Source organism: Enoplosus armatus, chromosome 9 (assembly GCF_043641665.1).
Source record: "Enoplosus armatus isolate fEnoArm2 chromosome 9, fEnoArm2.hap1, whole genome shotgun sequence".
Classification (NCBI taxonomy): domain Eukaryota; kingdom Metazoa; phylum Chordata; class Actinopteri; order Centrarchiformes; family Enoplosidae; genus Enoplosus; species Enoplosus armatus.
The window spans coordinates 2,520,528-2,592,616 of NC_092188.1; the positions used below are offsets into that span (position 1 = coordinate 2,520,528).

Consider the following 72,089-nt stretch of genomic DNA (forward strand, 5'->3'; position numbering starts at 1 on the left):
GGACCGGCACCTATTTGATTGGATCCAGCACTTCCTTTGTCACTATCAAAATCTGTAAATACAATTTGTTTTTATAAGGGGTTGGTAAACCACAACCATGGGCCAGTCCTAAAACATTAGTAACTTAAAGCACTTGGTTGGAAGATGTTTTGTTTTTACGCGCTATACACAGCCTGGAAGGAAGCATTGCTTGAGACTCAACAGGAGAGACTGAGCAGGCCTGGTTGGTGATTTTACCATCACAACCTTGTCAGCTGAACTAGATTAGTTCCTAAAAGTGTGTCTGCCCAAACTAGCTGGTAGGTTTCACTATGAGTATTTTCCCTCAAACTTTATGTTGAACATGTATGCAAAAACAATTCTGCAAGTCTTTATATACTGTCACAGTTACAAAACTACATTTTGGTACCTTACGACTGCTTTCAATGTTGTCAATGATGTTATCGATGATCCACCTTCCTGGCATGAAGTCCCTCTCGTGAATACACAGACGATAGGGGTCCCTGTTGTTCTCCAAACAGGGCAAGAGCTGGTCCCTCACCCAGTCTGCATCAGAGTGGCTGTAGGATATGAAGGCATGATAAGTAAAAGTCTCTAATTCCCCTGCTGCTTTTTCCTTGTGAGCTCTGTATTTGGCCCTGATGATCTGATACGTGGCTTTTGTGTACCATGGGAGGTCAAAAATATAGCAAATAAGCATCAATATCAAGATCACAGCTGCAGTGGTCGCAACACAGATGATGATGACTAGTCTGATATCACAAGCCACTTGTCCTGGAAAGTATTTGGCTATGACTGTGTTGAGAAAGGCCTCTGGGTGGTAACACCTGTAGTTCCAAGGCCAGTCTGTGAGGTTAACCTTTCCTTTTGATATTGTGTCCTGGACGAAAGCATGCAGCTCACATGTGCAATGGTAAGGATTGTTCCCTGCCCTCAGTTGAGACAGTTGAGGCATGTCTTGGAAGGATTCCTTGCTAATGAGACCATACGAATTCCCATCCAAAGCTAGAGACTGCAGTGACGGACTTTCCCACTTAGATGGGATGAACTTGATTTTATTCCCACTTAGCAAGAGCTCCTTCAGGTTGGTGGCTTTCTCAAAGTACATCATGTCCAGCTGGTCCAGGTCGCAGTAGGACAGGTCCAAGTAGTGCACTGTGGTGGGCAGACAACTGAGGGCTTCACTTACGAATTGATTGTGGTGAGCGATAAGCCGAGTGATGTTTTTTTGCCAAACGCAGTCCCGACTGTTTTCAGCAGATCCCAGTTTGTTGTTGCTCACATCCAGTACCCGCAGCTGCTGGAACTCCCTTGTTAGTGATGACAGGTCTTTTAAGCTGGTCAGGTCATTGGTGTTCATCTTGAAGGTGTGAAGATTCGGCATGGTGCCCTTGTAATCACACCGCTGGTTGAAGACGAAGTGATTCAATAGTCGATTATTGGAGACATCCAGAAACTCCACGCCTCTCATCTCAACCCAGGCATCGCAGGGCACAGAGTTGAAGTACACGTACTGAATAGACAGTTCCTTAATTTTGTTGAACCAGGTGAAGCGCCAGTCAAATCGCAGCACATCAGGATTGCTGATATACCTAAAAGAAAGAGATTTTTAATTTTTAAACTTTTTGTTATCATTGAAAATCATAATATATATATATATGCCTTGTGTACCAAATGTGGTACAACCAAAATTTTATGTTTAATTGGTGTAATATTCCAAATCAGCTGTAAACTATGCTGTGCAGTGCTGCCAGCACGCTACATCAGCCAAATGGTTTGTTTTAGATATTAAAGTAGAAATGGTTCAGTTCTGGAAATGTTATAAAGTCAGTGGGAGGAGCTTAGTCAGAGTATTACATAGCCTGGGTGCAAAATCCTTTGCACTATACTTACAAGGAAGTTTGTTATGTGTGCAGTTTCCAGTTTCAACATTTTTTTGTGGAAAGACTTGAATACTTAGACTAAACTTAAACTTACATTATGTGAGGTTAAACTTCTCAACCAACACTAGAACTGATGGTTTAACTGCTTGTAGACATCATGGGGCAGAGTCGAGCAACATATAATATTACAACAAGCAAATTAATTTTATTTCGCCGTGGCACACAAAATGAGAAGATACTCACCAAAGATCCAACTTGTCCAGTGACAGGTCTGTGATGCTGGAACCTGCTCCGCTATCAACAAATGTGGGCGAACGGGCAAAGTCGATGTACTGAAGTCTCAACTTTTTGATAGGGGCAACTTGTAGGTTAATTAAAGCCATCCTCAGGAGATTCTCATTGAATTTACCTCTGTGAAAGATGAGCTGATGGGCTGTGATGTCCTTTAAACCCTGGAAAATGTCCTCCTCTCCCATGTAGTACATGAACTCAAAGAGGTTGCGGAACTGGATGGCGCTGAAGGTCTTGTTGGCGAGGTCACGTAACATGTGAAGGAGAGCATTTGGCCGTTGATCTATGGCCATATCAAAGCCCATCTGCTTTGTCTGGATGGCTTCTAAACTTCCAGGTTCGTAGTAACTTAGATTGGAGGAACATTTGATGGCAAAACCTTGTAACTTGATGTTCTTCAAGGACTGAAAATCTGCTTTTTTTAGGCCCATCACCAGAGGGCCACCCATAGACAGAATTTGGAGTTTAACAAATTTTGAGAAATTATCAGCCAAAGTGGCATGTTTGTAAAGATTGTTGGACATTGAGAGTTTTTTTAGATTCAAGAGAGGAGTCAAAGCTGTGGCAGGAATTTCCTGCAGGGAGTTATTGAAGATGTCAAGATGCTCCAGTAGTGTGTTTTCTTTAAAGGCATCATTGTCAATGTGTGAAATGTTATTGTACTGCAGCTGAAGGGTGCGAAGCCGAGGGAGGCGGAGGAAGTCATCAGCATGGACAGCTTGGAGTTTATTGTAGGAGAGATCTATATTTTCCAGTGTGGATGGAAATTGTCTCCATGGGACACTGTCGAGCTGTCTTCCCAGACAGTCTGCGGAGCGGCCAGAGTTGTAGATGCGACACGATCCCTCATCAGTGTTCATGGTGGGGGGTGAAGATGGCGTTGGGGATGAGAGTGCACCAAGAAGGACAGCACTAAAATGAACCAATTTCCAAATCATCATGACAGACCTGAAGAAAGAAGAAAAGGCATTTCATCCTTTATTCCAATGAAAAAGTGGCAGAACATTGACAAATTGTTTTTGGAAGCTCAATGAAACTGTTAACGCCTCTCTTCAGAGATGCAGAAAGTAAATGGAAAATGGACTTCACATATATATCGCTTTTCAACCTTAACGGCTCCCAAAGTGCTTTACAGATCGGTCTCATTCATCCATTCACAAACCGACGACGGAGCTTCCAAGCAAGAAAGTACATTTGCTTAAGCACAAGTTTGAAATACTGGTACGCTGTCTGCTCCTTTTCTTTTTGTGACAGTCTCTACTTTTCTTCCAGTACATTTCCCCCCCCCCCCCGCAGAACAGAGGAGGATGTATAGCTTGCATTCTCTGTGCTAAGCAAAAATAAATTGCTGCCACAACATTACACCAGTTCTCTGAAATAAACTGCCATCTAGTTCCTGTAAACCCCCAAAATGTAAATATAGCACTGAGAGAAAACAGAGAAATCAAGATGATAGAGGCATGATGAGACAGACTTTGGTCAATTTTCTGTCATTTCCCATTCAATCATAAATGTGCCTTTGCAGACGTTTAGTTTCTCCTGCAGGGGAAATGAGCCTTGCAAGAAGCACAAAAGACAACAGGCTACACACAACACTCTGCAGTCATTGTGCGCTCTCAGGCAGAAAATCTGCATTTAGAAAGACATCAGACTTATCAATATGAAATAGACATTTTCAGTCCCCAACTGTACAACAGCACTTGCATTATGCACTGCACAGTACTTACCCTCTTAAAACTAGTTTTCTGCTTAAGGCTGCGTGCTGACTCAAATCCTGTCTCCTAAACCTTCATTTTTATGTTGCTGGTCCAAGGCTATACAAGCTTTATAACCCCCGTTAAACAGTGTTAGTTTTATCTAGTCCAGAAGTGACGTGACTTGAACAAACATTTATGTCTGTGCGGATATGGGCAGTGTAGAAAAACATTGTTTCCTTATTTATTTTAGATAATCTGTGACAGCTTGGGCAACTACCAGAATAAACCATAGTGGGAGATCAATACATTTAGGTTTGATTCAGAATGAGAACTAAATTAAAATCACTTTGCAGCAGCTGCAAAACACTTGACATTGAGGGGAAGATGGTGAATATTGTTTGTAGCTTTTCCAGGGAGTTGAGGAATCGCAACTAAATTAAGATGAACTAAACCAGTATTTTGTTATTTAGATGTCTATTACTGAAATGTTCAGCCATGTGAGCAATAAGGAATTAGATGGATTGTGATCCAACAGGCATCCGTTTAATATTTGGTCCATTACTCCTCATTCCTTCCAGGTCAACAGTCATCCGAATGACTCATTGTTGACATGTTCTTCAAGATAAATCTTTGAATGAATAAATGCCACCTTGTGTTTACTGTGTGACCATCATCTTCCTTCCTTGACATATAAAAATTGTCTGGGCGAGAAAACAGCAGCAGTTGCTTCATTGAGGAAACAGAAACAATCCTCAACTATCTAATCTGGTCAACGGCGAACAGCTGTTCCTGGAAACTGACGGTAGATTAGATGAACATCAATAATATTGACTTTATGAAACTACTCGCATGATGTTGTAATATCACCTGGCAAATACAAAGCTTTGGGAATCTATACGATTTTGCCTCAGACTGTTTAAAATGCATTCGTGTTTAAAGCATTCAGCTGATGTTCCCAACTGAGAGTTCATGGTCTTTTGCACATGATGTAGCAATTGTGAAAGGTTGTTTTTAGGTTTTTAGGGCAGTAAGATCTGTCTTTGTGATCCACAATCACAGTTTTGAATGAAAACCCAAAGATTTCACCATGGGTTTTTTTTCTATCTTCTTATTTTCTACCTAGGACAGCCCAAAAATGTTGGGGTCTTTAGTCAAGTCTTACATCTTAAGCTCTGATTGATGGACATTCTGGCATTAGCAAAAATCAAACTGACTTTTTTTGTCACAAGCACGTCTATTTAACCAAAATCTTCCTCCGTAAGTGCATTAAGCGCTGAAGACATAAAAATCCGATAAGCACTATCCATTCTTTGTAGTCTTTTCTCTGTTTACATAGCATCTGGTGATGACTCAAGTGAAAAAAATGAAGGCTGCCTCAGGCGAACTCCGTTTCACGAGGTAAGGGAGGTCAATCAAACCTGCATAGGTCTAGAGTTCTGAGTTCATGACCTCCAGCTAGTTTGACATTAAACTGCCTTGCAGGAGTTTCTGTATCAGGATCTGATGTAAGAATTTAGTGGCTGACTCGTGTATGTGCAGTTTCCAAATGCAAAAGAACCTTCCTGTTCTGTGTTGTATGCAGCCTTACCTGTGAAAGGAATGTGCACAAATACGCTGCCAGTGCTGCAGGCTGTATTTCATCCTGATGGTGAGGTGGTGTTGCAACACACATTTTAGTTTTCAGGTTTTAAGATTTCTTGGTCGTGCAGGTCGGCCCACTGCCGGGTTCATATAGCGCTAGCTGGAATGACAACTGGGAAACCCCACAAGAGCATGAGGAGAGGGAAAATATTTGTTTTTCTCTGCACCCGAGAAATAGCTTTCACAAATCCTGTCATGTCTATAGACTGACACCCTTTGCACCCAGTTGAACAGGTGTGGCAGCAAAAGGATGCAACTGACACTTCATCTTCCTGAGTCAGTTGTGGTGGTAGGTTTCAGTGTGACAACAAGTTCGAAAGGTACACTCCCTGTCCCAAAAAAGTGACAAGTTGTTTACCAATCAAAGATATTGTGAAAGTCTGCCAACCAAAATCATTAGCTCGCCAGCCCCTGCAAACAGAAAGTAGTGTTTGGTGTTTGTAAACAGTTTGTGTCGGGGGTGACCAAATGCACTGCACCGGCAGGGAACTTTGCTTTACTTTTGCAGCCTTGTGTGCCTTTTTTAATTCTGCACATTCTGAATCCCTGTCAAAACCTGCCACCTACATTACTGCATTACTACATTATTAATGTGTAAAATCACTGAGGTTCTGAACTGCTCTGGACATAAGACTCAACCAGAAGGTGATCTGTCCGTATAATTTTAGCCTGATTTGCCCAGAACTTATTGCGATGTCTGGCTAAAATATAGACTAATAAAAGGAATGACATTCTTTGTCTAAATAAACTTCTGTTCGTACTGTATTCAAGCTCACAGGAGGATAAAGGTGTTTCAGCAGGTGAAGTTGTGCTCTACTGCTGGTATTATGTGGTCAGTGTACATGCACTGTAGGCTCCATAGTGAGAGGTGGTAGTCCTGCACTGAACCAGAAATAATAAATGGCTCTATCATTGATTAAGCTATGCTATCTCTCCGATATGCCACGAATGGCGTCATCCAGTGAGCTCACAGCTCTATTACTGTATCTGATATTTACCTAACAGTCAATAGTTGGGGGCAAACAGCTCTTTCATTGACATGTGTTGGCAGCACTGTGCCCACTGCCTCTAAAGGACGCATTAATCTGGCAGCAGACTTGTTTTCAGAGCGTCCTTTGCTCTGGTTTAATGATGCTCCGTGTTTACGTGCTACAAACAAACACAGCTGCACTTGAGCTGTGAACAGGTCATCGTGTTCATCCACCGCGGCAACAGATAGTCCAAATGTTTATGTGCTGGGGTTGTTCATGTCATCAAGTGATCTTTTCCTTTTTTTTTTACTGTGCTGATGCCTTATGAAGGCTCAGAGCTGTAGTGTAACTAAATGAAATAAATTAGCTGATCTTAGCTCTACGCAATGTTTTAATGGAAAATTACAAATGGTAGCGGTGGAAACGGGAGTGGGCAGGAAGTCGTCTTTCAGAAAGGAAGAGACAACTCAACACCCAAAGGTGAAATATTTAGCTTCCTGATCTTGTTGTCAAAGCATCCTCCAAAATAAGTAATTTAAGTCAGAAACAGTCTTTCAAACGTCACAGACCTTTGTTACAGCAGAGTGTATCTAATATTAACGTTTATTAGTCGACAATTAGTAAATAACATTGTTATCAGTCATGTTGTATTTCAAAATGTTGATGTGATTTATACATATTATGGTGTAGACCTGCTCTATGTGCCCTGAGATAACTTCTGTTATGATTTCTTCTGTTCCGCTATATAAATACAATTAAATGGAATTGAATTGAAATGAATTGTTTGAGTGCTCTTATGTTGCACATGTTGGCTCGCGGTTGCCACACTTCAATGGAACAGAGCCATTGTTTATGTTATTAGTTTCACTTGGGCGTTTCCTGCTATGACAAGACAACACGTCCACAGTGAGAAAGGTCTGTTACGTGGGTCTCATGGTGAATATTATATTTTGTTTTCAACTTAATGTTTCTGTTTCAACTGTACACATGAATTTGTAAAAATGTACTTACAAATAACAAGAGAGTAGGGTGCCTTGAGGCATCTTGTATTCACTCAACAGTTCCAAGACTTCAAAATAAAAAGATTAAGGTGTTCTGTCTCATTGCAAAAACTGAAAAGTCTTTATTTCAGAAAAATCGAAATATTGTCCAGTGTGGCCTCCAAAAAGGGAACAATGCTCTGCACAGAACAAGGTGTACTGTATGAGTGTGATTTGACTCCACCTACATGCCATTGTCCTGTGCTCTGTGCTGTCCTGTGTGACGTGGCCAGTGAATGAGTTACCAACGAATGAATAATCAATGAATAAGTAAAACCAGAGAGTGAAGTGAAGCCTGATTTAGATTTACAACTTGTCCAAAAGCACCAAAAACCTGATGATGCACTAGAAGGAATGAGAGGGCGAAGGGTCAAGATATTTGTTAACTTTCAAAATGAATCAGTTTCAAGTATTTTTGTAACAAGGTGTTTTTTTTTTAACCTGAATTTGATCATTTTACTGTTTAATAGATCATAAATGAGACAAGAATTAGGGTGGAATAGGACAGATGGAGTGTCTCTGGGGGCCGGGCCTCACTGGTTACTGTACAAAAACACAACTTTTTAACTTTATTCACTGATGTTGGTGAAACTGGATCATATTTTATGGAGAAAATCTTTTCTGGTTTTCCCTCTGATGTCCTCCGGCTGCCATCTGATGGACCGATAGCTTTACTTGTTGCTACAGTAACCACTATGTGTAGCTTCCGCTAGCTAGTTATCTCAGTTATCTCAGTTAGCTGTGCAACTAGCAATCCTGTCAGCTTTAAAGATTAAATAAAGCTTTTTTAGCTTTACTGATCCTCCTGTGCTAGCAGTATAAACACCAACACTCCCCCGGCACCAGCACCCTAACCCAATGACAATGCAAAGACACAATGAAAAATAAACCCAGGGCCTGTAAGAGAGAGGGTTCTGCCGTCCTGTCTCACTGTCAGCCACACACTTCTCTAGGAGCTGCCAGATAAAAAGGGTTTGCCTTTCAACAAGACCCTTTAAAATAACTTATGACATAAATAGAAGTAATAAAGGACCGAGATGATGTGCAAAGTAAAATTGTTTGAAAAAGATGTAAGAGGGCAAAACAGCAGCAGGGATCCTGTGACTTCAGTATACAAACAAATCCCCAAGAAACCACAAGAGTCTTGGTCACAACTTCTGCTCACTCTCAATAAAACCTGCAGCTTGTAACCCTCTCAAAATGGCTACCAAGAACACGTACCGTGTATCCGTGCCTCACGGTGCCGAAGACGAAACTCCACGGACGTTATCACCCAGGAAGTTTTAACACAACAGCTGCTCAAAAGTGCCTGAAATCAGCCCGTTTACCATTGGAGCTTCACGGGTGCCAACAATCAAGCAGGCTGATTACCGGAGGAGACAAGTGTCTTAAAGGAGAAGACTTGTGTTGGTTTATCTTCTTATTATTATCAACAAACCAACAATGAACCTACCAACAAGTACTCACGCCTCAGAGCTCCATTGTCGAGCGATCTGCCATGCAGATTATGTCTGTTTTGTGAAATCAATGGAGTTTTTGGACACAACGACATTATCTGTATCAGGCTTTGGCAACACAGACGATACTTTATAGTGGGATTTGTTGGTTTTGGTCTTTGCAGGGAAGTAATTAATAAAAACAAGACTCTACACGAGTCTACAGCTACACTAGCAGCTCAGAGAGGTTGATTTTGGCTGCTAACATCAGCAGGCTAACATGCTCACAACGCCAAAGTGAACTTGCTGACGTTCAGCTCATATAATATAATGCAACATCAGCTGAAGGTGAATCAGAATCAGAAATACTTTATTGATCAACGGGGGGGAAATTGTACAGTACTGGTGCTCCCATTCAAGATTAGAAAGCAGCATAAATTTAGAAATAAAAGTATGTACAAAATATAAAAATAAGAAATAGAAAATAAAAATATACAAGTAAAAAATATAATGCCATTAGTTTGACAAGTATTTGGTCATAAAACAAAATCGTGGGCTGATTTGGAGAAAATGTGACGTGGTGATGATGCTAGATTAAAAAGCAGAGCATCACCAAATACTGAAACTGTAAAATCTGTCAAGATATTTCACTCTGAGGCAAAGTCGTGAACTGACAACTGACCAGGCGACCAACCACCCACATTCCCTGGAGCGACTAAAAAGACAAAACTAAACCTGCCACAGTTCACCAAAACAGCATGTTTCACGGACGCGACATAAGTCGTTTGTTTGATCCCTGAACCATCATGATGAATCTGGGTGGAGGAAGTGAGAGAGCCATGCTGGCCTCCATCGAGTTGCCCTTGAGCAAAGTTTGTTGTTGATCCCAAAACATTTTGACGCGATACTTTAAAATGATGAGATGAAAACGATTACTTAGCGCTGTTGTTGTATCTTGGCCCTACAGTTCTTACTGTAAGACTGCACGTGACGGGTTTCTGTCCGGTGATGACTGATGAGTGATGAATCAGCCTTCATTCAGAGTCTGATATCTCTGTTGCTTTACAGGGCTCGGGCAGATTTAAACTGCAACAGACTTGACTAGACTCATTTGTATATTAGAGAGACAAAACAACAACAACAGCTAGTTTGAAACCGACATGAGAGAAAAAAATAAATAAATCTTTCAACTCACCTGGAAATGATTAGATTCTTCTTTTTACAACACATCTGAACCTGTGCTGTGTGTTAGACGCTCAGTGAGAAGTGACTCAACACTGGAAGAGGTAGCCTGTGGCATTTTCTCTCTCTCTCTCTCCCTCTCACTCGTTTCAGTTTGTGTATGTTGTATAGCTCAGGAATGTGGAGAATGTCAGGGGAAGATTTTTTTTCTGCCTCGGAAGCTTTACCTTTTTTTTTTTTTTTTTTTTAAATCAGACTTTGCTGCCTTGACTGAAAAACTACTTCAAACACAAGAATAAAGCTGTCACTACATTCAGAAATGTTGTACTGTATGAGGTCGGGGCGATGAAAACCCCACACGAGTACCTATCATGGTGGAAATGGGCCGTTACACGAGTACCAGCCCAGTTCAAGGCCTGCTCCGATTAATCCACAGAACATGCAGTCAGCAGTTTCCACACTGTCGATGACTGTTTCTTTGGGAGAGATTACATCCGATAAAAACTGTCCAGGAGACGGATATCTCAAAACCCGGGCAAGTAAAAGCCCAAGCTGTTTCCGCTGGTAGATACCACTAGAAAAGGTTAGTGAGAAAACTGACTCCTGAACACAATACAAACAGTTTTATTGTCACGCTCAGATTAGCATTTGACTGTCTTTCCCCCTCATTGTCACATCTGGAAACAATTACGGTGGAATGTGGTTTGATTTATTTTCTGGGCATGGGTTTAAAATCAATCTCTGCGTCTGTGTTTCTGCCAGTGTAACCAGTGAGAAGATTGACATGGGAACCTCCTCGCTGGATGTGTGTGTGTGTGTGTGTTCCTGATAACTGCAGAAGAATGGATGTGCCAAGCCAATTGAAAAGAAAAGAGGATTTATATTTAATGGCTCCTTGGGCTAATGCGTGCCTAATTTCAGCCAGAAAATATGAATAGGAAGAAAATTGTTTGGAAAGAGAGAGCTTGCAGAGTGAGATAGAGACTCCTACTCTGTCTTCGTGAAAAGCACCTCTTTGTGCTTAAGTAGAAAGTTCAGGACTTGATTGACTTGTGCAACAGGCTGCTTTTACCTCTGGAGGATCTCAAGTGTTGTTTAGGAGTGAATAAGATAAAGCTTAAATAAAAATATAAAAAAAAGGCCTTCGCTATTTGTAGAGGTTGGCAAGCAAAACAGCTAAAAATGTAAAGTTTGTCCTGAGGGTGGGTTCATCCTCAGGGGAGCAATAATGTGCTGATTTCACTGCAGTGGGCCCATTCAATTTTTATATTTCATACCATCAAGTGGAAAGTTTCACTACAGAAAAATGGGATTATGAGAAATATCTTCTTTCTGCCGTAGTTGTGTCTCGTGTCTCCTTCTGTTGCTTTCTGCAGGTATTTTCCGTCTGTGGATCTATGATTGCAAGCCACCTGCTGCCCCCATGTTCCTGCTCGACACCCACTGCTACAGTTATTATGTGGAGCAATTATTATTATGTCGAACTTGCATTGTGTAACTGTACGTTCTGTTTTCCTCCTGCTCTTAACCCGACCAGTCGAGGCACACGACCCAGGGCCTGGTTCTTCTTGAGGTTTCTGCCTGTTAAAAGGGACGTAATCCTTGTCACTGTCGCCAAGTGCTTCCTCATGGTGGGAACTGTTGGGTCTCTGTAAATGATATTATAAAGAGTCCTCCTCAGATTCTAGAGCTGCTGTATATGAAAAGTGCCCTGAGATAACTGCTGTTATGATTTGTCGCTGTATTAATACAGTTGAATTGAATTTGCATGTTTTCAGTATATTTTGCTGCTTAACAAGAAAATAACTGCTGGGCAAAAGAGGGAATGAGACTCAGCCAGCAGCTCTGTGAGGCGTAACATGACAATACTAACATGTTGTTTAGCAGGTATAATGCTAACATTTGCTAATCAGAACTAAACATGAATTAAAGCTAAAGCTCATGGGCATATTTTGTGCTTTGTTTCTTTTTGCATCCTTTTACTGATGTTTTTGGTAGAATGTGCTGCATTTATTTTGACATTACGGAGGTTTGGGGAGTTGCCTGTGACTCATCTCCGTTTTTCAGCTTTCGAGTGAAGGCAGCCAGCTGTGCTTGTGTCTTCCCGTTGTGCTCACTGAGTGTGTGATTAGTCACGGGTTTTCCTCAGCGTTTTGTCAGTCGTGATGGGTTTTCGTCATGATGTCTGTTCAGGGCCAAGTAAGTTGGGTTTGTTTTTTCTAGAAATCTTAGTCATTTTCTCCACTGGCCTAATGTTTGTTTTGGTCACATTTGTGCCAAATGAGCTGTGCTGTGTGCTGTCAGCTACTAACTGAAAATAAATCCTGAACCTTGTCATTGCTTTGACCTGGCATTTCAGGGCTTTGTAACGGCCGGAGTTAAGGTTGCTGTTATTTTAATGATTACAGAGTTTCAGATGACTGTGTAAAATATTAGTTTTAAGCCTTTTCTGTCCAAGAACACATCAAGGCCCTCAATGAGATATTTTCCCCTTTGGTAAATATTTTGTGTGGTTTTATCTTTCGGCAATGAATTTAACAACTAATTTATACAATCAGTGAGGTTGGACCCAAGTGCCGACTCAGACAAGATGGAGTTGAGTAAAAAGGTTTATTGCAAAGTTTGGGTGGAAGACCATCAATGTAGGTGAACAACCCTGTGACGATAAACTGTTGAGCTGATGAGCTGATGGCTGGCAGGTGTGCAGATGGGAACAACTGCGTTGAATGCAGCAATCAGGAGAGAGCCGGGTGGGGGGGGGCCACACCACACCACCCAGGGGAGAGGGAAGAACACACAAAAGGGAAAAACATCTAGTGACGCGGCCATGACATTTCATTTCTTTTTAATAAACTGAAAACTTTGTATGTAGCATCAACTAAAATCACCACAAACTGTTATTTTACATTTGTTTATGTACAAAAGATACAACATGTTAAGTAGTGATCCTAAGAAGTTCTAGTAGTTATACTTTTTAACTTTGGAGAGAGCCACAGTTAAGAGTCTCCATACTGTATATGAGAGTGGTATTGATCATCTCACTCTGAGAAATAAAGAAACTAAGCATATTTCCCCAAAGGGGAAACTACCTAGACAGCAAAAGTTGTTAATTCAACATCCATGTTCAGAAAGGTTGACGTGTGGTTGAGGTGGAACAGCAGTCACCAGACCTCCCCTGAAAAAACTGAAATTCAGCGGCTCTCACTGCTCTGCGTTCTCTCTCTCATTCATCTCACACCATCCTGTGGAGAAGATGGGAAGATAATCTTTAAATTAAGGAGAATGCTAGGTCAACTCACCACTGTGTTATCTGGCCTTGTTGCTAGCAAAATACTGTATAAGGTTAATTGTTTTTCTTTAAACAGCACCCACATTTAAAAGATTCAGACTGGTTTAAAGTGATTTTCACGCCACACATCCAGAAGTTGCTGTGTGTCTCTGTAGCCACACAGTCATCAAGGTCCTCTTATGGCAAGAACAACCAATGGTTAAACTTGAGTGTTGAAAATTGATCCTCCTTGACAAACCTAATTAGCTTGCATGCATGTGATCAGCTCCCTTAACAGACTTTAGTACTTCATTAGGTGCATATAGTTCAGTTCATCATAAAGGAGGAATAGCAGTAGTCTCACTAGATAATACATATTTCAGCTATTAAACATTCATCAATCTGAGAGTTCTGGTTTTCCTTTTCAAGTCTTATCATATAGCCCTCTGGCTAGCATTACATCATCTCAGATTATTGGAGCAGACAGGTCTGACAGCCATTTTACCTTTTGTGGTGGAGTTGATTGCTGGCTCTACACTCATAAAATGCAATTGATTGGGGAGGAGGAGGCTCCAGCAGAAATGCTGCAACCAAATGGAAGCAGCCAAAAAGCCGGAATAAGTCTTAGGAAATAAATAAAGTATTCTTAAATACTGAATAGGCTGTATATCCTTTCAAATATTCTTGTCAATACACCAAATGTTGGCCAGCAGATGGTGATGAAACCTGCTTTTTTGATAGGGACCTCCAACGTAGAGTCAACCATTTTGTGATCTGGTGTGTACATATTTCCACAATATTCAGTATATATAAGTCTCTATGCACCTTCTTATCCTTAAACAAGGTGGAAACTAAACCCCTTAGAAATACTGTCACGTCAAAGGCCCTTAATTAACAAATTAAATAGATTTTAAGGGGTGCTTTTCCCATAATTTACATTCATTTGACATATTTCACAAATCCTTTAATTATTGATTTGAGGTATTAATTAAGTTAAGGTTGATTTTGATTCAAATCCAAAATATTTTCAAGCACAAATTGATTTACAGGTATGGGATAAATGAATGAATAAAATTACGGATCGTATTTAAAATTGACAAAATAACATTACAGGTAACCCTTAATTTGTCAAATAAATAAATAAATGGAAGAAGCCCCTTGTAAGGCACATGTTCAGGCATGGCTTTAATGGGTTATTCACCCTTTAAAAAGCCCCTAACTTGTGTAAAAATACCTTAGTATACTACAATACATTAATTATCCCCAAAACACATCATTATTAATTGGTAAATTAATGGCATTTAAATGTAAATAAAGGGATTCAGTTTCATAGTGCTTTCAAATAAACACAGTCATCCTTTCTTTATATTTATATTTTATTAATTTTCACCGCAAAAACACATGTCAATATGGATTTGTTACATGAATATCTATTGCACTATAGATATCTGTTTTTTTAAAAATACATGTTATGAGATGGTATTAGACTGGCATGGCACCAATATAAATCTCTTTTTTTTAATAATAGAGTTTGGCATGTTACTTTTAAAATTAGATATATCAAGACACAGAATCGTGGGCACACATCATATACAGTACTTGACACTCAAAACCCCAGAGCAAACAAAACCGCGACCCGCTTTGCTCGACGTCGATTCGTTTACAGTAGATAGCGGGATCCAATAAAATGGTTTCCTGAAGGCAAATCAAGAGCTTGCTTTGAAGGGGATTAGTCTTTATCGGACTGGCTGACGATGACGGATGTAAGTGAGCGATAACTGAATTTCAATAAAGCAGCCGTGAATATCCATATCAAAGCAAGGACTTGAACGTACAGGAGATGTGGTTTGAAGACGGCAAATGCTATAAATCTTAATTCCATGCCGGAAAAGGGTGGATATTAAAGCAAAGCCTCGTCGAGTTGAGGATGATGATTGGTTAAAGAGCTGAATGAAGAAGGCCTGATTCCACCTGCCTGAGGGCCAGAGCTGCTCCTCGTGAAGAGGACACAAGGTCATCTCTCCTGGTGAGAAAACAAACGCTTTGTCCCAAATCCACACTAGCACACAGACCTGTTCCGTGTTTCAGCGTGTTTCTGGAAAAATGACAAAAAATACGCTATACCTCAAAATGCCAGCATGCATCATAAAATCACTTGTTTTTTTGAGTGTAGTGTTGATGGACACTGCAAGCCACTGAGATGGAGAAGCTATTCACAGCTGAAAAAAGTAAAACAAATGTAATTTGATAAAGTTTCATAAAGGATTTAAAGGTAAAATAGAATAATGGTTGTGGATGATGGTGAGATGGCTCCCATGACAGCAGTAAATCCTCAAAAAATATTCCTCCTTGGTAGTTTGGTACTTTTTGTCCCTGATGTACTGTGGCTTGGATTTTTACCTCATTTGTACAATATGCCACACAAAAAAAATTGTATTTGACATTAGCAGTACTTTTGTCATACATTGGTGCATTGTATTATTTGTACAAATGGTCAAGTACTTGTGTACTTAACTTCCCAAAAACTGCCAGACTGAGAAGTACTGTGAGGATATAATGCACTTATTCATAGGTTTCCTTTTTGAGAGACTCTCCACTACATTTTAGAGAAATATTATACTTTTCACTCCACCGCATGTATCTGATGGCTGTAGTTTCTACTAACAGATTATGATAAAAAGAATAATAATTTATTCCAAAATGACAACACACATACACACACTGGTCTTAGCTGATGAGCCACTTCTGACATTAGCGAGATTCTCGATCTGAGAAAAAGTCGTTATCATTATAGGTGGTTTATTAGTCACGTCAATCTTATTTATACAGCCCAATATTACAAATCACAAGTTTGCCTCAAGTGGCTTCACAATCTGTACAGCATATGACACCCTCTGTCCTTAGACCCTCTAAAAACTCACCAAATTCTAGTGTATATAGTATGGACTTGGGACACAGTGAAGAAGCCTATGATAACAGGTTCGTATGCCTAACGAGCATTAGATAGCATAGGCCTCTGCTCTTATGTGGCTTGTGATAACAGCTTTTGGAGTTATATCACAACGACACACACACGGCAGTTACAGTTATGATATAAAGGAGGTTATAGAGGGAAATGCCTCGAGCGCGTCTGTGTACGTTGAGTTAGTTTCCTGCCAAAAGTCTCTGGCAGCATAGACTTTGTTAACAGCCCCTGCTAAATGTTTAGCAGAACTTGGCTGGTGGCTGGTGTTAATTTCCCACCCTTGTGGCGACACAGAGACACAAAGACGATTAATATGCATGTCAGATCTGCAGCAGGTTTGTGTTTTGCGAGTTTGGTTGTGGGGGAAGACCCATGTTGTACACGAGCTCAGGATTTGTCTTGGGCAAAATGTTATGCGAGGTAAGGAGCGAGGGATTTTGCAAATGATCATAAGAAGCAATAAGCGTCGGGCGGATGAGGTGGCTCAACATAGCTTTGTTTTTTTTTCTTTTTGTTTGGCACAGTCGTAGCCCGCGTCAGTGCAATGCAGAAAGCAAGCAGATCCCCGAGCAGCAACACACAACCGAGCTGAGCGAGAAACACGACGCTACCTCTGAGAACATGCTCCCTGCTCGTATCCCTGCCAGTGTAAAATAAATTCTTTAATACGTTGAATGACGAGCCAGCTCCATTGTCTAATTAGCTATTAATGACATTGCCGCCGCTGTGGAAGGCTTCGCACAGCCGGATTTATGTAACATTACTGAATGATAATTCTCAAAGCTCTGGAGAACATGCTAATCCGCTGTATAATTCATCACTGCACAAGCCTTCTTCTTCAGTCAGCTGATCAGTATTCATACGGTTTGGCATTAGTTTTTGGCATTTCAGTGCTGTTGAACTGCAGCTACATTCATGTCTCATTTCTTTCTACATTCAGCTTCAATCTGCCCCGTTGTCTTAATAACTGCTGTGTTATCAGAAGAGAGGTTAGAGGACGATTGCTCGGCTGCTCGTTGGTTGTGGTTGCTGCTGTACATCAGTGAAGCGTCTTTTTGGAATCTGTCAAGCCTTTTGTTTCACAGCATAGAGATACAAGTATGAAAAAAATAACAATTGTCTTGTCTATTTGCACTGATGTCCCCGGGGAAAGAGGCAAAGCAGTCAACGGTTACATATCACGTTCTAACTATGGCATAAAAACCCAAACAATCAAGACGAAATGTCACATATGTAGGCAGCAATGGTAGAAATCAGCATCTGCAGAGCAATAAAATACAACATACTTCACGGATTTAAGTACAAGCCTTTTTTTCTCCTAGTAAACTATAAAATGCAAGCCTAATATGCACTTCCACTTAGCTTCATCTGCCCTTGTGATAATGTAAGTATTGTATGTTTCTTTACTGAAATTGCTATAGCGTAACACCTTGTTCACATCTTGTTCATCTAATGACATGCCGCCAACACAGAATTAGCAAAAAGGTCACTGCTGTTTCACATAACTTTCAACCACCATCTCTCCACGATCAATCAAAATATCCAGAATCATATTTGTTATTGATTGATAGAGATTAATTTAATCATTTCATGGTTTCAGGTTTCATGTTGAAAGTTTCTCGGGGCTGTAACTGCTAACATTAAGTAACTTTTTTCCAAAGGAGCTGTAGGCGATGTTGTGTTTTTCACATCCTGTGAGAGCGAGTGTTTTGTTTCTGATGCTCTGGGGAGGAGGAAAGACGATGGCATGTACAAAGAAAAACAACGGACAAAGCTGTGAACAAGGCGTAATAACGATGTCTGATACCATCTGATAAAAAGATGCAAGAAACTGCCTCGTCTGAGGAGGAGGTGCTGAGACACAGTGATGTTCGAGAATGAGCTCTTGCCCATCCGCCTACTTCCTGTCAAAAAAGCTGACACTTCCTCCCAGCGATGTTGTTACACTCAGCTGCACTAATTATAGCGCCAAGTCCAACTGAGTCTGCAGTATTCTGCCTCATCTGCAAAATTGTGCTTAGGAGTTTATGTCCCAGAAGTGTTAAGGCTTTTTAAATCTCAATACCAGACATTTTTCTAAGTACTAATGAGCTATACCGATGAAGTTCAACAAGATGAATGAGTAGATGTAAGAGCGGTATTAAAGGTTTATATATTCACAAATAAGCACAATCAAGTCAATTTTCAAAATAAGTAGAGAAATGGTAAAAAGAATTGGCCTGGTATTGGTGTTTTTTTTGCCCAACTCATACGATATGTTTATCTTTTTGAGTCAGAGAGGAAAGGTTTGCAAAGCAGCTAATTATGGTTGAATCTAGATCATACTCACACAACATGCCAATTCATGGACAATAACTCCTAATACTTTAGTCTGAATGTTAATGTATGTATTTTCCACTTCTGATCTTATTAAGACAGCTGCAGCTGTAGATATGTTACTTTAAGCTAAAAATACAGAATTGAATCCCTCATTTCTGGAATCTTTCTCTAAAAATATATTTAGAAAAAGGTGAATTTTCATCGTCCAACCCAACCACGTACGTCAGTGCTCTGCGAACCTAACCTCCTGACAGTGGCTCCTTGTCTTTCCTGTCATCGGGAGCCAGTAAGGATGAGGGGTTAGCATTAGTGTTAGCTGCAGTTAATGAAGCCACAGGGTAGCCACGGCGAGCAGGAGCGATGGCCCCAAGGTGGAGGCCAGGGAGGCGGCCAGGAACCTGCCGTTGTTCACCAGCCTGAAGGAGATAACCTCCACTTTGAATCCATCCTCGGTGGCCATGCAGCGGAAGACGCCTTCCTTCAGGGGTGTGTCAACAGCCGGCCCCAGGACACAGAAGTCCCCTGAGAAGAGGCAGGGGTAGTTCTTGATGAAGTTGTCCTTCTCCCAGCAGTAGGTGGCATGGAAGGAGCGCACGGGGCAAGGGAGAAAGACAGTGGTGTTGGACTGCACAAAAACTTCCCTGGGGGAGGTCCGACGCTGCTTCAGAGCTGCCGGGACAAAGAAATGCATTTTAAGTTTCTTGTTTAGCTGGACAACAAGAAGAACTAAGTAGTTACGCTACTGAGGATGAACAGAAATCACTGATCACGAGAATGTTATTTTGTGGTCTTTCTTTAGGATTAAAAACTTAACTGTTTAGTGATGTCGACATAAGCTGTGAAGACAGTGCTCCTCTGTACTCTGTACTTATCACCACAAATGGCACAGAAAAAGGAAACACCAGTCACAGCAGGCATAAATCTGACGTATTTGTCCATGTAACTTGTATTTTTACATTATATAAGAAAGAAACAGTCTAATTTTACATCTTTCCTTATAAGGCTGCACTATAATACTACAAAGGCCAACAAGCTGCACTGCAATAAAAAACAATGCTGCTCCTTTATTTTATGTCTTCTACATGGATCAGAAGGGATGAGGGTGATAGGAGCTGTAGCTTAAGCCTCACTCTTTCTTACATCATCACACAGTGCTGAGTTAGAAAAACACTGTATGTGTGATGTAGCCAACAAATGGATATACCTTTTGTAGGGTTCTGATTGTAATATGAGTCAGCCGGATTAAAGGTTTCATATTGTAGAGAGTGAGATTTCCATGTCTGCTCTGATTATAAAGCAGCTCTAGATGCTGTATAAATACTGTGAAAGTATCAAAAAGCTCAGTCCACGGAGAAACACACAGGGCCCATATTCAGACACTGTGCCTTTAAACGAGCCGTCAGGACTTCAGTAAGGTTGTGATGTCACAACTAGCCACGCCCCCCAGCAGGTCATCTCCTCCAATCACAGCACACCAGCTTAGTTATTCAGCCGCTCTTCAAGTCTTTGGAGGTTGTTCAGTTTGTCTAAGACGGCTTGTTTCAGACAGACGGTGAACTGAGCTGCACAAAGGGCCAGTAGAAGATAAAGAAGCACTTTTTCAAGCTGTGAATCATGCAAAGCTACTCTAGTGGAGTCCCAGAATAAAAATATAGAGCTGCAATGAGCATGATATAGGACCTTTAAAAAGTCAGCTGGAGATGGATTTGTTATTTAGCCAGCTAATAAAATCTGTGACGGTCGCCAACTAAAAATTATCTTAATCTTTGGAAAATTAAACATTAAGTGGGATTTTGTTTGAGAATCCATGTGTTGTTGTTTTTTTAACTCTAAAATAGAATAATATAGAAGAAAGATGATGAAGCATAGTGTATGAAACTTGGAAGTGTTTTGTATAATTCCTTCTAAGATATCAGTTAATGATTAAAAGTCATTGCTTTAAGTATTATGTCCAGGAAAACTGATCAAAGCGTGTGACTGTATCCACAGGCAGGACATGTGGCACCACTGACATAAGTGGAAATGAACGCTATGTTAAGACCAGATCAGTTAGGGAGATAGCCTTCCCTTCAGAGGGGAGTAATTGTCATGATTATTCGAGGTTATAACTGGGTTTTGAGCTTTGAAACAGGGCAAGCCATGATATAAAAAAAAATCTCTCCCTGTGGGTTTTTGGACTCTGTTCAATTATATGATAATCATCTTTTTACTGTAGCTGCTCAGAAAGGTTCCTATTTTGGTTTAATTAAGATACCGAGAGAGTGGGAGAGAGCAGATAAGGGCTCACCAGCGGCTTCCCCACAAACCGAGGAGTTCGAATGGTCCAGATTCTGAACAAGTGTCCTGTGGAAAATAATAGAGAGGACAAATTAGCAGCATTAAATAGTTTCACAAATGGCTCATAAGCCTCCACATCAACCTACTGTTACTCACAAATTAAAACAAGCAGAGACGGCGGGCTAATGGCTAATAAGCGCCCTCTCCTCTCTTGTCGGCTCATGTAAAAAAAGACAATGGCTCTGCAGCAGTGACATCATATTTAATCGTACCCGGTCGTGACGTTGTATCCAGGCGGGATGGGGACGCACTTCCTCCTGGCCCTGTCCCAGCCGCAGTACGGATCCCGGGAAAGGATGCACTCCCTGCATGTGTCGCCATAGCGACCGCAGTCAGCCAGCGGCAGTCGCTGGACCTCCATCACTGTACCAACATACAGATGTCCCTACGGAGGAAAAGATGCAATAGATTGTCTCTTATTGCTGGAATAAATCAGCCAGTGTTGTATCCCAAATGTGTGTTCTTTTTAGGGCAGCAGGGCCTCAGAAACAGCTTTCAAACCAGCCTTCAAGACAGTAAAACCTCGAATGAGGAATTTCTATATGGATGACACATTAGATGTCATGAAGATATTTAATATCCTATAAAAGCCGATATAATCGCAAGGGGAAGATTAAACAGCCTCATCCACCCTAATAAATGTGATCATTTATATATTCAGACATTGGCAACATTTTGAATTTTGTAGAAATTTCATAATAAAAAATTAACAATTAATTACCATGAGAACATTTTTACTCAGCGAGAAATGTGAAATGTAAAATTTTATATTTTTCAGATCTTCCAAATATCAGTTATGTCTTTTTTCTTTGTAAAAAAAAAGACCTTGAATGAAACCAAATTATTAATTATCAATCCACCAAAATGTAGTTTAATTTGAAATGATGCAGAGCAGATGATAGCGATGTAGTGACTATCTGACCACCTGGAGGATGAACTGTTTCAGATTTCACTCTAACAACGAATTCTGAACAAACGCTAAACATTATAAATCACATTTCTTCCCTTCCCCCTTTTCGCCTCTGATTGAGCCTACGATCTACAGCTACAGTATAATTAATCTTCCTTACATGTCTGCAGGGGGGCTTGCAGCCTCTCCCAGATATATTATTTACAGTGAAAGCAGGAATGCAGCTGAAATCACCCTGTACCAGTGTGTGTGTACCAGTGTACCATTATTCCTCATACCCTTTGGGAGTCGATGGCCATGTTTAGAACGGGGCCCTCATTGTGAAACAGAGAGTACTGAGATATGATGAAGACCCCCTCGCTGGTGTGAAGAACTTTGAGAACTTTGCCTTGTTCTGTAGAAATAAAGAGGGAGAAGAGGCTGTAAATCACAGGTCTGCCAGTGCAAACACACAGAAAAAGAGACAAACATCCTCATATGTCATATGTTAAAATGTGTGTATTCTGTTTTTCTCCTTTTTTTTTGCCTGAGTTGCGGCCCTTGTTGTGATGTCCAAAGTGTTTTATAAATATATGGATTTGACTTGGACAGCTTCCTCTCTTAAGGGAGGCTGGAGGGCCAAAGGGCATTTGTGAAGGCAGAGCTGCTCTGGAAAGAGAAATAGAGTAACTGTACTTGTTTAACCTCAATGGATGCAGCCAAATACTACAGTACCGGCTACAATAAAGGAAGACTTTTACTCAGGCTGCTAATGGTAGGGTGAAGTCAAGAGGCTGAGCTCTGTTGAACTCCTTGAATACATTCAGCAGAGGAAATCCAGTAACCTTTGGATTCTGGGTCAATTTTGAATCAATTACAGAACTTCAGTGCCAAGTTTTGTATTCAAAGGATCTTTTCCATAGCAACAATTCAATAATATTTTATTTATATAGCGCCAAATCATAACAAGTTACCTCGGGGCACTTTTCATATAGAGCAGGTCTAGTATTAGGTCTAATATTAACAGCAACAGCAGATGAGTCCCGTTTGAGATACCAAACTGACGGAAAAAGTGATTTCCCATAAACTCAAAAGTTTAATCATTTGTTGCCACTGGCTGTAACGTGACCCTATAGTATGAAGCCTGAATTAAAAAATAACAAATAACCAGGGGCCCCAGAACTTCAGGGGCCTATTGCATGCCAACTGGTTTGTGCTAGTTTAATAAAAAACATGTCTGCGAATATGCACCACTAGAGCACAATATCAACTGACATGAGCAAGGCCTCAAGGCGGGTCCCCCTTTATTGGGGTCAAAATGCAGTCTCAAGACCTTCATTATTACAGTTCTGTGCTCACATGTTGCTAATTTCAAAATTAATTTGTGTTTAATCAAATTACCACCCAGCAAACCTCAGGCCAGTTAGAAAAAACGCACGTACATGTACAAGCACAGACACGGAACAGGAGACGGTTAATGAGAAATTTCAGGAAGGGCAGTGAGGTCTTCACTGCTGATAGACAGAGGGTGGATACTCATCATTTATTGAAGCGTGATAAGGGTTATTTGCAGATGTTTACATCAAGATTACAGGAGATTAATAGGTTCCCTGTGCCCTATTTCAGATGATTTTGTTCATGCAAACATGACATTATCCACAAGACAAAAAAAGACCAGACCAAACTGCAGCGCCCTTTCAGCCTAGCTAATGGGAATGTTCCTGCAACGACTAAACTCCCTTTGTTCAGTTTTGCACTGTTGGTCACTAGTGCTGTCTTGCACGCAGCTTGAGTTTGAAAATGGAGGAGTCGTTGTAGCTGTGAGCCCCCACTCTGTTCTGTGCAGTAGATTATTACACTAGCAGACAGCCAAGTGCAGCATCACTCTCACCGACTGTTTACAGTCTCATGCCCGGCTCGATATTTCTTTATTGCCTTGTACCTTTTTGGTGCTGAGTGTGGGGACATTTGATTGGACTGAAAGCTGATGAAAATGTTCTTCTACCCTTACTATTTGCACTCCCTAACTCGCTGCCTCCAGACGACTGCTCCTTGCTTTCAAATAATTACTGGACAGATTTAAAGGCTCCCTGCAGAAAGACGTTCTCTTGTTTTGTCTAAGATTATTTTACCTTCCCCACTGTGAAAATGTGATTACAGTGATACCTTTTTATCTAACATCTTCATTTCCTGAACGCTCCCTCCATGAGGCACTTTCTCATTTGTAATTAGGCAGGCGGGTTCTTGCTGTCACTTAGACTTTCTTTTGTCTTGAAACTGTCTTTTTCATAAACTTCAAATGTTTTCTTTCCTCTGAAGTCAAAGATAACGTTCCCCAATTTTATTCAGTTTATTCTCATATGATTCTTTAATCCTGTCTACAGCTATTTTCAGCTCTTTTATCAAAACAGTGTATCAGCACAAAAATAGCAGCAAGACATTCTGAGGGGAAACAGGGTGACAATGCTGAACTCCTGCTGCATCTGCTGAGAGAATCTGTTTTTTAGTTTTATTTATCCAGGGAGAGTTTGCTGAGCGCAGATCTTCTTTTACAGTAAACACCTTGCTTACCTTTTTACATCTATACAATAACACACACTTACTTTCTAAAAGCTTTGCCAAGGGGGGGCTGCTAACAGGGTCTGTTTCCCTTCTCTCTAAGGTGCAACCTCTACACATTAACACTGAGTTACAGTAATTTACTTCCCCATCTCATATTTTTCCCAGCCGGGCGCCACCTTGGTCTGCCTCTCTAACCTTTAAGCTTCTGAATGTCACACAGTGTGAAAAGAAAATAGCTTCTGATCTCAAACATAAAGTCAACTTGAAACAAGTGTATGGCTCTGACATTTCTCCCATCCCCGGGGGGAGCTTTCTGCTGTATCGCCTCCATGACTGAAATGGTCCAAGCAGCTTTACTTCTTCTGGTGGTCAATCTGTCAGTGAGCTACAGAAGGAAAAGAAATCTTTTACTACCGCCCGGCCTTTTGTTTCCAACAGCTCCATTTCCAACAGTCGCCAGCCTCGGAGGCTAACTGCTCCAGTGTTGCCTTTGTCCTTTGCTGCTTTTTTTCTAAGTGACTCTTTAGGGGCCTGACACAACACGCTCACAGTCAGACGTCTCGGGGCTGTTGAACTTCAGTGGCCAGCTGTAGATTTTACAATGTGTCCAGATCTAGCTGGGACTTGTCAGCAGAGCTAACTGACTTGCGGTTCGGCTTAGGGAATCAGTGAGTTCACCCATTAAGGTCTCTCCTGAGTTGTCACCTTTTGACTTTTCTTTCTTCTTCCACAAGCCAAACACCACAGGCTGAGACATCAGACATATTGGACTTCCTCTCAATCTGTATTCTGAGCATATAACAAAAATGCTTCAGCAGATCAGTGGCAGGAAGGTAGCTACACTAGTCTTTCCATGATGTTTTTCTTTAGGAATACAGACTATTAAGTAATGATTCCCACTCAAGCAGGCACAGAAAACCAATGCATTTTGGCTGGCTATAATCTGTAATCTTAGCAGTGTGGTAATTTACAACAGAGAATGGTCCAATATCAGTGCTCTTTGTGGTGATAGGCTCACACAGAATCTCTTCCAGTGACCAAAAACTCCAAACTCTAAAACAAAATCACTTTGCCTCGGCCATGGCGTAGTCTAAACTGCCTTTGGACCAGGTCTTGAACTGCCCCAGACTCGACTCCGATTTTAAATACAGTGCTGTCTCTAGACTCTGAACTCCAGCTGTGTCCATGGCTGTAGAATCAGCTGGACGTAAGAAAAAAACATGGAGAAAAGACTTAAAATACCAACCATTAACTGGGACATCAAACCCCAGCATGTTTGGAGGAGGACATTTATCACCACAAACAAGATGCCACAGCTCCTCTTGAGTGTTGTCTACAGAAGTCAGGTCACAATCAGTTGAATAATCAAAGAACTACAACTTTCGATTTAAAATTAACTGAATGTTTTTTTGAGGAAACGCGAGGCATGGACAATACAATACCTTGAGTCTGTTAAATGAGTATGAAAGTGTTTTGCAGTGGATATTCTCGTCTGCCGTGTCTTCAAGATGACAGATATTGAAGTAGCTGGTTATTATATGCATAAATCCTGCTGAATTATTTGCTGGCTGGTGATCAAAAGACAGAGAAATTCACTTTGTCAAATCCTGCAGCGTTCTGTCAGCCAGCATCTTACAGGAGAAGTCCCACCGAGACTAGTTAGACAGATTTAAAACTCAGAGTGTACGGTAAGCTATTTAGCTAATTAGCACCATGTAAACTGCATGGCACCGCCCTGTCAGTTTCCTCTAGGTCAACATTTTAAAGTGAATTCCTTTGCAAATACGTCTCTTTACCAGACGACTGTGGCTAGAACAAACAAGATGTGTGCCTCTACGGGTGGAGAAATTAGATGAGAGAGAATTAGATGAGTAATGTTCTTTCATAACAGCCACCATCAAGGTGCCCTTGTGCATGGCCCCCACAGTCTAGTCCCTCTACTTGAGCTTAAGTGTTGAGCGGCCAAAGAGAGTTTGCTTTGATCATCCGAGGCCGAGACAAACAAGATAGGGGACCCACTCATAAATAATCTGCTGCGTAGGTAAGAAACTCCACAGGTCACCTTTAATAAACGATTTTCAAAACTGAATCAAGTACATTTCTAAGGGGCTCTTATATCTGATGTTTTGGTGTTTAATTTACAAACGGAATACGTTTATTTTCTTTGCATGTCATGACTGCTACTTGTCATTGTTTTCTTTAATACGGAACTAAGGTCTATTATGTAGTGTTGTTTTTGTGAGTGTCTATGCTGATACTGTGCATGTTCACGCTTGCACACAGGTCCCTCTTGAAAAAGAGATATTGACCTCAATGAGACCACCTGTTTAAATGAACGATCAGCTAACTCTGTGTCTGTCTATCTTCACCCCGCTCTATTTATTTATCTCTTCCGTTCGCAGTTCTCATTTCATCATCTCTTTAAATTAGCGGCGTGCCACCGAAAAATGAAATGAGGTCCAAGCCATGGAGCAGCAAATAGAATCAAAGGGGAGGAGACATGATGAGGAAAATGGCTGCCATAATCTGCACACTGACCGGGTAAATACATTTGGTTTAGCTTTTGGATTTATGCGTGTGTCACATATTGGCCTGCTTTGCATCTACAGCAAAGTTCAATATAGAGCAGCGTTAAATAGATTGGGTGTGAATTCAGGCTTTAACTGGTCTCTGACACAGGGAGGCTGATCTCATCCCCTTCATCTATTGTTTGAATATGAGTGATATTTGCTCAGCCGTTGCTTTTTCTTGGACAAAGATTAACTATGCGGTTTGTGTCTCTGAGCTCGTTTGTGTGAAGGATATTTATTGGAATTTCCATCACCAGGGAAGACTAATGTCCCAGAGCTACCCAAAATGCATCTGCTTCGATTTCACTGTCACTGGTCCGGAGGTGGACTCTGGCTCGCCACTTCAACTCTTCTATTGGTTTAAACTGCTCTAATGCAACTATCCATTATGAGGAGCTGTCTGTCTGTCTGCCTCACTCACTAAAGATTGGATTATTTCAAGATGAGAGCCTCTCTCCATCAGTTGTAGCGCTACAAGAGCATCTTTGTAATCACTGTAATTATGCAGATTGATGAGCTTGACTTGTCAGAAGCCTGTGAATATTTATAGCTGGTGCCCTGAAGTGAAGGTGATGCAATATTGAACAGGAGCAAAAAAAAAAAAGGGACGCGATCAAGCCGGAATTCAGAAAAGATCAGAGGAGTCAAAGCCGTGTGCGTTTCTTTTCACAAAACACAGGAGCAGAAATATTCAGGAGCGACGGCCAACGCCATGTTCTCGAAAATACAAAAAAACAGGAAACGTTCAGTCAGTGTGGAACAGCAGATCTCCAGTACAACCTGTTCCTCTGGCCTCAGATACCAGTGCGACTCAAACTGCTCCAGTTTCTTTTTAGGCCACCACAGAGACCCATGGCTGTTCATAGCTCTCCATCCTTTCCTTCCTATTACTGACACAGTTAGTAAAGCCCACAGCGAGAGGCCATCATCCTGTCTCTTTTAACACATAGTTGTTTTCCATGTGCTATTAATAGAACCAACCCAGAAAAGCCTGATGAATGACAAGCACCTATCCACTGCAGGAGCGAGAAATTGGGCTCAGAAAGATGAGAGTCGCTCATCCTTCTGTGAACTTCAGCGTGGTGAGACGCTCATACACACATGAGTATATGACTTGTGATGGTTGCCATAGTAATCTCCCCGAGGCACAAGGCAATTTTTGGAGTAACTGCTATGGGCAACAGCAGCGCCTCAGCATTGCTGCTTTGATCAAATAGAAACAGTCGTGTGAAGGCCGGAAGTCGTTTGAATAGATTTGAACGGAATAGATTTTGACCTTGTGTCAATTTTCAACTATCTTTAAGCTTGAATTAAGAATTTAAGCGTATCCTCCAGCTTTTAAGTTGTTTTTTTTTTTTGCACAGTATAAGAGCATTAATCAAATGCCTGTGATGTTTTTATGATTATTTTTCTTATCCTGCTGGGCCGTAAGTGTTGCCCTGCTGAACTGGTATAACCTTGGGTTCACATGCACTTATATATAAGTGTAGGGTGGCAGAGAAATTAGGATGTTCCCCCTCTCTATGCGTTCTTGTTGCCAAAATAACAAACCATTAGAAACAAAGCGGGTGCTGGGACATGAGTCCTTTAACTCTTAGATCTGGGATTAAGGCAACAGTGCTACAATGGAGTCCATCGGGGGCGGAAACACCATCAGACAGGTTGTAAACAAGTGCTCTCATGTAACTCACTATTTTTATATGAACAATGAATCAGATGACTGTGTTTTGTTAAAGTGGTCTCTTGAGCTCATAGTTTTGGTTTTCAGAACATTTGATGTCTGGTTCAGTCCCACTTCTCTCGTCAACACCATTTCCAGCAGCTATTCTAAGCAAAAAAAAAAACACACTACCTGCACAGCACCAAAAGGCAGACAGACCAAGTTAGCGACTTGATGACGATAATAAACATCTAGGAGCTAAAGAGCCAGATATTCTTTTCAACCCAGACCTTGTCGACCATTGTTCCAGGGTCTGATTTTTGGAGGAGACCAAACCAGAGCTAAAAAAACAAACACAAATCCATTGGGATGAAGATGTTGTTCTGTGTCTCCTGGACGTGTTTATAGGTTATTGTTTGTTTTAAGGCTTTTATACGGCATGGCTATATGTCTGCCAGCTTGTTTAGGAGTCCGTCTGCCCTGTAGTGTACCAAAATGATTAATGCGGCTTCCCCATGCACCCTTCCAACACCTGACCCTAAAGCAGTTGTTTGCAGTTGTGCGCTAACAACAAGAACAGTGATTGGTCAGCTTGGGCTGCTTTTATTTCTTTCCTACAAGTTTCTAAGTCCAGTAGAGATTGTTGAGTGTGAAGACAACATGAGGCGAGCTGAAAAAAGGCTCAGTTATCTGCTGCTTTTCTGTGGAGCAACGTTCACCACGATCACCGCTCTCCATCACAGTGAACAACTGCGTGGACTCGTCCAGTATTCGATAATGAAACAGAAAGAGGGCGCTGCTGCTACATAAGACACATGCACATAAACACACACACACCTGTTCCGAGGTACAGGACGCTGTAGTGCTCGTCATTGACCGCCAGAACAATGTCCGCCACAGTGTGTGCGATTTGGTCATCTGTGGGCAGGTCCAGTGGAGCCACACCGACAGGCCGGATCACATCCTCAATTTCCGGGTGGTATCTGATCACCCCGAGGTTCTTGATGTCGTTGTGACCTCCTGCTGTCGAGTTTTTGCGGACACACTAAGAGCAGAAGTGATGTAATCGATTCAGACAAGGCTGGGCTCTTGAATAAACAAAATGCCCTCGGACAAAGAGTTCGAAATGGCTTATCTTTTATTAATTCATGCCTTTCAAAAACAGCCCTTCAATCTTTTCACCTCTGAAATAAAGGCTGACTCATGCAATTGCACTTTTTTTTTTTTTCAGATTGGTGTGACAATAATAAAAAAAAAAATCTCTTTTTCTTACCATCCCAGGGCGATTGCCGATGAACGGACTGCTGTAGCCCTTCAGTTTAGATGTGGAGAAGGCCTGGTCAATATCTTCGATGGAGTAAGCACAGATCACTGTTCTGCCCCTGAGCGAAGGCAGAGAGAAACGTAATTACATCCACAATAAAAGCAGGGAAAGTGGTTATGAGGGACATGTAGGGACAGAGCTTGAAATCCTCAGCCAACCCAGAGGCCTAAAACAGTGAATATCTATAATCCCTGACTCGTTCTAGGGCAGTGGACCACTTAGAGCGAACTCATGTCTACTTGCTATCCCTTGTCAGCAGCTGAACAGGTCTAATATTTGTGATCAGTTAAATTAAAGAGATTTTTGGGCCAACTGTTGTGTTTTTTTTAATTCCTTTCACTTTAATACTTCTTGGGGTTTACGGCGGTGTACTTCTTATGGGCGCTGTTAATGTTTCACTGGTGATACATTGTTCAGTCCAATGTTTAGTATTGTAAACTGTCACCTACAAATAGATCAAATTTAGAAATGAGTTTTGTCAGGACAATTAATGTTAGTCCTTCCTGCACTCAGATGTTTAATTCTTTTTCAGTGAACAAAGCGACGCAACTTCACAACATGAGAAAAATACAGAAATGAGAATCTGTCAAAATGAGTTTCACCTGTATGATACTGTCGCTGAGCTGTAAACTTGCAATACAAATGTTTACCTCAGTGTGCGCTGCAGTTTGAAAACTTAATGGTAATTAGAAAAGTGAGTCAGTATTTCTTTTGGTAAACAATTACAACGTCTTGACAAATGACTCCACAATCTGTTCTGTACTCGTATCATCAGACGTGCGACAGCTGATATCGCAAACTTTGTGAACAAATATGTTTTTCCAAAAATCGGACAGAATGAGAAACTTGTGTGGGTGTGTATTGTGTGTCTGTGTGTGTGTGTGTGTGTGTGTCAGGAGGTAATGCTGGTATGTGGTGTGTACTGCTGTGTGGGTGGATGAGTGTCAGTTACTGTGTTCTACTTTTATTGTGTTATTGCATTATGTGCATGTTGTGTGAACCTGACAGACCCAACAGATTTTCTGAATTTCTGAGTCAATATTAAGTCTGACTTAAATCAATATTGAGCCCTGGATTATGTTTGGTTATATCGTGTATACTCCATGGTTATACTGTACAGTAGTTTACAACCTTACTTATTTTACTCCTTTGAATTCCTCAATACTACAATTATACATCCTCAACTGTGGTATTAGGTATAAAAGGTGTGTGTAGTGTAGGAGCCATAATATATATTGTCAACTGAATGATGTGTCAGGTCTCACTGTGTAAATCTCTGTTTTGGGCAGGTGTTCCACCCGGAAGAGAAACAGTTTTTGACCGCAGGTGCAGCAGTAGCTACTCGTGGTCTGAGTTTTACTGTTTACTTGTTTACTGCCAAAAACATGTTCCAGTTTAATGGGCAGTACGACGTGTACAAAGAAGAATAAATGAGCTGAGTGTTCGTAGGTTTGCCTCGGACTTTGATTGATCAGACACGGTAAAGAGCGTGTCTGTCACCTGTGGCGTGTTAGCTTAGCCCCTGCAATAAGTGTATACTGTCCAAAGGCAACACATACGCATGTGGTTTGTATGGGAGGGCGTTTCTGACAGTGACAGCATGCGGTACAGGTATTACACCATACTGTGTCGAAACGTGTGAAGACACCACAACTGAACAAGCGATAAATTGTTATGTTTCCAATCAGGTTTCATCTGCAGTCACAGATGTTAATATTAAAATATTAAAATTAAATTAAACTGTGATATCAAAGCAATATGTTCCAGCTCACCATGCGTTGGAAAACAGGCCGTACATGACCCCGGCCCTCTTGTCCTGCGCTGTCAGCACCACCGCCTGCTTCATGTTGTTGTACTGCTGCTGAGTGTTTCCTGCACCGCACATCACCCGGGCCTTCATGAAGGTGGTCCATGAGTCTGCCAGCAGGGCTTTGATGCCCCCTTCATCCACCTGGAAATAGCGTAAAATATGGCGGCCAGTTTTCCCAAATTGATTTTGAATTTTACTCTGTGTTCCCTGCCAAGATGTGACGCTGACCCCGACCCAGAACACCAGGGCTCCCTTTCCCTCCCTTATAACGATAATAAAGCCTTTGCTTGTTCTAACTCTGAGCATTCAGTAGACGGATTGGTCCAAGATGTGTGCAGCCTGGCTTTGCACAAAGACTGTAGGCGGGTGGAACAGCTATTCCTCCAGCAATTCAAAAGCTGGCCTATTTGCACATTGTGTATTTAGCAAAATAGGAAACAAGCCAGAGTAGTTTAACAAGGAGCTAGCATACAAATGAATGAACTGCTGGACTCTGCTGGAGAGATTGGTCAAAGATGTGTTTAATTTAACTTGATACAAAAACTGGTAGCATATAAAGCCTTTCTCAACTCTAGGTCCCTTCCAAGAACTCCAAAGCTGTCTTATTTACACAATGTCTTGTTTATTTTACATGTACGAAACACAGAAAATAAACATTGTGGATTAGCAAGAAGTTAGCATACACTTTGGAGAGATCGGTCCAGGACCGGTTAACCTCTAGTCTTCATTGTGATGAGCTGACTTTGCACTATTTCCTAACTCTTAAGAAATACCAGGTGATTCTTGGATTTCTCAGAGGCTAACAAATCCTGGACCTTTCTCTACTTACAGGAATAGTTTGAAATTCTGGGAAATAATTTGCTTTCTTGTCAAGACAAGTTAGACAAGACCAATATCACTTTCATGTCTGAAGGGTAAATATGAAGCTACAGCCAGCAGCTAATTAGCTTAGCTTAGCAGAAAGACTGGAAAGAGGGGGGAACAGTTACTGTAGACTCGCTCCGTCCAAAGGCAATAAAATGCACCTACCAGCAGCTCTAAAGCTAACGAATTAACACGTGAACAGCGATGAAAAAGAAAAAGATGTTCACATTTAACTCCTGGTGAGAGCACAAAGACGTTTGAGTTCGGAAGTGTAACACAATGTTGGAATATTCCTTTAATTAGCAAAAATAATTAGCATTATATGAACCATGAAAGTATAGTTTTCTGCTCTTATTTATCTTTTGATTTGGGTGACTTTATCTGAGATTAATTGTCAAGATGAATTCAGAAGGTAAGTCATGAATCACACAGGGCAGCAGGCGTTTTGCCTTTGACATCTGATTGGGAAACACCTGCTTTGGTATCACTGACTGGAAAGTGTTTACAAGTTTTTATTCAGAGAAGTGAAGCAGCAGTTAAACTGTACAAAATGTTTCTAAATCTACGTGCACCTAACGTGTTTAGAGTTTAGAGTATTTTCTACTGTCTACTTTACATGTTCTAACCGATAGTAGTACTTCATCATTTGGTTAGGTTGCATCTTCACTCAGCACATTTGGGATTTGTTCGAACTTTGAAGCATTCAATTCTTTAGTTCAAACCAGCGGTTTTTCTTGTCAAAGCACGTACAGAGTCTCCAGGCATCTAAAAATTATTCAAATGAAACAATCTGAGGAGGGCAAAGAACTCTTTGATTGCACAGCTCACAATGATGAGAGTTGCGAGAGTAGAAAAATGTTGGGAACCACCAGTTTAGAATCATGCAAAGACCTGGATTTATCCCACATATAAGTGAGATTTTTACCGTGCAGATTCGGCCAATGCGAGCCCTGTAAGGCTCCTCGTCCACTCTGGCTGTCTTGTTGATCTCACTGAAGAAGAAGTAGATCTCCTCCTTGAACTTTAGTGAAGACGGGATTATGGCTGCACCGGCAAACTGCGGATCTGGTGATGAGATTTAAGCATGTCCATTGAGATATATTCAAGTCTTGTGGGTCAAACAATATCATCTTCCAGTGTAGTCTTAATTTATGGTTACATTACTGTTATAAGGACATATTGCTAATATTAAACTCTGTGAGAATTGTGAGAATCAACAGGAGTGTAAATGGCTGCTCTCAGTGGATATGTTTCTGCTTTGCAATATTACTGCTGTAAATAACGTGACTTAAACCATAAACACAGTGACAGCCAATACACCTACATGTTATTTTTCCCATGGGAATGACAGTGGGTGATTTAGAGAGAGCACCACCCACCATCTCCATATTCATTAGTCTAAACCTGTTCGGTTTCTGCTTGACTCCCCTCCTCCTACTCACTCAGCAGCCAAATGTTCTCCGTCTTCAGGAGTTTCTGGGAGCCAAACGTTCGCCGGATCGAGCCGGCGTGACCCGCCACCGACGACATAGCAGAATACAGACTCCCATCTGAGACAGCGAGGAAAAAAAGACGGAGAGAGGAGAGGGTGAACGGTGGGTAAAAAAAGAAAAGGCACTAGGTTCAGAGGGAGAGGAAGAGAGGCTGGAGCGACACAGAAGTGGAGTGACTGAAGCTTGAGGAGAGGAAGATACAGGGAGAAAACATTAAACACAGAGAGGGAGAGCGAAGACAGAAAAAAGGAGGCCCAAGAGACCAAAGACGGAATAAAAACGGGAGGAGAGCAAGAGCAAAGAAGACATGAAGGCAGAATGGCCGACTGCATCACCATATTGTTATAACCCCACTTACAGCTCTGTCTCCATAGCAATGCAGAGGGGAAGCATTTGAAATCGTGGCTGTAGCATCTTAATTAGGACAAATCGTTATTAGAATGCTGCTCAACTCAAGCGAAGGGCCGGCTCGTTGCTTCAACAATTGATCGATTCATCTCGAAGAGCATCCTGCAGCGCAAACTAACCTCTCAGTAATTTCTGAGTGTCTCTACAAACAATCCGTCCGCACTAGAAGGTTTAACAGAGAGACAATTTGTCCGTCCCTCAGCATGCACTGTGACTACTGAAAGGTTGGTTTAATTTGAAACATCTCTATTTAGTCAATGGTAGCTTGCTGTTCTCGATAATCACACAATTAGGAGTTCCATTCCCTGTGGAGAGGTGCAACGCACTGAAGTCCTATGTGGTGACCTTGTGAAATTGATGAATTACACCCCTAACAATTGCCTTTTATTCAGTCCAACTGAGCTTTATTTGCAAAACACAACATTTTATTAGCAGATCTGTATTTACATAAAATTACAGGGGGTCATTTTTGCCAGTATAGATGCACTATCACACGTGATATAACCTTTCTCACCATCGCTGAGTGGCAAAACGAACCAACTGTGGCTGCTTTGAATAAGGAGACCTGTGATGCTGGAGGGAAAACAATAAAACTCTTGAAAAGATTGGCGCTGACCAATGATTGGTACGATGCACCAACTGAGGCTGCTGAAATACGTATGTATGTACCTCGACACTGGGGAGGTAATGGAAGTAAACAAAACCTGCAGGGCATCTACACACATACATATGTCTGATCCTACTTCAGAGAATTTGTTACCTGATCAAAACCACCAGGACTTCAAAGGATATTTTGGTTTTTATTATGTTTCATTCTAAAAAGAATTTGCCTGGTTAGTTTCCACCGCTCAGCCCTACCATCTTTTCTCTTTAGCGTCCAGGAGTCAGTTGAACAACAGCTCCATTTTTATAAATGTTTTCCATGATTTCTTCCATGTGAATGCACAGTGGCAGATGGCTGACTTTTGTGTGTTGGGCACTCAGGGTGGTGTGACCCCCCTGCTGATGCTACACTCAACAAATTGCATATATGATCTGCTCACGAACCCTGTGTTGTTGGCTCTTCCTAAAGTTTCTTCTTTTATTTTTTTTCCTGTTAAAGTTTTTTGGGCGTGGGTGGGCATCAAGGGGGAACAAGACAGGGGGAGTTTTTCCGTATCTGAAACAACGGTCTAAGGATAGACAGTGTTTTATACTGGACAGCACTTTTATACTAGACAAATTTGTGATTTGGGGATAATTAAAAAAATGGATTTCACTTGACTTTGCAGTAACACTTTAACGTTTCCAGTTCTCTTTGCAGCTAGATACTGTAGGTAGACCAAGACTATGAACACTGATAGATAAAGACTTCAACTGTGTAGTCAACTGCATCCCTCATTCAACAGCCATTTATTTACTTTAGTGAGGTTTCTTTCATTTTAAAATTGATATCAAGGTTATTCAACTCACACAGAAGAAGCGTTTGTGACTCAGAAATGATTTTCCTGAGTTTAATTTGAAGAATTGTGTGATGTACAAAATGAAAACACACATACAAGCTAGCCCAACATTTACTCTAAACACAGGAGAAAGAAACACAGTAGAAGTATGTTTCTCATTGCAAAAATTGATTGACCAATTAGCATGGAGAGTTATTTTCAGTAATAGATCTTAATAGAGTACACGTTTCGGCCGAGTACTACACGATCTATTAAAATCGACAGACGTGTCTATCTTGTAGAGGATTGGCTTTTTAAAATATTGTCAGGCACTTTTGATAAAAGCATCTACTCATTTGCATATTATGAATACAGAGTGATAATAAGAGACAGATTGCTCCTGGGAGCCCGGGACTCACAAGTGTCGCTCTGCTGCTCCCGACTCAAATGAGAAAAGTTAATATAAAGAGTTGAAGATGGCTTTGTTCCAAAATAAGACATTTGGAAAAAGTGACACCTTTGGGGGGAAAGGAAGGTTAGGCTTTTAAAGTGAGACTTAAATCAGGAAAAACTGCTCCATTCTTTAACTCACCCCAATTACCTCATTTGTTACTTCCTTAAGTAATGATTACTTTGAGTCTTTCTATTTGGGCCTCGTCATACCAGCATTTTATGACGGCAAAATCTTCAATTATTTTGAGTGGAATAATCCTGATCAGAGGCTTTCCTTGTGACAACTGAGCTAAACTTGAACTTTGACATGCTAGTCCAAAATAGAAGAGAAAAGCTTCCAGTTCTGATCAACAAATCTCCCAAACTACACCACAAAATATGTTGTTTGTAATTTCCTTCCCCACATAAGAGACTCATGTAAGTGTTGTCTGATCTGACGCCCCTGTCAGTAGCACATCGTTTGTTGATGGCTTCAAAAACCATCACAAATCACTGCTACAAAAAAGGTAGGTACAAAAACCAACTTAGCTAGGGTTAAGAGGGATCATGGTGGTGTTTAAATGTCTACAGTTAAGGTTAGGGAAGTATTGCAGTTTGGGTTAATATAACTTCTTTGTTAAGTTTAGAGAATTGAGGCGCTATATAATGCTACTGACATCTTTGCCAGTAAACAAATATTTGTTTGCATTTTTACAAACCAGTTTGATAGTTAGTGTCTTCCTTTGCTGATCCTGAACCTTGAATAATCTGTAATTCTGTTTTTGTAAGGTTTTATTCTTTCTACTCCCAGTGAGGGAGGTCTGCTTACAGGAGTAAGTGTGTTTTGTGTTTGTTACCTGCGGGCAAGCTGATGGACCTCTGGGAAGGGTAGGGTGGTGAGATGTCAGAGGCCGACGCTATCTGCCCGTTGCCCTGGACGTCAGTCAGCACAGTGTCATTTACCTGCAGCGAGGTGGAGGAGACATTTGAGCCTGGAGGAGGTTTAAACTCATTCCTGGCATGCATCATTATGTTTTATACATCTTACAGTTTACTGTCTCAAGACCCAAAACTCAGAGTTATCCTTTTGCCGCCAGACAGGGTTTAGGAAATTTCAACTTATCCGTGGGGGCACACATTCATTACTGAGTGAAAACATCGTCCATAACAATACATAGCTCTGCCTTCATCTAACCAGCAGAAGAAATAAGTGAGCAAATAAATAAATGCTAATTACAATCAGTCTTGAGACTGTTTAGACTTGAGGACCAGCTCCTAAGAATACATAATAATAATAATAATAATACTATAACAGCATTTCAAGGAATTTGTATGATGAAACTCTTACCAGCATCCAGCACCTGGGGCTTCCAGCATTTGTTCCACATACTATGATTGTGTCGTTTACTTTCTGAATAACGGTGATGAAATTATCACACTCCAGCTGCGAGAGAAAGAGGCAGTAAATGAGAGGAACAAAGGCAGAAAATGAGGCAGAAGCAAGCGGGAAAGGGAGAGAAGTACACAGATTGTGAAAGGGATTAAAGATGCAGAGAGGGTGCAGAAACAGAGGGACAAAAGAGGGAAAAACAGTGTAGAATTTGTGAAAAGGTGATTAGAGAGAAAGAAAAAACAGCACAAAGGGAGAGAGAAAACAAGAGAGAGACCAAGGGATCGAGAAAAACAAACAGAGGAAGAGAGGAAGGTGGAATCGAGGGATAGAGAATCAAAGCGAGTGTACAACACCAAACAGATTACGAGAGAAAAAGCGGATTGCTCAGAGAGAGCGGTTTAAGAAAAATTGGAGGCGATCCATGCTCTGAACATTTTTGGCAGACAGCACACGGGAGGCTTAGCCCTGCAGTACAGCACTGCAATACTCCATATGCAACGCTTGTTCATTAAGTACAGAAAATGGACTACTAAGATATTACTGGATGGAAGATGAAAATGAACGCAGAGTGCAACCTTAAGGGGCAAATGTTGAGTCAACATTGTTGTCTTTTGTAAAAGCAATGCTTTTTTAGAAAACAATCATGTCACAAATTCTGATAGAATCTGATAGTTTAGTGAAAACTGGAGATGGAGGAAGTACATCACAAAGTCTAAAAAACAGGGCCAGAGCTTGTGTAAGTGTGTGTAGGTTGATATGTAGGCGGACGGGTGGGCGGACGGGTAGGCTGGGTAATTTGTTTGTTAGTGTATGCAAGTTTGTAAGTTTTTACTTTGTGTACTTATGTTCTTGAGAGAAATAGCTTGAGTTTGGGTATGTTTGCTGAGTGATTTTGCGTGGTCCACACTAAAATCTAGGACTGAGGTTTAAATTAGGTTCGGGCTAGACGACAGATGAGTTTGTGTTGTTGTAGACATGCCTTACTGGGACCAATAACTGATGTCAACCTCAAACCGCCCTCTTCTTCAGTAGCTTCATTTGTGATCAGGCTAATGCTGGTCTCAAATTCTTGTGATGCATCACGTTGTGTTGTTTTACTGCACTGCTTGGCAAGAAACTCTCAACACTGCAAACAAACAATGCTCATTGGAATACCAGCCTAGTGTCCCCAGGAATTACATCCATATTTAATGATTCTGTGCCTCTTGATTCATGTCCAAAGCCAACATCCATTGCCAATGTAGGAAGTAGACGCGAGGCAGTAAGTAAAGGCGGGGAGGTTGGGGTGGTGTGCAGGCATGTAACATGTCAGACTTTCATGCAGGAGATCAGAGTTTACATCACAGAGCTGCCTTTCATCGACTGTAACCTCAATCTTTCCCTAAACTTTAACAAATGTTTTAATTGCTTAACAGCAACTGTCCCCTAACATTAACCTTGACCGTACCATGGCTGCCAAGCGCCAATATTGTGCAAAGCAAGAAACGTTGGCATTGACATAAAAATGGGTGAACAGCTGTTGTTTTAAAAGGATACTGCAGTGATTAGATTTAATAATTTAACAGTTGAGAGACTTGAGAGAGACTCATTTTAAAGTCCAGTGCTTTTGGAGCCAAGTAAGTCAAACGAAGTAACCTGAATACTTTTCTCAGACTTAACAAAGGTCCTCTCAAGCCCCAGAGGACATTATACAACTGTTTTCACAAGCTGATTAGTACTCTGGGACTAGTAACTGATCTGTAAGTGTAAAATCGGCAGAGTGCCCCCTTTTAGTAAACTGCTCCACTGCTCGTCTCAACCTGAAAGCCCCCCCCCCCCGGTGAGAGTTGATGATTGGATCATTTAGGATGAGGCCTTGTAGGGTTAAAGTAAAGTTAAGATTAGCTTTAATTAACACTTTGTTCTTACGTTCTGGGCCATATTAGCCGTTGGTGTGTTTGTTGTTTGGGCTCGGCTCTCAGAGATTGTGTGTGCTCTGGACAAACAGAAGCTGAGGTGGACAGGCAATCCAAAAACATTGTGGACTTGGAGATAGTTGGTAATGCAGTCAAATTAGATGTGCTACCTACTGCTACCTGCTATCTCACTCCAGAGGTTTGTTTGTGTTCCCAGCACCATAGGCTTTACTGGGGAAGATTTACTGCATCACTCAGGACGTTCTCATTTCCCACCATCTGCCACTGCTAGATTCTCTGGAAGCTTTAGCTCTGTTTGCGCAGGAAAGACAGTGTCCTCTTTGTTTCGTGCCAACACTCCAGTAACACATTGTTTGGATGTATAGTCACAACTGTGAGATATGGATGGCAAGACTGAAATGGTAGGATTCTAAGCCAATTGAAAAAGAGCTCTTGTCCTGATGACAACATGCTCATGGTTGCCACGATAGACTACAATTGGGATGCTGCCTATACAGAGAATTGTATGTGTTAAAATAAGAATAACCCTGCTTTGTTAAACCTGACAGTTTACAGGCCCTTCAGACATTGCTGGACTGGAGACTGAAGGGCTTCGACCCCTAATCATGGATGTGTGTGCTGACATGGGCACTGACCAAACGTACGTCATGTTACATTTGGTAAAGTAGATGTGAAAATGAATTCCATATTTTGCTATTGCGCAAATGCAGAATTTGACCCTGAGTATAAATGGAAAATTAGGGGTCAATGATCTTGTTAAGTTCCTGTAATTATGAAATTGTGTCAAAATAAATGTGGGAATTAATTGATATGAAAATGTTAAACACCTTTAAAAACCGAGAGATCTGAATCTCTTGCCAGACTCGACCATTTTTATCGTTTGGATTTCTTTGTTTTCTATGACTCAGCAAGCAGCACTGTATCCTGTACTTCTTAAAATTATTCCTGAGCCTCGGAGCATTTAAGTTGAAGCATTCCCAAATAATTTCAGGCTGAATATTGTATTAAACTCCTGATATTCTCTCAGTCTCTCCATGGAATCTAATGGAGTTATTCGCTGCAATTATCAACAGCTCAAGTGTGCATTGTTTGTTTTGAGGTGAAGCTGTCTCCTGTGTAATTTTATCTCATCTGTATAAATTAGCATTTTTTTAGGTATTTATTTGTCTTTCTTGTATGTTTTTACTGTGTTTATTTGACTTAATTGGTCTCTTAAGCTCTAGCAAAAACTTAACATGAACATAATCTAAATAAGTGAATTAAAACTATACATTGTTGTCCTCACAGCCCTCCACCTAAAGATGATGATGATGATGAGAAACAGGACGATGAGCTTCTACCTCGAGTGGTGCAGCCTTGGCCTTGCATGTATCAATTGCAGTCTGATCGGAGGCCACTGGGATCTGTAGGAGGAAGGACTGTTTAGTTTGTGCCAAGTTCTTTCACACTGCTCTGTTTCAGCATGAAAACAGTGACCCTGCTGCAGCTGATAAAACACAATCCTCACAGCAAACATCGACCTTCTTACCTAACCAGGGGCGTAGCACCAAATTCTGGACCCTGTACATAGGCGTTCTTTATGGGCCCCTCCCCGCATCCACGGCTATCCATTCTAGTATCTTTAGGGTTAACCCTAACCCTCCTTACACGAGGGCCCTGCATAATCCTATGCCTTTGTCGCTAGCACCACTCTGTGATATTTACTGCATTCAGGAACTTAATTTGTCATTTACATTCTTGTTGTACCCCTGTGTTCTCACAACCAGCCTCCTGTACTTCACATTTCCCAGAATTCCTTTCAACAACCCCCAAAAGCCAAAACCATGAGAGGGGAGCTGTAGAAAGAGTGGTACGAAGAGGCAGGATGACTTTATCCTTTTGAGAAAACGAGCGTTGTGCCCTTAAGTCAAGCAAGCAAATGTTTTTCCATTGCAAAGCAGATAACTGAGTTTACTGACCCTTTAATAATAAATGTCTCCCACTACAATCGTTGAATCTCAGAGAAGAAGCCCTCGCTTTCATTCTGAGTGGCTGACACCAAGAGTTGATGTTTACTGTTGCTATTTTTAATTATTGAAAATTGTTATTATTCCGCTGTTGTGCTTCACTAAACTGACCAGCAGTGGAAATGACTCACCCTAACAAAATGTCACTTAACAGTGTGAGTATGAAAAACACCATCAAACATCAAAATAGTCCCTCAATGCCAAACACATCACCAACCAATGTTTTTTCCATCTGTCTTTTTTGTCTCCGCAGAGGAAAACCCAACATTAAGCCTGCAATCATTCAAACAGGGCAGAGTCACATTTGGACGAAACACTGAGCTTAGAGTCTCTTCAATTTGCCAGGCTAGTCAGTGCTAACACTGTAGCCCACACACTGTGTAATCTGGAGCCTACGGTGACATTATTAGCTCAGTGAATTATGTTTTCAGTCCTCACAGGGAGAGATATGTGTAGCTTCATTAACGTACGCATGACCCAACTTCCTCTGCCCTCAGCTTCTGAATTGGGTCAGCGGCAGGCCGGCCGTCTCATCTCCCTCTCTGCCCTCGCAGCAGAAGGGCAACTATATTCACTGTCATCCAGCAGAGTCGGGCAAACAGTGTTGGGGGGGAATATATATTGTTAAAAGTAATACGTTTAGTTTTAGAGTTAGTAGTTGTTCTGTAATTTAAAATGCAATGGTATCTTTTAAAACAACAAACAGGCAAACGTCTCTTTTCCAGGTTGCAGCCAGGTTGACTCCTTGGATTTTGACTTGTCCCCTCTTCTTCTTAAGATTTGAAAGACAAACTAAAATCATAATTCATTTATTGTTCTTTAATTGATCACAAGATCACAGAGACTAATGGGTTAAGGAATAGTTTGACGGTTTGGGAAATATGCGTATTCACTTTCTTGCTGAGAATTAGATGATCTCGTGTCTGTGTGTTATGTATAGTGCTGAACCCGGGAGCAGGTTAGCTTAGCTTAGCATAAAGACTGGAAGCTGTAGCTCTCTCTAAAGTTCAAATATACACCTACCAATACGTCACTGATTAACACATATCTTGTTTGTTTAATCTGTGCACAAGCAGAAATGTTTCCTCTGCTTCCAGTCTTTATGCTAAGCTAGGCTAACTGCCTTTCTCCAGCTCCGTCCTTACTGTATAGACATGAGAGCAATATCCATCTTCACATCTTACTCTCTGTAAGAAAGCCAGTAAGCATATTTCCCAAAGCTCAGTCTAATGTCTAACTACTACCATAGGGTGCAACCAGCCTTGATCAAGGGCACCTCAGCAGAGACAGTGAGGGGGGAGCAAAGGGGGAGCTAACCAGCTCTACAGTGCCCGTCCGAGAATCAAACCTGGACCTTCTGAGGGAAGTTTCCATTTAGTTAACTAGTCAACCCGATTAGGCCCTGCAGGGAGATGTCAATCAAGCCAAAGTGGCTTCTGGAGTGGACTGACTTAAAGACTTAAAGCAGTATTTAGTATTTCAACTGGTGGTTGGAAAACCTCTTTCACACTACAGCTCTAAATCCCCCAAAACATGGTATTAGAGGATCTGAGTACAAATAAGCAAAATCAACTAAAAGGCGTACCTGCAGGTCGCGGACCCCTCTGTTAGTGAACGTCAACACATACACCATCGCCTGGCCGCCCACATACAGAATGTCGCTCCCTTCCTGGTGGTACATGCTGATGTAGTTCTCAGGTTTGTTGAAGTGGAACCTGGATGGCTCTGTGGATCATAACAAAATCTATCAGAGACATTTTTATTTGTTAAAACGTATGTTTTTGTTTGTGCAATGAAAATATGCGCTGGGGTAATAAAGTTTAAGTAATGTCAATGAACCAAACTCCATTGAATTTATTCTAAAAACAAGACAAAAAACAACAACAGCGACCATTTCAGATTTTAATAACATAACACTTCCACTGTGACTAATTAATAATACTACTAAATTAATAATTGAAAAGGAGAAGGAAGAAGAATATATACAACATTTTTTCCATTCACAGTTCAAAAGCAATGTCCAAATGATAGGGAATTCATCAAATTAACAGTTAAAGCAATAAAAAAGACTCATAGTAGAAGTCAAACACAATAACAAAAGGTTGATGCATGACAGCAAAATTGAGTTTTAGGAAGTTATTTGAAAAGATGATCCAGATTTAGCCGGCCTAAGCCCCTCAGCAGGTCGAATCAAAGTCTAGAAGCCCTGATGGCAAAGAGCCAAACCTCTGGATTTTAATCTACATTTAATCTGCCGTCAATATGGGACCCAGCTCGAGAACTCCTGGCTGTGTACTGGTTTGATTTACCACTCGTCTAAGATACTGCCCTTTGTGGTTTTAGATTAAACAGGGAGCCTTTACAGAAGTCTGGCTTGGGTGTTAGATGAAAAGGGCATTTGGTGGGAGCATAAATATCACTGAAATAATCATGTGGGCAACATCCATCACAGATGCTTGGTTGAACACTCAGGACACCTCCAGAAGGCTCAAAAGTTCATTTGGCATTTCTGATTCACCCAATCAGACTCACACTTACCTACACTGCAACTGTGCCTGCTTTTAGAAATAGATTAAAATCACTGCTTCTGTTTAAAAGCTGTAGTTACATGTGGAACGTGTACAAAAAGCCATCTTGAGGAGCCACGTCTAATAATGTATGCTGTATAATTAAAGGGGTTTTAAAACATCACAATTTCAAGCCATTAAATAGGTCTGCCAGCCGTTTTCTTTCATTTGGTCTCTCCGGTCGAATATTTCTTTTTGTCAAGAGACATTTCAGAAAATTCCAGTCTGAAGGGTTTAAAAGCTTTGTAGTAAACCAAGCAGCTACCTGTTCTGACAATAGATTAAATAATAAAACTGTATGAAATCTGAGAAGCATGAAATATTACAAACAAGGCCATGACCGGGAGATTTAAAAAAAAAAAAGGAGGAATAAAAAGAAATGAATTGCTTATGTAGTGTATGGTCATGGTTACACGGTGTTTGTAAGGATTTTCTTCTCATCGCTGAAATAAAAAAGACATCCAGTCTGACAGCAAAGCCAGGATGAAGTGGTGGTGATCACTGATAAAGGTTGCTAGCCAACCAACTAAGTTTCTATGGAAACAGTGGCCCCTCTGATTGGCAGGAATCTAATTGATGATGCTTGTACGAGAAGTGAGGAAAGCACAAGGAAGGCCAATGTGGCTAATGGCTCAGGTAATAACATATATATTCATTTCACTGTCTGACGACCTGGAGAGGACCCCCCCCCCCCCCCTCCCCCGCCGTTTGCTGCTGACACAGACAGTTTGGTATAAATATTTAATTTAGAAGTTGAGAAGCCGAATATCATAGCTTCCCAAGTTAATTCAGTCTGGCTTCAACAACAGAGAAAATGTTAATCTTCTGTTAAACAGACGCTACTTCTCTAAATTTTCTTCAGCATGAATTGTGTGAAACTTAAACCTGCACTAAAGACCTGGTTTGGATAACCTTTTGGATAGGAGGGGTAAAAACCCCATCAGACGCCTGACATGACAAAGCTGTAAAGGCTTCATGGACTCAGATTGAATCTTTGCAAATCAAAAGTAAGTCTAAATCATTTATACTCATGATTAGCTGTTAGCTGTCTTGACTTGGACAGGATACTACTAATCATGCTTTCTTCTTTTTAATTGATCATGCTAGTATGAATAGATGGTGTGTTATATAACCACACTATAATGTTTAAGTGTGTTACAATGTTAGTTGTTGGGAAACTAAATACAAGTAAACTCATTATAAAAGAGTTTAGCCTGGAGGGGGGTTGAGGCCTTTCCCTTGTGTTTCTGAGAAGGTTTATAATGTGTCTGCACGACGACGTGGCGGCGATGTGTGGAGGAGTTTTAAGGAGTAAGTGCAGGTGGCGGATGATGAAGATGTTTTGAAGTACTAAGGACAAGAGAAAGAATATTGTCTCTTAAGCCAAATTGTCATATCTGCTCAATGCTGATGATTTATTTGCAAATAATAAAGATCTACTGAGAATCTGAATATTGTGTCATCCGGAGTACCAATTCCGTGCTTCTTCCCTGCAATAATGTGCAGGGAAGAAGAGGACTGCTAGCATATAAAACTTGGATTTAAACAATGCAGGTTTAGAAAAAAATCCAAATGAAGATGGAGATGATGAAGCAAATATAGTTAAGATGTTGATGATGATAAGAGAGGCCTCAAGGCGCAACCACAATAAACACAAACAGAAGGCGTTTAGGTAAACAACACTGAGTATAACAAACAAACTCCGCAAGGCACTTTCCAAACACCACCGAGGCAAAGCTCCTGACTGGACAAAGTGTTTGACTGTCAGAGATGCTGTCTCGCCCCTTTAAATAACCAAAAGCACAGAACCAAGAAGAACAGAATGTACAGTCCTTTTAACAGTGTCTTTGTTCCATGTCTTTCTGAACACAGTCTCCTGAGGGTCACACATAAACAACTGAAATGTCACTTTCTGGATGTAATTTGAACTCCTAACTTCTCTCTTGTGCTTCCTATGTGTGAGCATCAGTTTCCTTTTCTTTTTTCCTTAGACGTTTAATCGTTGCCGCTGGGTGAAAAGATTGAATTTTCAAAAGGTCAGCTTTTCAGGACCCAAGAAAAACGGCCTTGTTTTTTGGCTTGTTTTTCCAAAAAAGGCTTCATTAAAATCAAGGGCTGAAGAGTTCCTCACTCTCAGGGGAGCATGTAATCCTTGTCCTCCAAGTTACAACATTTTCAAATTAGTGAGTCACTTTTAAAGAAAGTAATTCCTAATTGCACTTAGAAATGCTAATTAAAAAAGACTAAAGCACATATGTTATTTTTGGGAACAGTTTCCACTTGAATACAGCATTCTGGATATTAAAAAAACAGCACAGGCAAAGTCAGTTTTTGGCCGAGAAGCTTTCAAAGCTTTTCTGTTTGGCACCAGCAGATCACATAACAGCTGCTATTTAATATACATAGAATCATTCGCTGCAAAGTTGTTCGGTGGATGGATCTCAAGGTCCTCCATTATGAACTTGACAAAAAAATCTATCAGACTCACGGTTCAATGGGGTTTTTGTATTGAGGTGTTCGAGCCTTCAGCTGTGAGAGAAGGTCAACACAAAAGATGGCTGAACTTTGTCAGAATGTCCTGATATTTAGGATGCAGCTGTATATGTCAAATTAGGCTTGAGATGAGCTGTTGTCTCTTTCGGTCCTTCACTCACTCTCGCTGTCTCTTTCTTTGCATTTGTCTTGACGTCTCTCCTCTTTCTCTTCCTTTATGTCTCTGATTTAGAGTCTCTCTCTTTGTGTCCTGCTTTGCCTCTCTGCCTTTTGTTACTGTCAAGCAGGCAGCAGACACAAATGAGGTGTGCACACATAATATACAGTAAAGGCAGGCTTTCATTTTCTCTCACCCTCTTCACTACCTAATCCTAATCCTAATCCTAATCCAGTCCTTCAAAGAAGTGAGGAGAATAAAACATCCCCACACACACACTCATGTGCGTATAAATATTAAACATTATTATTGTTTTTGTTATTTTTATTAAATTTAATGCACAAATCAATATTTTTATACTGTAATTAGGGCAAATGTGTGAAGTGAAAGGGTTTGCTTGTAGTGATGAACCCACAGAGAAGTTCCCCTCCGGCTCTACTGAGCCTTTTAGCATCTTTCAGCTTATTGTTTTGGTTTTCTGACCCGTAACTTTACTGTTTCGGTTCGGCCTCACTGTCACACGATGTCCACCAGCAGCAGGCAGCGGCTTTCAGAGAAAAAGCTAAGAAAAAGCTAACTTTCTTTACTCTACCTGCACCAAACAGCACGAAGACGTTGGAGACTAGGTGGAGACCATAATGGAGCATTTAGCAGCTCAACCACTTGTACTTCTCAGGAGTTGCTGAGGACCAAAACAGAGCTATGAGCTGAGTAAATATTGGATTTAAATCCATCAGTATGACAGAATCATGACTCCAAATGAATATCAAATCAATCAATCAATACTCATTATTATGTGTTCTTCTATGGTACGTGCCTATTGCATGTCATGATGTTTTTTTATTTCATTTTATTCATATATACAATAGGCCTACACTCAATTTCCAGTTTAAGTACACCTGGTTAAAACGAATGCAGTTGATGTAGCAGACCTGCAACAAATCCTACCTTCATTAAGGCTATTAATAATCAGTATATGTTGAGAGTGTTTTAGAGGTCTGGATTCAACTTATTGGGCGTTTTGGAGGCTGTCGTTTATGGTTCTGTTGAATTGCATTGCGTTATGCTGAGAGGTGTAACATGTTTCCTCCCATTTACATCAATAAGGATAGACTAAACTCTCTCAAACCGTTCATACAAAACCTGAAAGATTCTAACCTTCATGAAATGTATTGCACTTGTATGCTCTTAGTTGTTTGTTTGGGGGGGATGCACCTTAAATTTTAATGGCATCTTGTTCCTACTGAGGTTGAATGCACTTTAATGTTAAATGAAAGCAATGCAATGCATTCCCCTAACCCTTAAACCCTAAAACTAAACCCAATTTTAACCTAAATACTAAACCCAAGCTTTAGTTCTTTGGAGGGATGCGAACCTGCCAGACGTGCTGCTCTGAGGACCTCGGCGCTGTCCGTGGTGCTGAAACAGCGCCAGCTCCTTGGGAAGGTTTTGCTCTTCAGGCTCAAACTGGGCCTTTGATGGATTTCCTCTGACAGTTTTCTACCTGTGTGTGTGTGTGTGTGTGTGTGTGTGTGTGTGTGTGTGTGTGTGTGTGTGTGCGCGCCCTAAGGACAGGCATTTATAGCTCACCCTGCAATTGCATAACAACGAGTTTGATTGATATGACTTGCACGTCTGGGGCCGTCATCTTGTGCGTTTTGTACTGTGCTCATCCGCGGGGAGGGGAGGAATACAGATACAGATAACTTGACACACTCTGACACGCAGCCCCCATCTCTGCTGATTGCTGAATACATTAGACGACTGTGTGAGGTGTAAAAAGGCGTGAGTGGAATAAATAACTAAGAGCCGGCTTGGAATTTTCCATTCATCGCTCTCCCCTCCCTTTCTCCCTTCTTTGTACATGTATATACAGTACGTGTTTATGGCGGCTGCTACCCTAAAGCAGCCCTCTTTATCCCGGAGCCGGACTCCTCTGCTGCAGTGTGAAGCAGCTGCTGTGTCCCGCATTGCAGCTCCGCAAGGACGCGGGAGCTACAGCGACTGTGTCAAGCTCCAAAGAGTCATATTTCACAGTAATGATGCTTTTCGGCGGAGACAGGCGGGTGTTTAAAGGGCACAGCCTCGCGGTGTGGTTAGGGCGAACTGGCGCCATGTTCCTCCCGGAGGCAGGGGAGAGAGGTTGGTTTGATTCTGCGCCTGGAGGTGAAGATGTGGAGGGACGGTCGCCAATTAGAGCCTAGTTGCCTCTAACTGATAAACAACCAGCGATGGCGCATGGAGAACACAGTGAACTTGTAGTGCCCTGAGATAAACCGGACACACAAGTTGTCAAAAGGACCAACAGAAAAGCCACAAGTTGCACAAATCAGATCCAAATCATTCAAATGTGCCTTTGAGCGAGTGTGTGGGCTGCACAATGCAACCTGGACGTTTAATGGAAACATTAGATTCATTTCCAAGCTGGCGACGAAACACTCAAGTTATGTTCTCAAGGCTGCTCGATATCTTATTAACATTCAGATAATACAGCAGAATTAGTTTTCCTCCAGATGCTCATCCTGTTATATCCTGTGAACATGTGTGCGTGGCCTGAATGATGGAGCGCGTAATTCACTACACAGGCTGGGGGGAGGGGGCGGGGGGGGGTATTCAGAGATTAATCCAGAGGCAGCCCCCCGTCAATATGGCTTTATTGGTACTGTTTGTGCAGCTTTCGCTAAGGACAAGACAACATGGGTTAATGAGAAGAACTGGGAATTAGATTTCTACATCACCTCGTGACTAAACTCAGCATTGATTCACTCACTCATCCCTCCATCCTTTCACCCCTTCATTAGTCCGGTACCTACCACACACATCGCATAGATTAATAAAACCTGCTTGGCGACATACACAATTGGCTGAATGACTTAAAACCAGAAAATACAGCGCTGCCTACCGTGCACAACAAATTTCAGCCGAGGTGACTTTCCGGCGATAACCGTGGCAAAAAGCGACAGCAGGACGAAAGAATTCATCTTTCCTGGAGCTCTCCCGCGTGTGGCCGGGTTGTAAAATGATTAAACCGTGCGAAGCCCTCCGAAAAGCCCCTCTTCTTCCTTGCAGCCGCCCGTCTGGTCCCTGCCCGATCTGCTGCGTCCCAGATCTGTGCCACCGACTGCTGGTCCCAGTCCTATCTTGTCCGTCTGCTTCGCCGGCAGTTCAGTTTGGAGAAGTCGGGGTATCAGGCTCCACCTCGGAAACAAAAGGCAAAGGGGGGAGTGTAGCCTTTCAGCAGGGACGCAGGAATGAAAAGTGGGATTGCAAGAAATGACTACAAGCACATGACTTTTGGTTTACAACAGCAGAATTACGCGTCATACCTGTTGCTGATAGTGAAAGATTGTTTTCACAGATATTTTTTGCATGACTGCAGCTTTAACATTGTGTTACTCATCTTGTTTTTTTATTCATCTCATTTTCATTTCACAGCCGTTTGTACAATGAGGATCATTTTCACGTCCAGGTTCCAGCTTTTTGAAAGATGCTGTATATTATATTTCACATTTTGTAATGCTGAAATACAAAAATGCAAGACCATAACAACATGAAGAGATACAAGTCCTTATGCAAATGCAGGATAACTAAATTTCATAATCCCACATGATATTTTGAGATATGAGCCTACATGCATCGTCCCATAAAATGGCCCCATTCTTGGGGCCATTTTATGTTTGCACACAAGCCCTCACACCAACAGCCAATAATGATATTGCCTCAGCAACTGCTTCTACTGTAATGTCTAATCAATATGTGTCAATAGTGCCCGTGTGCCTGAATGGGAATGAATCAGCAGTTTGGCTCTGCTGCGTTTGCATTTGTGAAGTTAATTGAGTCAAATTTGAAAAATGAACCCAATCTAAATGGTGAATGCTTGTTACTGGAAGCAGAAAAACAGATGCTTCCGTTTTCATGAGATTGCTCTCTGTCTTAGGCACCATCTAAAGCGTCTGCTGGGTTTCTAGCAGACATTTGGGAGCAGCAAGCTTCTTGCAGGGAAAATCAGCGTGAGGCTATTTTGAAAAACTAAGAGATATTCACTGGTATATGCACTATATGCCACTCGCAGGTGGGTCCTTGGTAGATACAAACCTGTAAAAAGGGCAATTTCCCTTTTTTTTCATCATCTTTCAAATGCCTTAATCATCTCACAATGTTGCCCCTGAAATCAAGACATTTGAGTTCAGTCAAGGATGCAAAACCTTATTTACAAATGTAAGAGCAAACTCTACATGGTTTCAAATTCATGTATTTTGCCCTTTAAATTGACTAATTTCACCAAACACGTTAAACCTGAATCATGAAAAGTATGAAAGCTGTAAAAAGAGATTCTGTTACCTTGTTAATTGGCTGAATTTTAGCCTAGATTAAGCAGGGGTTAAGTGTTTTACCATGACACATAAACACATGTATATGGCTAATTTGAATGTCGAAGGCCCGCTAGACGATAGATAATAAGTATTAGTTCGATGTTTTGACTCACAGCATTGATCTTATTTATTAGTCATTGAGCTTCTTCCTCTCGTGCCTCGTTTACTTGGATAACATCAGTCTAACATTATGCTAAATGGTGATGACACCTCTATATGTTCAAACTTTCTAGTCTGTTGCACAATGACTCACTCAACAGTGATGTCATTTTGTATTATGCAGTTGGTCCAATGCTGGAGTTGAAAAATTTCATCCACTAGATGGCAGCAAAAGAAAGATGTTCAACTTTTGTTTCATCACTCAAAGCTAATGATTCTGCCTCCTAAATCATTACAACAGGGGTCTTCTGTCTCCTCCAGCAGCTCACCGCTCTGATTATCTGTCTCTCGTAGAAGGTTTTGTGTGACATCACCTGACGTGCTCTTCATCTTCAGAGGAAGACAAGGAAAATGACTTAATTAACTAGTTTGCATCCAGTGCAGGAATCATCATCATTCAATCTTTTTTTTGTTGTTGTTGTTATTTTTTCATCTAGAGACGTGAGAATTAGTCTGAAAAGTGGATCGCATGAATGACATTTTTTCTTTCATTCATTTGTTTATAATGATTAAAGGCAAAAAGTCTATGAACCAAATGTAGACATCAATCACCCCTCCACCAAAAGGAAAAAATTAAAAACACCAGATTGGAACCTTTTTTAAAGCTCTCAAATTGATTGACAGGTCATTTAATTCAGGGAGTAACATTATAAATAAATCATCAACTAAGTCTAACATTGTTTTCTAATGCTGTTAAATGTTTGTTTACACTAGCAATGTGATAAAATAATGAAGTGAAGTGATAATAATAAATATAATAACAAAATGGTAATAAATGATAATAAACATCAACAAACATGAAATTACCTGTTTGTACCGACCTATGTTGAAAAAGCAGAGGCCTATGACACATCTCATCTCAAAACTAACAAAATAAGTTCATCAAAGCTACAAAGGACACAAACACAAATGTCCATCACAGGTACAGCAAACCTCAAATAAAAACAAAATGAAAACAATTGAAAAAGGTCAGACATTCATACAATCAGAGTTAATCATGCGCATGCAAAGCTACAGGCAGGCACTGTCTTCTTCTCCATCATGAACTCAATACTTTCCTATTTTATCCAAACCCAATCAGGATAAAGGCATCACAACATGACCTTTGCTGTTTTTGATTTACTTACAAAACACACAAGATAATAGATGCAAATTGTTACATGCTGTTAAATGTAATGAATCCCTTTAATTTGTGGTTTGAGCACCACTTGCTGGTGAAACTCAATATAAACCAGTGGACTGCAGTACAAAACTGGACGGATACAACGATTTTATGGTCAACACAGATGCAGGCTTATGAGTTTGTCAGTTATCTCCGTTTAACAGCGATGAAGCAATGTGATAGAAAATTCAACAATACAAACACAGACACAAATCACTAATTACATTTAGCAGGTGAGAGTGAATTCCCGCAGGCTTTAAAAACATCTTGCCTTTAAAAGCAAAAGTTAACAGTTAACATTTCAGACGCAGTATGTGTCAGCGTCAGTCAGTCCTACACTTTGGTCCACAGTGAAATATCTTGAAAGCCGTTGGATGGATTGCCATGAAATTTTGTACAGACCTTGAAACTCCAAAGAGGATTAAACCAAATTGTTCGGTTGGTGATTCCATAACCTCTTTCTCAGGTGGCACCAATAGGTCAACAATTACAATTGTGTTAGACTCCAAACCAGGACACGGCAAAAAAGGACCGTCTTTACCTACCCCGAAGGATCAGTCGACAAGTGGAGGCAGGAATAGTTGTCAGCTATCATATGAAGAAATAAACTTCAGAGCGGACACGGCCGAAACACTGGCAATGGGCGGTAGAGAGGGTCATCCACTAACCATGGGGCTCAAAGCACAGCTGAGTCCATGTAAAACTGAGTTCAGCTTAGACTGAAAGGGGAACCAGGCCTGACAATGTAGATCTGAGCCACTAAAAGTGGCCACTGTACAGAGGATAAGCCCTTTTGAGGAAAGTATCAGTGTGGCCTTTCCTCCTGCACTATGCCGAGGCCTAAAAAAATTTACATTTTTACCCACTTTTATCATGGTAATTCAGCTATAAATGGTTTTTCTGCTCTCTCTCATCTTTTCAAGGACCTCTTGTGACCGCTCATCTCCCTGTTGAAGAGCTGTAGAGACCACCATCGTCCAGTGCAGGTCAATTCCAGATGAGTCAGAACATGTGAAATGGTGGTTGAGACAGTGAAGGCTGCAGGCAGAGTTACTTAAGACATTTTAAAAAATCGGTCCATGAACAGTTTTTCGTAGAACTTTTAAATAATATTTCCCTTTTAGATGTACATTTTTAACGTAATTGTTGAGTCAATAATGATAAGTGCATTTCAAAATGATGAACCAAGACTGGGACCAAGAGAGCTCCTGCTTCTTACTTGTTATTCTATTTCCAGCACTTATAAACTGCAGCCACAGGAAGCCAGCCTTGCTGTTAGCTGCTTGTAATTTAGATGATCTAGTCATTAAGACTATTCCCCCGTCACTCTGGATAACAGTGTCAGCCAAATGCCTATAATGTCAATGTAAAATGCATCTCTTGTTGTAAAGAAATGCTCCCGTCTTCGCCGTCAAACCAGAGGAGGAGCCTGAAACTAGCCTAACAGCAGATGCAAAAAGACCATAATATTCTCGGTGGTGTGTGCATGCCAGTCATGAGGGGGGGGAGTGGCTTATAAACACCACTTTAATCTGCCCCTTTGGCTTTCTGTCCAATGGGAGCAAATAGTTGTATTAAAATAGATAATGTTACAGGCCAAGCTGGGCCGGAGGATAGCGCCCGCCAGACAGACCTATATAACAGATTGAGACATGCAGAGGTAATCCAAAAGGGTTTAAATCTCTACTCATACACGTGATTATCTTTTTTCTTTTTTCTGGGGGGGTGTTCTGGCCAAATGCATTTGACGCACAAAATTATTTTCTGTTCAGTGAATCCACTCTGAGCACTGCAAGTCTCTAAACTGTACTAAGGTGGAGTGAGGGTAATTCATTGGTTAATGTTTGGCTTATCACTCACAAGTGCAATACTTGTGCTATTAAGGGGGGGGGCAGCAGTGAAGAATATGCAGCAGGGGAGACAGGAAATGTCAGTTTATGTCCAAAGAGATTCATTTGTATTTCAGCAGCGATACCCATGGCTCTGAGAGAAAACAGACAGCCACCATGGTATTCCTCTGCACACATAATCCTTCTTCTGCTGGCAGTGTGGCGAACTGCCAGCTCGCTTTGTTGTCTTACAAAGGGGCAACAAGGCCACTTTTTGTCTCAAATTGAAACACAAAGTCCTCACAATGGAGTCACAGAACACAGATTAAGTGCTTTGGTTATGCAAGAAAATGTGTCCTTCTCTTGCCAGTTTCCCAACAATTGAGTCATTTCAGACGAAGATCCACTGAGAGATTGGTTTTAAGATGATTGGATCATTTTTTCCCCCCATTTGATAATATTCCAAAACTATTTTACAGGAAACAATTCCAGGCAATCCATACACACAAGGCAGGTTTAAATATAGGCATTTAATAAAGTAAAATGAAAAAAGAAAGTCAGTCATTTATGAACAACAAATAAACAAACCTGTCATTGCAATATGTGTGCATCATTTACATCCTGTTTTCCTGGCATAATAAAGCATTGCTTTGTGCGTAGTGCAACTACACAGTTACGTTTATACATAACAAGAGTGGCGTATTTGAGTGACACTAATCCCCAGAACTAGATAAAATGATAGAATAAACCCAGTGGACACCCTGGACGCCCTTGACCTAAATATTTACAAGATAACAATGATCAGGTGAGCATTCTCTCTGTCGATGGTGAGAATGTTACTGAGGCACATATTTTTCAGTGTTTTATGTGGGTAAAAAATAAAAAAAGTGGTTTCTTGAATATAAAAAGGAGAAATCATAGCATCTTGTGATGGAACAAAGAGTAATCTAATGTAATTACATGATAAAACAATATGTTACAAAAGAAAGGTCCAATTTGGACCTGACAAACTTGTTATAAGTATGAAATGGGGAAGGATACATTCCTATGTACATTATGGTATGCTATTATGATCATTTAAAGTAAGCAGTACCCATAACAGACAGCACGTCTCCAATGTAGCGTACCTGAAATATACTGCGAAGCTCCAAAATGTCCAAGATTTAACCATAAAGTTGAGAATCAGAAATTATTTGGCTAGTCTATTCCATATATTTATTGCAAGTATCAAAAGCTTTGTAGTCACATAGTCTTACAGCCAAATGCTGAATTGGCAGTCTTTGACATGATCCTCTGTGGGTAAGCAGAAATAGCAACTGGAGGGTCAAAAGGGCAAATGTTTACTTGGCTTGTATTGGCAAGTGAAGACATAAAGCTGAGCACAAAAGCTTGTACAAAATGGATGATTAAACAAGCACCTGATATGTTTTGACAATGCAGAAACCTTTGATGAATGTGTCAAACTCAAACTGTCTTCATGTGCTAAATCCCAAAATCTGTGAAAATGAAAACTGTTTCATAATTTCATGCTACATTAAAAATAGACCTGTGCTAGGTAAGTGGTCATTTGCTCATTCAAAGTAAAAGTTGTTGAAAACAAATGCACAGCAACCATGAGACAGATCTGCCTACAATCTGTTAACATCTTTCTATTCCAGGATCATGAGATATTCATTAGTTAGATAACACAGCAAAGTGGGTGCTGAGATGTCTCTAAAATTAGAAGAGGCCTAGCACAAGTCCAACAAACTGGCTCTGATTTGCCTTCTAAAGGGGCCTTTGAATAGAGGTCTCTGTCCTTCAGTGTCCCAATAGGGGGTCCATCGTGCAGAACAACTTGCAGTCAATATGAAGACCCCTTTCACCCCTTCCTTGGCTTTAAATAAGTTTCATGGTGAACCTGCCACCGTCACCTCCTTCCCCTCCTCCACCCATGGAAGACCGAGGAACAAAGTCGATAGTTGCCGTGTGCTTGATCTGACCTTTGCTCTGGCTCCAGAAGAACATGAAGACAAAACAGATGGCCACCGAGCTGAGGAAAGACAGGAAACCCATGGTGGTGGCTATAATCAGGGTTTTTGCGTCAAACGGGTACGGCTTGGCCATTTGAGCTGACGAGTTGGCAGATTGGGGATTTGAAGGCTCTGCCCAGCCCTCCTCTGAGAGGAAGGGGATGGTTCGGTTACGAGGCAGCCCCTTCACATACAGGCCGACAGTCAGGCTGTCGTTGCCCGCCGCGTTGCCCGCCAGGCACTGATACGTGCCACTGTCCTGAACTTGAGCGAAACGTACTTCCAGAGTGCCATTGAGCAGAACTCTGATTCGTCCTGTTGGAGAAACCACATTCTTATGGGATGAGATCCAGGTGATAGATGGGAATGGATCCCCATCAGCCTTACAGGAGAAGAGAACTGTCGTGCCCTCCTCCACTCTCGCCTCCTGCGGCCTGCGGTCCATGATACGGGCGGGGCGGCAGGTAAACAGCCTCGGGAGCTCCTTCTCGGAGAAGTCTCTGAATTCACGCTGTCTCACCGCATCAGGAGAGGAACAAGTGGGCTGATGTCTATCGAAGTTTAAGCGCAATCGGCGGCGGACCACCCAGAGGAGCCGGCAGTCACATGCTAGGGGATTCCCATCCAACCGCAGCACCTGAAGGTTCCCCACAGAGTGGAAAACGCTCTCCTCCAAAGTAGTGAGCTGATTGGATGTTACATTAAGCATGCGAAAGTAGGCCAGTCCTCTAAAGGCCCCCGGCTCTATTCGTAGCAGGCTCCCTCCTGCTAGGTGTAGCTCCTGTAGTCTCAGAAGGTCCCCTAGCAGATTACCTTGGATAACAGTGATGGGGTTGTAGGACAGGTCCAGGAAGCGCAGATACACCAGGTGACGAAGTGCTGAGTAAGGAATAGCACTTAGGTTGCAGCTGCTGATGACGAGCGAGGTCAAATTAAGACCGATCAGGCTGTTGCTAGCCATAGTGTCCAATGCTGGCCAGTTTGCAATCAGGAGGCTACGCAGGCGGTGGAGTCGTCGGAAAGCATTGTTGGGCAGTGTGGAAATGGTGAGGCGTAGCATGCGAAGACGTGTCAGGCTCTGGAGCTGAGACAATGCCTCAGTGGGAACGGAGGTCAGGTTGCTGCGGTCTATGTTGAGCTCCTGCAGATTCTGCAGACCAAAGAAAGCCCGCTGGGAGATGAAGACCAAGTCATTCTCCTCAGCCTCCAACGTTTGCAGGTTCACCATTTCTTTGAAGGTATAGTCCAGGAAGACCAGAATCTCATTCTGGCTCAGATCCAGAAAGCGCAGACTGGATAGGCCAGAAAACACCCCAACCGGGATGATCTTGAGACGGTTATTCTTAATCCGAAGCGTCCTGAGATTCTGTAGGCCCTGAAAAGCCTCCACCTCAATCATGGAGATTATATTATCGCTGAGATCCAACTCTTGAAGTTGCGGGAGGCCGGAGAACTGGCGGCGCCCCACAGTCTTAATCTTGTTGTGGGATAAATCCAAACGCCTGGCATCACTGGAAAATCCCTCTGGCACTGAGTTCAAATGTTTGCCAGAGCAGATCACTTCTTTAGCCTCAGGTCGACACACACAGCGTGGAGGACAGCCTCCTGCAGACACACCCAGTCCAAACTGGAGCAGGATGCTCCACGCCCCCCACTGGACGACTGACTCCACAAACATCTTACCCCCAGCCTGCGAAGAGACACACACATAAAGACATTAGCTCTGATGTTACGAGTTTTTTTTAAAGAAATACAGTGTGAAATCCCGACCCAAATATGTTTGCATTGGATTTATTTTCCTAATTTAGTTTAAACTTGTGTTGAGACGCACCGTTTCAGTCTGGGAGTGCTGATTCTCATAACCAGTGGCAGTCAAGTTGGAATCTGACTTGAGTTAAGTCCTCTGTAGAGAAGTGGTTCCGTCAATAACATGCCCTTTAGAGTGGCCTGGAGAGAACAGAGAGACAGAAAAACACAATGAAGAAACAACGCTTTTAAGGCAAAGTTTAACTTAAGCCTGGGTCCTAGGCTCTGGAGCGAGTCAGGTCAGCTTGCTCGACTCATGTACCCTATTTGTGATTTGTGATGCCTTAACTGTTTTTGAATTATCTGTTTCGGTATTTATTGTACTGTGTCTCCTGTTTTAATGTTTTTATCTTTTTGTAAAGGACTTACTTACTTATTTAATGTCCAAAACACTTCAATCTCAGTGTGTATTTAAATAACTGTTCCCCTTCAGTTAAGATTAATTTACCCCCACCACCACCACAATGAATGAGGAAATGTGCTATCAGTCTATTGGTTTAGTGTTAGGTCCATAAGCTTCAGCTTCTGGTAAATAGAAATAAGAAAACTGTAAAAGAACTGTAAAAAGAAAGACTCTGTCCATCTCATCAGCTTGGTGCTCCAACTTGTATGTTTTCCTGCTAATAGAAAACCTGGACAAAGCAGATGAATTAAAAACCAGCCACAAATACAAGTTTCCGAGCAGGACGCCCTGTCCTGGTTTTAAATGATTCATTTTGTACCATCTGGTCTCATGGAGAAGAGTACCAGGGTACCAATGTGGATCTTACATGAAGGGAGGACAAACTGTTTTTATTCGTTTCCTTCGTTTTAAGATTCCCATTTGTTGAGTCGGGTTGATAGCAGGAAGCCATATTAAACCCCAAAAGTCATTAGGCGTGTGATGAAGACCAGGACAACATGGTGACACTGTTTCTGCAGCTGACAGTGTCCCATAATTAATTCCTGGTGCTCCCTTGGTACGTGTTTTTATACTTGTCATTTGATATGACGGCAAGCACAACAAAAAGTACACATTGTGGGTAGCAGAGTGTTCCCAGTGTGAAGCAGATGTCGCAGCTGATAAGACCGGCCTACATCTCTGTACCGCAGACAACAAAATCCCTACTTAACTGATTATCAAAGAATACATCTCACTTTTTACTCAGGACATTTTATCCTCCCAAAGACTGTAAAAGTACCATTAACATTGCTTTACACCCGTGGAAGTGTCCACATATGATCTGCCCTAAAAACCCCCAAAAAGTATTAGTATTAGTATTAGTGCGCCCAGCCTCATGCGCGATGTCTCTGACAGAGCAGATGAGGCCTCAGTGGGATGAGAGCTTTGCCCCCTGGGCCAGGCATCTGGATTTAGGCACGCCAACTGGAGTCAGAGCCAGCAACAGGGTGAGGGCGATATAGATTTTCTGAATAAAATGATTATTTTTACACCAAATAATCAAGTACAACATTTAAAAACAATAAAGAGTACCACAAAATGTAGCCGAATCAGGGTAAAGATGACTCTGTCTCTCCTTTACATACCTATTGCATGTATGTCCTGAGAGAGAGATCCCTACTCTGCTGCTGTAAAGATTGTAAAGCCCTTTAAGAGAAATGTGTGATGTGTGAACTTAATTGTTTTGTTCTTTAATTATTTCATCATTATCTGTATCCACAAGCTACACAAGCTATACGTTATATTAACGTACATCACCCCTGTCCCCACTGCGTTACATTAACGCACCCACCCCCTACTGGACACTTTATCTGGACACTTTACTTTACTTTATTCTGGTCACTGCACTGTTGTTATTTATCTTATCTTATTTTTATTTTTATTCTTATTGTTATTTTAGCTTTTATATTCTACTTATTTGTTATCAAAACAATAGCACCTTCAGACCACAGCAAATTCCTTGTAATGTATGTTACTTGGCAATAAACAGTTTCTGATTCTGATTCTGATTCTGATTCTGATTCTGATTTTCTGTTCTGTACACAGTGTTTGAGAATAATGACTCTGTAAACTCCTTCAATTCAACCAAATCTATAAAAGATTTTGGTTTAACAGGATAGTTTCCACAAAATCCCAAATAATCCATACATTTTTATTAATGACGTTCTTTTACTTTTGTTTCAAAGTGAGAATCCAACGTCAAACTTTTCACAAAATGATGGCTAATCAGATTAATTACTGAAAAACATATTCTGAATCACTGTTAAATCACTCAGGTGAAGTTGGGACATGCCAGCTTTTAAAATACTGAATTTAATCTACAGTAGTTTTCCAGATATATAGTTCTTACGTAGTCTATAGTATAGTACGTATAGAAATACTTAAATAATACGATGGGTTTGAATAATAATAAAAATCACAATTCAGATTTAGTAAACATGAAAACACAGAGTTGCCAAAACGAGTCAATTCTTGTATATCTCAAGTAGAAAAATGTGCTCAAAACCAGATTAAATCCTGAATCATGAAAGTCAAGAGATGGATCCTTTTAAAACAAACAATAATGTTATTATACTGAGTAAAGAGCAAAAGGAACCAGGAGTCCAAAAAGAGGCCCACTGATGTGAAATGTGGCACGGTGAAATATTACATCATTACATTATTGTGCCAGTGTCTGGCCTGGCCAGTTGAATAAACAGGTGCTGGGAAAGTATGTGTTGTAATATATGGATTTCTCTCTCCAACAACCACCGCTGAGACCTGCTACAGTTCCTGCAACAACTAACCTTAAAAAATCAAATCTGATTATTCACACAGCACCTACAACGTCCCACAACCGCACAGGAAACTCAAAGCCCAAAACATGAAGTATTGTTTCATAACAAGCAGAGATATTATAAATATCAAAAACACAGCTAAGACAATCTTTAGACTTTCATATCAAAACGCCAGACTGAGTCTAACCTGCAGCAGCTGCAGCTTCTCGCTCTCCACCATCAGACAGTTTCCTGAGTGTGGACTCGCCCTCGCTGCAGACTCTCCTCTGAGTGGCAGAGTTGTCGACAGTCCCAGAGCTGCACAGTCTGTCTCATCCCTGCTCTTCATGCAAACAGCTCTTATACTGGCTGGCTGGGAGCGCTGACTCCCAACCCAACACTTGTGCTCTTAGAATCCCAGGACTCCCGTTAGACCGATATATCAGACTGCAGACACACCACACACCGATACTGTATTAAATGTTGGACTTCAGCCAGTTACGAATGATCTGGAGGAAGTTCTCTTCACTATATTAAGGTTTAACTTTCATTTATTCATGTTTAGTGTTTGCAGGGTAATTCTGGATTTAAAGGCCTGACGTTGTACATTTGGCTTTTTCTAACATGATACTGTGGTAGCGCTGTGATCTTTTATGAGGTTTGTTGTCCTTCCTTGGATGCAATGTAGACAAATTGATTATTGGCAACAAATATTGGCTTTTAGCCATCAAGAACTCATATCAGTCTGCTATCTGTGTGTAATATATGGGAGGGGCACAGGGGCCCCTGAGCCACCTTGTGAAAGACAGAGACTGGCAGGTGTGTGATATCTCAGGCGGGTGGGCTGTCAGTTGCTGAGCCCTCTCAGCCAATCAGGCATCAGGATCGTTCCTCCTCTGTGTCTCTGCACACATCGTAAAGCTGCAGTCCAGCCAGAGGTCGCGACCCAGGAGTCAGGGCTAGGACTGACCCCGTCCATCAAATTAGAAAGTGAGGGAATCAACGTATTTGTAATTTCGACATCTATTTCTCACCCTGCGTGGAGCGCAGTCACATGGGTGTCGTGTTGCGGCGTTAATCGCGCTAACTATTTTCTATTACGCACAGCGACCGGTTGTTTCTAATAATGATGCAGTTTCAAATTAGAGCAGACACTTAAAGAAAACTCTGGAGCAGAGAACTCGAAAACAACTTGCGACACCTTCAGGAATCGCCAGGAAAGTCTCTGTAGTTTCCAACTCTGAGTGATGAATGTTGATGAATGTTGAATAACCCAGTAAATTACAGGCTGAAAATGAGTCCGAAATCAGACCGAAACAAGCGGAAATTACAAGCACAATTTTAGTGAAAAAAAAAATAGCACACTGGCCCTTAATTACTACTAATTGCTGAAATATTTACTGTATAATTTCATAATGCCTGGCTGGTAATTATAAAATAATTAGCTAGAATTGGAGACTTAGATATTAGCATGTTGATTAGTGCATTGTGAGTTGAATTGCACAGCCGGTAGAAACAGTGACTGTTGTTTGTGTATGAAATTACACAATTACTGTAACACCTTAACTGCTCGTAATGAAACTCCACTTCCTGCTTTTTCTACATCTTGCAGTCATTTCTGAGAAGTCCATTGATCATTTCTGTTACAATAAAATGTTGTGTGGTTATTGAGGGAAGTCTGTCCATCCTGTCATTTCTTGGATTTGCTTATAGTCTGGTCAGATAGAGCCTGGTTGACCAACATGACGCTGCCATTTGACGTCCCTGCAAAAACCTTTTTGCATCGCTCAAAAACCTCCACCCTCCTGAAGCCGAGCAGGAGCCAGCTCTTACCTAACACACCCTCACGATGCCAAAATGCAAACAATATCAAAGCCAATTGGATGTAACCCCTCTGCACAGGATCTTATTCGACACAGCGCTACAGAGAACAGCGGCGCGTATCATTATCTTCCTGTAACAAGGCCTGAAGCAAAGAAGAGGCAATGATTCTCAATTGACTTGAACTCTTGCTTCTCGCCTGCGTTATGGCTTCATTAGCTTTAGCTTTGAAAGGGAACTCTCCCTCTCGGAGCTCGGCTCTTTTAAGTATCGCCTTACAGTATCTGCTGTTCCTCAACACTCAATCTCCGCCTGTTACTTGGGGACCTGCAGCGAAACGAGAAAAACTCTGACAAACAGCGAGCAATTATGGAGAAGACGACGTCTTTTGCAACAGGTGCATGAAATGGGAACATGGCCTCACATGGGCCGCAGGGTGACAGTCTTTTGTTTCCTCCTGAGTTTGGAGGCCCTGAGCATGAATCGCTGTGCCAAGCAGCCCATCTGACAGAGAATGCGCAGTCTGAGCCCGGCTGGGTTTTCTGACACTTGTCAAAGAGCTATTTTTAGCTCGTCACAGTGAGAAAGACAAGAGCCTGGCTCAAATCCCCAATTAAAGCGGCTGGAACAGAACAACAGTGCGGGGATCACACAGCGTGAGCTTGTGTCTTTGCACTTTTGTGTGGTTTCTGAGTGAGCGTGTGTGCTCGAATTGTTAAAAGTGTTTGAACGTGTGGTGGTGGTGGTGGTGTGTGTTTCTTTTTTTTATGGGCTTCTGGCACCTGCTGCAGTGTGACGGCCCCTGAGACCTCCTGCATGCAAGCAGCAAATATTAAAAGGTTTGCTGGCAGAACAGCTGTCGGGTGCTGGAAAACAAAAGTCCCGTGGTCTTTCCCCTTTGGGTTTGTCGGGGAAAGGGCTTGTAAACAAGATCATGCCGGGAGCCGCATCTATGTTCAACAGAATGTTTGAAATCCAAGGGACAGAACATAGAAAACTTTTCCCACTACAAGAGGAGTCAGTGACGGATACGAAAGTAGAAACATTTTAATATGGAAAGAAGGTGGACAGTAACAACCCAGCCTCAAATCTAAACTCACCACATCGAAACCCACGAAAGAAAGACAGCTAGACCCCCTTTACTACAATGAGAGCTGAGGAGGCGCCGCCAGTGATCAGCAGGCTCTGAAATATCATGAACAGAGAGTAACGACTTCTGGGAAACAGTGCTAATGTTACAGCATGCTGGGTCCTCCTGAAATGTTGAAAGTGGTAAAGAGACAGATGGAGTCTCTGTTGGTTGATAACTGACACTATGTGGACCTAAACGCCTCACATCAGCGTTTGTAGGACACACAGTGTGACGTTCTCCAGTTAGCAGAGCACCACGGAAAATGACAGCACGTCATCTAACCAGCTCTCAGATGTCAATCAACCAGTGCCGTCGAAAATGTCCAAAAAATGTTTTTATCCTTTATCGAAAATATGCACAATAGCTGCATCAATTCCAGTTTATATTTCTTCACAGTCCTTTTCAGTTTGTCTTTAACTTTGACTGCAGTTTGAACAATGATCTTGATATTAATATAACATAACTTGCTAGTTTCAGATTGCGTTATTATTAATATTACAATAAACAACAATAAACACAAGCTTCTAAACCAACACAGTTTTGTCTCAAAGACAGATGGTGGAAGAAATTGAACACTTGTTTTTGTTTCAGCATTTTTTAATATTGTTGGATGATCAGACAGTGAAGTTTTCAAATCGCCACATGCTTACTCTTAACTTAATTATTAGCTATACTCAGTGGATGGCACAACGGGGGACAATTGAGCATCTGTTGTTATCACATAATCCAGTTTGAGGTGGAGGAATGTAATGTCCTCATAATTCATGTTACATTTCACGGACTGTGTGGAGGTCAAGCCGGCCATTTCTAATTTGATCATTTTAAGGGCTGTGAGATAAATGCCGACCCATGAATACTAATATCACCAAGGAAGGGTGTGTTTGCCTGGTTTCGTAGTTGAAACTGGCATGTGGGGGGGAGAGATAAAGACAAGTGTGTGTCTGTGTGGCTGCGAGCTTGTGTCTGTGACGAATAGGATTATATTAATTGTTTGCCTCTGTGCCTACACATTGAAAAAGACTTATTTCATCTGAATGTTATGGATTGTACTGGTCTTTATGTCGTGCATTTTGAAATGGTAAAGTTTTTAACAAACTGCCTGATGACACGAGATCTGTCCACATTCGGAGGTGACCTGAAAACATTTCTATTTTCTCCTGCTGACGATTAGTTACTGTGTGTGTCTGTGTGTACATCTTTGTTTATGGTTTGTGTGTGGGAGGTAGATGCAAGGTTTGTCAATTTCTTTTGGAGAGTGGGTGGTTTTTCTCTTTTCTTTTGTTGCTATTACCTGTTGTTTGCATTTTAATGTCACTCACATTCATTTTACCTGCAATGTGCTGCATAAATAAAACTCTGTTCTTAATCCAGACGTATTTACGTAACGTGCAAAACATATTTAAAATGAAAAAAAGAGGACAGAAGACAGACAGAGAGAGGGACAGACGCATTAAGTATGGGTGTGTTGAGTATTTACACCCATGTAATGTGTGGTGGAAGTGGGTCACAGTGACAGATTCACTCACATCGGTCTTGTTCCAGACTGCGTGTTGGGTAAAGCACTCTGCTGTAATTCCTCATTCTGACGAGGAGAGAGTTAAGACTCTGTGCGACGTCACGCAAAGTGCGCCGTCTGCAATATTAATAATAGCACAAATAAATGAGGGAAGGGAATTAGTCTCAGTGCAGCGCCTATGCGATGTGACAAATTAGGTCGTCTCAGCTAACAGCGCTGATGTGTCGGATCCATCGACGTACATCAGAGGGATGAGGGGAGGTCACGCATTAAAGAGGAGCTGCTGATGGGAGACAGAGGGCTCTTAACCTGAAACAGGTCAAACACTGATCAAATCATCAGGGCAACATACATACTGACTGTAGACTTCAACCGCAATCAAGTCCTCATAAAATGTGGGGCAGGGGACTGTTGGCATTTCACTGGTTGTGTCAAACATGTGGCCTCATGTTTCTATTACGGAAGAACTCTTTGGACAAAAACTCAAAGTCCATCAGTCCAGCGGGGGAAGAACTACTCAGATCCTCGTATAAAAGTAGTAGGTAAGGGGTAAAAGTATTCGAAATGCGTAGTATCTGATCAGGGTACAATTTTCAGATCATTGAAAGGAGGAAGCGATGAGGAGAAAAGGGAGGAGAAAGAGGAGGGAAAATCAAGAAGGTGAAAAGGGAGATCAAGAAAGCAATATGGAGGAAAAAGTAGGAACAATGGCAATAAGGAGAAAAACAAAACATTAGGAGAAAAAGGAAGATGTCACATAAGTACACAGTGTCAGAAATGGAAATAGCTGATGGTAAAATTGTACTATACTTGAGTTTTTGTGACAGTAACATTCACTCAAGCGTCACCGATTCGACTTCTTCCATGAAAAACTAAAAGTTGTGTCAAAGAAAGCTACAGTATATCGGGACTTTTCGTGGCTCTACATGTTTTCGTCTCTGCAGGTTGAGAGGAAACGAGGTAAGCTTGAGAACAAAGGAGGAAAGAAATCACTATTGTAATTTTTTTTCTATTTCACAGAAAAGCGATCAACTCCATAATCTCCCCCTCACTAGTGTGCAGGTGGAGCTTTTCCTCTTTGGCACACTTACCAGCCCGCATGCTAATCTGATGGGGCCGATCCACAATCCCACCTGGTTTCCAACTGAGGCTGAGCCAGCCAGAGTGGTGCAAAGGCAAAAAAAAAAACAGAGTGCCAGCGTTGTACATGTGTAGGAGGATTGGAGGCTTCCTGTAACTGGCAGGTCACAGACTCGATTCCCCACAGCCACTGACGTACTTCCAAGGTGCGTTTCTTATTATCGTCTCTGCTACACATGCTATACACTGCTATCACTGCCCACAGAACGCAATGAAGACTGTAGAAATAGGAGAGGTATACGGTAGATGCATATATTTCTTATATATTATTATCTATATATATATATATATATTATTAACCCTGCGCTCACATCCCTTATATTTGCACAATCCTCCTGAAAATGCATCAGTTCAATTTTTATATTTCCTTCTATTTTATATTTTATATGTGACGGCAAAGTAACTTCAGAAATATCCAGAAGTGCTACATCAAAGTGGGGAGTCCCAGGCCTTTTAACCTCTTTTTGGACATTTACAGCCTGCGGGTGACATGTTGATGTCCCCCACCACTCAGGGGAAAAGAGGAGGCCGCTTGGTTGAAATATCTTCAACAGTATAACATCTAAGCTAGTTGCTTTTCCTACCTTGGTGACTCTTATATATAAACTTTCATGGCTGTTCTAAATAACTATGTGACATTGAACTGCTGTCACCATAATGACGGTACTTCTGCTTCATGTTACGTTACCAGTCAACTCTCATCACTGAGAGTTATTTTCTTCAACTGAATTTAGGTCAGGTTTTGCTCATTTTCTCTCAAATTGAGGCACTATAATTCTGCAGGTGTTGTTGGTTTGGACAAGGAAGAAGAATGTGTTGAATAAAAAAGACGATATCTGGGGTTCTGCTGCATCGATCTGTTTGCCTTCGCTACTGAGAGAGGACAATCTCACGACTACTGAGAGAGGACAATCTCACGACTACTGAGAGAGGACAATCTCACGACTACTGAGAGAGGACAATCTCACGACTGCAAGAGGTCACTTGTCAAGATCGCCTGAACGCCGATCGTTTCAAGCATTCGACCAAATTACCAATGCTGTCATTGTTTCTGGTGATAATAGTCTTGGAGTTTTGTCCTTTCACAGAGAGCGTGAGGCATGTGATGCATGTGCGTGGGGGGGGGGGGGGGGGGGGGGGTGCTGCTGTACCAGCACTTCCACCAGCCAGCAGGAGCTGTTGGTGTCCTTTGACCTGATCATTTGACTGCTTCTCCTTATCCTTCCTTTGCCACCTGATTGTGACATCATCATGTCAATTACTTTTAGTTATTATTTTGATAATTTACGATTGGAGCCAAGTGAAGGACTGGCCACCCCTCCAGGGACTCGGCCTCTTGCCCATCGCACCACAATCTTGCCTAAATGGGTACAAAAAATAGACTCATTGAAATATTGAACATACAGCCAGTCAATAGTGGTTCTCCTCTGCAGGTCACGAAGTGATGTTTCCATGAATGAATGAATGAAGCACACAGACCTACTGTTCCCCTGGCCCCTGCAGCTCTCCACACCTTTTCGTTCCCAACCTGTCCACCAGATGTCCCCAGAGTTTCCCACTCCTTGCCAATCACCCTATGCGTTACCTTCCTGCCACACCTGTCCCTTGTTCCCCGTGTACATACCGGCCACTTCCCCCTCTTCTTCGCCAGATCTTCTATGTTGTTTCCTTGCCATAGCTTTACAGCCATTCCTGCCTGTCTTTGTATCTCTGTTCTGTAAACGTACCTGTCGCCTGCTCTGTTGCCTTAAACCCACCAACTTTGTCACCCTTTTTTTGACTGCCGACAAGTTGCCGAACTGTTGGTCTGTTCGTTGCCCTTCGATTCTAGTCATGTTCTTTCAATTCAACCTGTTCCGTCTTGTTGTGTCTGCAGTCTTCCTTGTTGATGACCATGACACTCAGCATATATGATATAAATATTAAAAACAGAACAGATTTCAACTTAAGCCTTAATAAGCTGGAATGCGGTTTACTAAATTCTTTTAAAATCGATTGTGCAGAGAGTTTAAAACATGTGTAACATCCATATGAGACAGGAAGCCCACGTAATGAAAACAGATGAACAGAATAATAGGATAGAATATATAAGACTGGAAAGGACACACGCATCATGTGGCATGAAAGAAAACATGCACCATAAAAGAAACCCTCTAATATAAAGATTCTCTTTTCAAGGCCAACAAAACAACAACAACAACACAGGGCTGCTGCTGATACAAGCCCCGGGCCAGAGGCATTCAACTCTTCATTCATGCCCTGACTACAGTTCTCCTGTGGCAGTGAACATCTTATCTTTCTATTCATCTACAAAGGACTTCAAATGACTGTGGCCTGAATAGTGCTTGTGTTCACAGCAGGTTTATAAAACGCTGCGGACCACAGATTCTGGCCTGGATGTATGTTTTCATGTGCAAACCCTCCAAAAGCAGGTCTGGCTGGGACCGATGAAAAGACACCCAACCCAGCTCAGGAAAGACTTGATGTTAAAACTAAGACATTTTCTTCTTTGCAATAACAAGAGACGCACTGAACATGGTGTTAATCTCATGGCTGTTAACACTGAAAACGTGGTGGGTAGATGTGCGGATGCATTGTTCCAGGCTCAGATACATCTTCTCCCAGAGAGCTCGCCAACATCTTTGGCTAAGCCTGGTATTAAGGCGCTGCAGTTGGAAAGAGATCAAAGCTGCAGTGACATAGTCTGCAAGCAGCATATGGCTTTTTGAAGATGGATATTTTCAAAACATTATTTTCAAGCCACAGTCATTGGTGGCCAATACTTTTTACTGGTCTGAAATACATTTAAACGTGAAGAATTATTCAAAAAGTATGAAGCGTGTTCGCAGGTCTTTAAGGCAGGACGGCCCCTCACACTTATTTTAACAGCAATTTCTCTTCACATGGTCAACCGACTTGGTGTTTCTGAAGAAGGCTGCAGGATGTGACTGAAAGCTTTGAAAACTTGAAAAGTGAAAAGTACAGTAAGTGGACCTTGTGATGAGAATGTTTTGCTAAAATGAGCACTCATATGGCTGAATGTCACGTGAAACAGAAACATTGATCTCTAATTGTAGGACATTTACAGAACCTTCTGGATCTTCTGGACTCAACCAGAGAGACTTTTCAAGTGAAACCATGACCAAAGTCCCGTTATACCCCAAATCATTTAGCTGAACTTAACCCACAAACCTGACCTAAAACTTTAAGTAATACGTCGTACGAAAAGCCCCCTTAAATCCCCAGATTTCTTTTGAGCTCACTGTAAAGGTTCACTAGCTTACAGGGAGGAAATTTTGAGATTTGGGCGCACTGTTGGATGCAAAAACAAACTCCGGCAGTGAGCATCTGAAAATCAGGTGTCGTGGTACAACATTTTGCTTTATGACGGATATCATAAAAGCCACACTGCCAGAACAACGGCGATCACTGCACCTACACACCGCTAGTGTAAGCCAGCATGCACTTCACAGACACGAAGACCTTCAATGCCTGGGCGCATATTTCTACCACTGAGGCCATGAAGGCAAAGCAAAGAAACTCGTTAAAGACTTGTCATATACGTCTTTGCCTGAGGCAATCAATTGAGGTCTGGAGCAGCTGCCCAATATAACAGTCCAGATAAATCATCCCCTAACAAGGAGACTGACATACTTCCTGTGCATAAAATGCCCTCTGATTAAATTGCCCATTTGGCAGAATCCCAAGCGTCAAATCCTTGGTTCTCCCTTGATGGTGATCTGCTCCTCCTGAGCCACATTGCAGCCGATGTGATGCGTGTCCTCATTATGACAGGGGGAGAGGACAGAGAGTTTGCTGCTGGTCTGAGTTCACCTCTTTGCCCTCACTGAAACGCTGATTCGGGCTTACGTCAGACTGCAGGTGAGACGATAATCAAATCTAACACGAGGAGCCAAGTTTGGAGAAAGTTTTTGACAAAGAGAGGTTTGATCAGAGTCGCTGTGAGAGTGAAACATCTTGATTTAAAAAGAAACACACACACACACACACACAGCCTCACACTGTCCCAGGGGGAAATGAGGCTGCAGTTACTGATGTCTGTAATCCTGCTGAAACGCAGTTAAAACACAGTCTGCTGTGGCCCTTTTTAGGTTTATGGAACAAACTATCCTGAGGATTACTGTTCACAGTGCAACTCCACACAAAACAACAACAACAAAAAGCAACTAGGCCAAATAGTAAAGTAGTAATGACGCATTTTTCTTCCTAGAAAAGATTGTTTTAGGAGATTTAATAAAATAGAAAATAGAAATAAAAAGTCCCCATATTTAATCTCAAAATAGGTAACCCTTATTATCGCCTCATCCAGAGGAGGACAAGAGCACCAAAACAATAGAAATAACAAATAAACAAGAAACTTTGCTTCAGATATGACACCAGTTAAATCACCAAAATTCAAGTTTATGTTTGTTAGTGACACCTTAAATCTAAAGACCTTGAGAGACCATTGAGGAAAATTAGCCCATGTCTTGAGAATTGAGCATTTTTGGATCATAGTATTGAAAGAAATGGACGCATATTTTGGAAAAACGCATTGGCACACTTAAAGCAGCACCATTAACATTTGAGGATCATTATAGCGATTCTGCAACAATAAATGAGGCACAATGAATCACATAAAGTCAGTATTGAGTCGTTATTAAATACCATAGACACAGTACAAACCTCTAAAGGGATATAATAGAAATCAGAGTGGAGAGATAAACATCATTAAGACATCTAAACTCTGTGCTATAAATAACTCCACTGTTATAGAAACCACGCAGGGTTTTCAGCTGTTTTCAGGTTCAACAACAAGTAAAACTGACGGAAACCTGAAAAGTAGTTTGATGGATTTTTTGTTTATTTTGTGGAAGAAAAGTCTCAGAAATCGTGAGCAAACTCACCAGCTGAAGCTTTCAGTGAAGGAAACATCGCAACAGAGCCTCCACCTCTTTAACGTCCGTCTCCACCAGAAAAACATTCTCATCTCTGTTCAGGACAGTTCCACTCTTCCTCCTCCTCTTCTTCCTCTTCTGTCTACATTCAACCACCAGACTTTTCCAACATCTGTCACATCAGACTCGGTCAATTTACTTCGCCCTCCTTCTTGGTTAATTTCCCTTTCTGACTGCGGAATACCTCGGGGAGTTTTAGGATAATTGCGGTACTAAAGTGATTTAGGTCGGCTCTGCCCGCGCCTGCCGCGCTGTGTGCGGTGATGCTGTGGCCGCGGTTGGTTCTGCTGACGCTGCGCCCTCCGCATCTCCATCCCTCCGCTCAGCCTCAACTAAAGTCCCACAGATTTAAAGGCTGGATCCGCGCCATGTGTCGCGGCCGTAAGACCTCCAATCCCCATGTAACGAGCGGTGTAACGAAGAATGGGTCCGTTACACTTTGAACGAACAGGAACTACGTAGTTTTCTTAGCAGAACTCTCACGGAAAG

General features: G+C 41.5%; 3 protein-coding genes across 3 annotated transcripts in view; all 3 read right to left on the reverse strand.

Moving 5' to 3' along the window:
* tlr18 (toll-like receptor 18) overlaps positions 1-3,112 on the reverse strand; it is a 10,476-nt gene extending 7,364 nt beyond the window's left edge. The window contains exons 1-2 of the mRNA XM_070911757.1: positions 2,127-3,112; positions 410-1,592 (exon numbers count right to left, since the gene is read on the reverse strand). Of these exons, the coding sequence (XP_070767858.1) occupies positions 410-1,592; positions 2,127-3,112 (2,169 nt within the window). The remainder of the gene's footprint in view (positions 1-409; positions 1,593-2,126) is intronic.
* Positions 3,113-19,015: 15,903 nt separating this feature from the next.
* On the reverse strand, positions 19,016-49,976 carry LOC139290749 (semaphorin-7A). The gene is made up of 14 exons (XM_070912604.1): positions 49,898-49,976; positions 43,364-43,503; positions 41,113-41,175; positions 37,812-37,907; positions 37,321-37,426; positions 34,152-34,259; positions 33,635-33,774; positions 31,808-31,986; positions 29,985-30,093; positions 29,549-29,756; positions 22,219-22,334; positions 21,243-21,415; positions 20,981-21,036; positions 19,016-19,362 (listed from the first exon to the last, which is right to left on the reverse strand). Exons 1-14 carry the CDS (start codon positions 49,974-49,976, stop codon positions 19,016-19,018), a joined length of 1,920 nt encoding a protein of 639 aa, XP_070768705.1.
* A 6,420-nt stretch (positions 49,977-56,396) lies between these two features.
* lingo4b (leucine rich repeat and Ig domain containing 4b) lies at positions 56,397-58,208 on the reverse strand. Its single transcript, XM_070912425.1, has one exon. The coding sequence runs from the start codon at positions 58,206-58,208 to the stop codon at positions 56,397-56,399; it is 1,812 nt and encodes a 603-aa protein (XP_070768526.1).
* Between the last annotated feature and the right edge of the window lie 13,881 nt (positions 58,209-72,089).

Bases quoted from the DNA above. Each gene is read 5' to 3' on its own strand.
- LOC139290749 (XM_070912604.1), bottom strand. From the start codon at position 49,976: ATGAATTCTTTCGTCCTGCTGTCGCTTTTTGCCACGGTTATCGCCGGA. The intron at 22,335-29,548 runs GTGTGTGTGTGT...TTATTTCTACAG, and splicing joins CGTCCTGTACCTCGGAACAG to AACAAGGCAAAGTTCTCAAA. The intron at 19,363-20,980 runs GTGAGCCCTTAT...TTGTCCCGGCAG, and splicing joins GGTTTGTGGGGAAGCCGCTG to CTCTGAAGCAGCGTCGGACC.
- lingo4b (XM_070912425.1), bottom strand. From the start codon at position 58,208: ATGTTTGTGGAGTCAGTCGTCCAGTGGGGGGCGTGGAGCATCCTGCTC.